The following is a 70,155-nucleotide window of genomic DNA, read 5'->3' as shown; positions in this document are numbered from 1 at the left end:
AACCCACTGTATTCCTGTATCTTTTCTTTTTCCTGTTTCTGTGTTTTTCTGTACAGCTTCATCGTTTTGCCCTACAAAGAATAAATTGTTGTCAAAAATACAAATTTTAAAACTTAATCCGGAGATAACTTTAGAGTATTTTCTATATGGTTGTTCTTTTTAGTTTTTTTTTAAGTTCGCTAAGAACAAACATATAAAAAGAAATTATGTCTATAGATTACTTCTGATAATATGCCATTTTTGACATGTAATCAGCTCCAAGGTACCCTTACTCCAAAATATAAAAAGCCTTTTGATGTTGTAGTAGTACCACTATTATAAATAGGGCCACATGCCTCAACAGGGTCTTGTGTAGTGCCCGCCAAGGATACACGGATCCATCTACTGCTACTGCTGCGTGTCGTCCGCATGTGCGAGTGTGCGTGGCCTTGGATCGGAGATCGAAAGCAGAACAGGACGACGTGCGGTAGAAAGGCAGACGCAGGGGGGCGATCGATCGACATGTCGCGCGCGCGTATGGTGGAGTATATAGTATGGCTGCCGCACATGGGAGGGACGCGTGCGCGAGACGGGGTGGATCTGCATCTGCCTAGTACGGCCGTTGTAGTAGATGGGATCTCCGACAGCACGAGCCGAGATGAGGACGACGACCGGTGACGACAATTCTCCTGCGCCGCTGCATACTACTCCCCCGTCGTAGAATATAATTCCTCCGTCCAATAATATAAGGATTTTAAGTTTTTAATTGCTCCGTCCTATAATATAAGGATTTTAAGTTTTTAAAAAAATTTGGAATTATTATTTATTTATTTTTTACTTACTTTATTATCCAAAGTATTTTAAGCACAACTTTTCGTTTTTTATATTTGCACAATTTTTTTAAATAAAACGAATGGTCAAACAATGCAAACAAAAACTCAAAATCCCTTATATTATGGGACGGATGGAGTAGTAGTAAGAAGTTTTAGGGTTGGATACGGTTATTAAGAAAATAGATAGAAGTGAGTGGTGAAGGGTTGTGATTAGATGAGTAGTGGAGATAGGTGGAAAAAGTGAATGATGTAGAGTTGTGATTGGTTGAGAAAGAGAATGTTGATGGAGAAGTTATTATATTTTAGGACTAAAAATTATTATATTTTGGGACATAAGGAACGGTAATTCCTTCCTGCGGATACGTGCGCGCGCGCACTTGTGTTTGCGGTCAAGCGAAGGGAGCAACACGCTGCTGCTGATGTGCTTCTGCTAAACCTCTTTTTTTTTTTGTTGAAAAAAACTCATTTTATTATGTAGCAACGAAAGAGATTAGGGAAAGAATCCCCAGTACAGATTGATCATACACAAGACCATTCTTTCTCTTCTGCTAAACTTGGCTCTACCCTTGGCACACTGAACTACACACCTTCCCCCGTTTGCTCTCCACCTTATCACTGCAGCCGAAATCAAAATTTTAAAACTTAATTTTAGAGTTAATTTTTATTTATAATTTATTGAGAGTATACATATTTAAGGCATCATATTTTTATAAAAAAAATAATCAAGTCGCTCTTACACGGTAAATTACATACACTTTTTTTAGGGATAAATTACATACACTTACGTCGTAAATTTTAAAACTTACATTGTAATTATATCATAGGTTTCAATATTTACATTGCAAAGTAGATAGGAAGAGATATGAGCATACTTTTATGTATAGAAAAGAGAGCAATCACTTAGAAAAATAACTAAAATTAAATGAAAATGTGACGTGACAATTTAATCAATCCTTTTTTAAGCACCATGCCCCACGTATCATAGACTTAATTTCTAGCCACATTTTACATAACTTGAGACACTCGTTTTTTTGTCCCAGTTCCAATCGTGCCACACTTTATCGAATTTTTTTTAGAGCAGGCACTTTATCGAACTTAGGCATTAGCCCATGGCAAATTTAAGAGCGAACCAAACAGACCGTACAATTTTTTTGTAAAAAAAAGAAACAGAGCCTGGTGAAAAAAAATGCACAAAATATGCAACGGCTGACTGCAGCCTCCAGTTAAGGCAGACCATTTTTACATTAGCTTGGATCAGAGATTCGTAGTGGGGGAACCTAACCATCATGCATGTTTAGGAGGATATCAACCAATGATGATGATGATGGACTCAAATTATTAATCAAAAGAATTATAAACCAGCGGCCGTTGCAAAAGTACTAGCCTTCATCATATGGCGAATCGATCTAACAAACTAGGGCCACTCATCACAAGTGAGAACAAGTTTTGGAAGAAGCGATTAGTAGGAGAAGCTTAGCTTGCAACGGTGCAATCTAGCCTATGTTCATGTGGGGTGCTTTCGATCGAACAGTACACAAACACGGTTGCCTGCTGGGCACATGAATGCCGGCCACATGGTTAGGCAATCATACATGCACGGCTTGATGATTAATTAAAAGTGCATATATGTGGAACTTAATCTTGGAATCTTTCGTGCAGGAACAGAGGGGGGATAAGCTCGACACTCACATATCGCAACATGCATGTTTGTCTTAATTTGACCATCAGAACATGCGTGTTTGGGACGCAGAAGTTTCCAGTACCACGTGTCTACAACTTCCCAGCCCCTCTTCGTTCGTGGAATAAACGATATATTTACGAAGAGAAAGTAATAGATAAAAACTTTTACAAATGTGTTCTTAGTGATATAAAAGCAAACATTGAAAAATAAACTTCGATGAAAAATACCTTAAAACCTCACAATTTTAGGGTTCAGGGTTAGGGTTTAAGTTGAAAATTCAAATTTTAACTAATAAGTATAAGCGTAAGCAAAAAAGACGATGCCTCGTGTATGGTGCATCCTTCATATTGCCCCATAGTTTATAGATTTTTGTTAAAATGCTGCATAGTTTATTTTTAAGACTAGAATGGGGCATAGTTGAGAATGGCTGCTAGCTGCCTAGCTCTCGGGGAGGGTACTGCCATCTACAAATGTCTAAGAGCAAGGATAATAATAGGCTATAACCTAACTATAAATTTATGTGAAAGAGAGAAAAAGAAAAATGCTTTACACATGCTTCAAGATATTTAAATGAAATCTATAGTGAGATAAAAAATAAAGCCAACATCATAGCACATCGATTATACATGTTAGCTATAACATGAGCTAGTAGTCAATAGTTATACTGTATTCTTTTGGATACTCTCTGACCTTCCACCTTTTCCATTTTTCACACATACACTTCCTAAACGGCTAAATGTGTGTTATAAAAAATATAAAAGTTGCTCTAAAAATTATAATATATTTTTAAATTTATTTAGCTAGTACTTAATTAATTATGCGCTATTTCACCTCTATATTTTACGGAGAAAAAGGCTCCAATCCTCCCATACAAACGTAGTTTATATTCCTCAATCTATCCTACCTCGCACCATTGTTGGATTACCTACTTGTACATTGGCTAGTTAAACGTTATGTGAAAAATCAAAAGCGTCTACATAAAAAATGAAGATAGTATTAATCTATCAATTGGCCCATGAGTTAACTCATGGTATTTTAACAAAGCCGACAAACTTTAGGGCAAAAGAAAGAATACCACTTAGCTATGTGGCAAAAGAGCGATTTTTCTTCATCACATCCCCTGCATGGAACATGGTAGCACTAATGAAGTTCAGACATAACCAACCTAAACATCCAGTAGTAAAGGACCACAAAATTAAATTAGGTATGAGGCAAATGTTAGTTACCAGACTTCAATTTGAGCTCAGTTTGGAGAGAAGATGCCACAGCCCCAAAACTCTTTATTTTTCTTTTTCACTCAGCTGATCAGCTCTGTCCTCAATAAAGGCTTCAGCATAATTTTCAAATAAACCATATAGGAGTATCAAGTTATCAACTTCTTCATGTAAAGCTGTCATGCTCCAAACATGTCTTTATACAAACTTGCCCCCTTTAGTCCTTTTCAAATCTATGAAGATTTTTCCCCGCAAAAAAAAAAACTATGAAGATTTCATTCAACTAACTGCTTGAACAACCGGACAACATAATATCTCATTTATTATACTTATCAAGCAGCTCAGCCCAACCCCAACTACTAGAACTAGATGTGAAAAAAAAATTGCAACTCAAAGTGCAAAAAGATCAATCTTTCAGGCAAAAGTTTAGCTTTTGCACGAGTGTCCTATCATCGAGGATTTGAGCTATAGCTAGGGATCCAACCCAAACAATGTGTGAGTTCAGTGTGCAATGCTAGATTTTTTTTTATTTGATAGACTTTTTTATGTTTTAGTTTTATTAATATACCATTTCAAAAGTATTTTCACATCTAAACCTTTTGGCCACACCAGCCCGCCTGGCGTGACCAAATAACTATATCACGCCACTCATAGCTGGCTCCTGCCACTCCAGCCTCTTATCACGCCACCACTGTTGGCATGGCAGGACGTCAGCCACTCGACTGGCGTGGCCAAAAGATTCAGTTTTCGGAAATATTTTTTGAAAATATCTATTAATAAAATTAAAACATAAAAAAGTCTAAAAAGTAAAAAAAAATCGCAATGCTATCCTTTCCCTTTCACAGCTTTTGCAAACACTGTTTACATTAGGACACATCAGAGAGAGCGACTGCGTGGCCGATCGATCCGAGAAAACCGGCGAATTAAGGCGAAACAAGGAACGAAATTAGCAAGCATGTACGCGGTACGAATGCATGATTGAGACAAAATTAAGATATATTAATGCAGGAATCGGAGCCACGATAATTTGATTCTTGACCATGATTAGGAGAGTGGTGGACGAAGATGAGGTCCCCTCGCAAAATTATTTTGATGCTGAAAGAAGTATCAATCGTTGCATGGTTGAGATATAGTTAATGTAGGTCAGTGATGATCAGGCAAAGCCTTATAAATTACTAGGTCGTGAATCTACGTCAACAAAATACGTTACCAGGAGATGATAATTAAGGTCGTGTGGCCTCTTGGGGCATCAACAAAACATTCTAAAAATGGCTTCTTACGACCTGTCCAGAATGATTGTACATACCTTCAGTTCCGAGAGCTTGTCGGCACAGTGAATAAATTCGAGTAAAAGGGGGGCATCCAGTAGAAAAAGTCGAGCCTACTTTTAAGATTATTTGATTTGGAAACTGATGGAACGGGTTTATCTCTGAAAGAGACTATTTCTTTAAGATCTGGGTTAGCCTTGTGCAAAAAAATCCGACGGACCAATCGAACTAACTTTTTTCTCTCCCTGATACGGGCATCATTTGTTTTTTTTTTAATCTCCCTGATACGGGCATCATTTCTTAAAAACAGAAACATCACATTCGTCATGTCAAACGGATAGCTAGATCATCCCATCCAAAAATATATGAGTCTAAAACATTCCACCTTGTTTCCAAATAAAACACATACCTATAGGACACATTTGGTAAACATGTCTAAGATATCGTATCTCACCCTCCAAATTATAAGTTTGTCTCACCCCTTCAATTTTTCTCAACTTAATTATTTTTTCCTTTTTTATTGCGGGAATTCTATCTAATTTGTTCATTCATTTTCATTTCTCAATCCCGCCCATTATCAAATACCTACTAGCTAGTGCAAATAGATTGTTTCCTACAAATTCCTGCATATGTTTTTTTTTTGAGAAATTCCTTCATAATTCAAAGACGGGTACATATGAGCATCCCTGTGCAGAGAGTGCTATTATTTTCTTTTAACCACCGGATTTGCTTTTCAAAAATATAATCTCTTCCATAACAGTTGGCCCAACATAAGCCCACATGGGCCCGTATGTTACTCGGATTTGGCCCATATGTTTATGTGAGACGCTTTTTGCTTGCACCTACACGGCCTATGTTGTAGTACGCTGCTATTGACCTCGCGTCGCATCGTTTGTACGTAATGTAATCCGTGCTGTCGTTGACAATTTATCTGTCACGTACGGTGTCACCCTTGACTTAATTCATTGTTGATTATAATTAATTTCTTTGTTGACAAAGATGATGACGCTGGTCTATGCATGCGTTCGCACTAGATGTATGCCAGAGAGGCGTCAAATTCAACATTCTCGCGTACCCGATACCTAATGTCGATATAGGGTTTATTTTATTTTAAAAAGTCTTTGAGATTAAGCCTTGACTTATGACTACTAATTGTTTATCATAAAATATAGCACTAGTAGCTGTAAATAGGGGTGAAAATAGAGCGGATATTATCCGATCCACTCCGCTTTGAATCTGACCGGAGTGAGGATACAGCAAGAGTTTTTGGATATCCGTCAGATGCGGATGCGGATATGGTATCATCGATATTCGGCGGATGCGGATTATCTTTTTTTTAATCGGATTATCCGAATGATGAGTTGGCGGATAATCCGCATGTTTCAGGCAAAAAAAAACTACACAATTGAGCCCATTTTAATAGGCTAGCCTATCTAGCCCATTTATGTGGAGTGTTGACCTAATCCTAATCCCCCACCGTCGGACGCCGGCTCTCCTCCCACTCTCACGCGCGTCGTCGCCGCCACTGCGCTACAGTCCCGACGCACACGCGCGCCGCATAGGCTAGTCCCCGTCCCGGCACCGCACACACGCGACACCACCGCCGCAGCGCCGTGACTACCCTATTGACTGCCCGTCGCAGCGCCTCCTACCTGCCATGTGCCATCTTGCGCCGCCGCCTCTCCTCTAGCGGCCAGCGCCTTCTGTGACGCCGTCTCTCCAGCGGCCAGTGCCGGTGCATCCAGCGACCAGTGCCACTCGCCAGCGCCTCCTGCGACGCCGTCTCTCCACCAGATCCAGTCCTCGTCGTCCCCATCCTCCCGCCTGTCGTGTGCCATCCACCGTCGCCACTCTCTAGTGGCCAACTCCTCCACCTCCCGGATTCCCCATCGCCAGCCACCGTCGCCTCTTGCCGGCTCCATACCAGGCATTGTGTTCTTTGACTTCTTTCTCTAATTTGAATTTTCAATTTTGGGATTTAGAAATTTAGAGATGAGATTTGGGATTTAGAAATTTAGAGATGAGCTTTGCTTTAGGTAATTTAAGTCAGTAGCAATGTCTAATTTGATTAATTTCATTAGGACTCAAAAATAGCACCTAGTACTGCATGGGTTAATGAACTATTGAACTGCATGGAACTATTTTGTTAATGTACTGTCATCTTGATCTTGGACTATTGGACATGTTAATTTGTTGGGTCTTTACTCATGATGGCTGATGTTATGGCATTTAACTTATATTTTTAATTAGCAATGCAGTGAAGTGAGGACTTATATTATGTATTTTTGATTGTTTATATTATGAATGTGTTTTGGCTGCATTTTCCTAGAGAGTTGACATCATGTTTAGATGTTGTTTTGCTATCATATTGCTGCTAATTGTATTGCTGCCCTCTTGTTATATGGATTAAATACAAACTTAACATCCGACAATATTATTCCGTTTCCGCACCGACTCCGCACCGAAATAATCCACTCCGTATCTGCATCCGCATGTCATCCACACCTGCTCCGCATCCGCTTTAAAAAATGGTATAGGATATGGTATGACCATTATCCGTCCGAATCCGCTCCGTTTTCACCCCTAGCTGTAAAACAATAACAACTCTATTGTTTCGCTTATACATATACTTTATCTGTACTATTTAATTAAAAATAAAAATAATTTGTAGATAAAACTTTTATATGCATGTCCTTAGTGATTTAAAATCAAATATTGTAAAATAAACTACGATGAAAAACCCATAAAATCAATTTCAAATTTAAGTCTTAAAATTTCAATTTTGACTTGTAATTATACATAACCACAAGCATAAACTAAATGATGAAGCTGTAAAACTAACATTTTGTGTGAAAGCACATTAATATGGACGTATCAGCACAATTTCGATAGACTGGACATATTTATAATCTGAGAATCAACAAAAGTTTGATATTTTAATTCCTACACTCAGAATACGTCTCATAGAAATCAAAGGAACGACTTTGAATTTTAATTTATGAATTCAAGTGAAGGCTCACGTACTGTACTCACAGTCACAGTTGGCATTCTTATATAAACCAAAATGCTAAATTGAACTCTCTTTCACTGTTCGCACGCCTTGTTATCCTTCTTTGTCCATGTGAGGTAGGAGTAGAAAGTTTGACTCACCTAGTACTGGTAATCATCAACCTTTGGACCGAATTATGCATACATATACATATACATATATATATACATATACATATATATATATATATATATATATATATATATATATATATATCTATATATATATATATATATATATATATACATGTTTTCCATGCACACAAAAAACACAGAGAGGTTGAAGCGTTCTACAACTACTGTTACTCACTCCCTCTCGCTCCGCTGCCTTTGGTCGTGTTCGGTGGTGAGGTCGAGAACTCACCTACGGAGCGATGCATTTTTTATGTTTAATTAAATGTTTACTATTTTTTTAAAAAAATTAATTAATATAATTTTTTAAAACAACTTTTGTATATAAAATTTTAATAAAAAACATACCGTTTAGCAGTTTTAAAAAACGTGTGCGCGGAAAAAACGACAAATGGGTTAGGACACCCACAATGGTTATCTATAGGCTCTTTACAAGATATCCATGTCAGCATATTTTTCTACTTGGAAAAGATTAAATGAAGAGAGAGAGCAAAGCTATCTACTAACCTAGAGATAGTCTATAGAGAAAAACGAGGCAATGGATTAGAGAGCTATAGATATCCATGTAGACATATCATTGAAGTGGTTTACTATTAATCTAGTCTATTCCTGAGATGTACATGCTTTATAGAAAGTACCTTACTTTACCATTGCGGTTGGAAAGTTGGAGAAAGCACTCAGCCAAACACGCGCGGGCGAGTCATGAGTGACGTCACTCTCCACTTCCCCCGGCCGTGTGCGCAAAAGCAACAAGAACACTTCAACCCAGCCAAAAAGAGAAAAAAGAAATCACACCATGAAAAGCGACACCACTATCGATCTCTCCCTGATCACGCAGCACGCTCGCTGTCTCTGACTCTTTGTCCCTTGAATTGAAATTCTCCCCCGGGTGAAGACGGACAAGGGGATCGCAACGCACGGCATGCACGATCGCCTTGTGATTTTACCAACCCAAGTGTTGTTTCGGCATTCCCCGAAAAAAAAAAAGAGAGTCTCGTTTGACGTTGATTAGCCCAAATTTGAACTAACTAAAGTCATGCATTTAGTAAAGAATATAGTACAGATGTAGCTTTTCTTATAGTAGTAATTGAAAGCTCTTCATAAAGATCAATATTTTTTTTCATACTAGAAAAATTGCCCGTGCATTGCAACGGGTAAAAATTAATTTAATCTTGCTATTGTTATATAGTTTAGTTAAGGTGAAATTTACTATGAGAATTCGATTAGATATAGATATATATATATATATATATATATATATATATATATATATATATATATATAATTATGAGCTACAATTAGGAGTCTGATCATCTTAAGTTAACATACGAGTTTTTTTAAAGAGATTTCTTATGCAACTCCTTCTGTATTTCCAAAAATGAACGAAGTTAAAACCCGATTCAAATACGAATCTATATTTCCAAAAGCGAACGAACTTAAAACTGATTTATACACGGATGACGTACCAAAGCACCGGTAAAAACATCTTTAATTTTTATAATATTAGAGATTTTAAGAAGACCAAGGATATGTTGACAGGAGTTTCCTGGTAGCTTTAGTTTCTCTCACATCAAAAGCACTCCCAAACAGTCTAACTTTTCAACTAGACTATGAGAAACTATAGGTACAACACCTAGAAAATAAACTAGAAACTAGAAATTAGACATCTTAAAATTCCCAAAAAAGGTCAGAAGCTAGCTACCAATCCGTTATTTCTTAGAATTTTTTTTAAGTTTCCCCGAACATAAACATAAAACCTTAAAAAGTGAGAAGCTTGGTTTCATAATTCTAACCACCCGCTTCTAAAATTTTAAAAGTTTAAATGAAAATCAGAAGGTAGGTGTTCCATTATCGTTAGCTGGATTTTCACATTAGAATGTAAAATAAAGCTTTCTTCCTACACAGACCCCAAGCTCGTGTCTTGCAGGTAGTAGCCATCACGTGCGTGAATATGCCATGTGCTGGTTGACCAAACAATGCTAGTAGTGTGCCCTCGCATGCATGCTCAACGAATACAATATAATAATGCCTAGGAGTGGTATTCTTTATGCCCGAGTCGAGAAGGTCAGCGCTGACCTCGCGGAACCTATAAATGGTGGACGCGGCGGAGACACAACACACACTCGCCGTCTTGTCTTGACGCCGCCGAGAACGAACGAGCTCGAGCTCAGAGTGATCTCAGATCGTCGTCGCGGTCAGCGCCGACGACGAGCAAGCTTCGCCGGAGGGGGAAGACGGTACGTACATGGGCCGGGTGGCGGCGAGCGGCGGCGGCGGCGGCGGAGGGGAGATGATGAGGTACAGGGGCGTGCGGCGGCGGCGGTGGGGGAAGTGGGTGTCGGAGATCCGGGTGCCCGGGACGCGGGAGCGCCTGTGGCTCGGCTCCTACGCCACCGCCGAGGCCGCCGCCGTCGCGCACGACGCCGCCGTCTGCCTCCTCCGGCTCGGCGGCGGCCGCCGCGCCGCCGCAGGCGGAGGCGGCGGGCTCAACTTCCCCGCCCGCGCGCTCGCCGCGGCGGCGGCCGCCTCCTCCTACGGCGGCGCCGGCGGTCTCCTGTCCCCGCGCTCCGTGCAGCGCGTGGCGTCCGACGCCGGCATGGCCGCCGACGCGCAGCTCGTGGACCTGCGCCGCGACCACCCGCCCGCCGCCGCCGCCGCCTCATCCTCCGGCAGCGGCGTGGCGGGAGACGGTGCAAGAAAGCAAGGGACACGTGGCGAGGTTAGCGACACGTATTGGTGTAGGAATGGAGAGGATGGGAGCAGAAGCCGGAGCTCCGGGAGTGAGGAGCTCATTGTTTACGAGGGCTTAAGTGTAGATGACATGGAAATTTTGATGTAAACAGTGATTATTTTATTAATATGAAGATGTAAAACTCATTCTTTACTAGCTAGTACTTCCTCCGTTTCACAATCTAAGTCATTCTATCATTTTTCACATATATCAATATGAATGTGGGAAATGCTAAAATGACTTACATTGTGAAACAGATAGAGTACTATAAACTAATAAATGCCGCATAATAGAGAATATTTTGTCAAAGGAAAGGATATTTTTCCTTCAGCTTAGATTTGTGGATACATTATGTTTCCACTAAACCAAGGAATCATGGACAACCGCACAACCTTTTTTTTCTTTGGGGCATTTGCGAATTTGCCATCAGTTTTTTTAATTTTGCAAGGATGCCACTCGAATGACCGTTCTAGTGGTATTTTTGCAATTTTCTAGTAGCAGTCTTGCAATAACGATTCAAAGCCGTGGTAAATTTGCAATTGCCCCTTTTTCCTTTGGAATGAACACATGCTTAAAAAATATAGTTTCCAAATCAGCCTGAGAATTCTACGAATTAAGGTAGTATTAACTAGCGGATAACAGAGGGATAACGGATTTTCATTGGCGTAGAAGGCAACGGATAGTGAGAGATATAACGGACAATACATTAATTCTAATAACTAAAATAAAAAAACACTCAAATATAAGTAGTTAAAATTATAAATTGTAGAGTAGTACTAGTACTTATTTTACTAAAAAGCTACTTATCATTTAAACAACATATTAACCATGAAGCTAGGTCAAAAAATAAAAAATATTTTAATAACATACTCCCTCCATCCCAAAATAACTTAATATAGAATAAGATGTGACCCATCACAGAACAACAAATCTGAACAAAGTCTTTTATTTTGGGAAGGAGGGAGTACATTACCAAATAGGGCCATTATTTCGCACATAGCGCCCACAATGTTTCCTTCGTTATTTTAGCGGCACAACACTATCGTGTAGCGGGAACACTACACTATCGTAGTTGCGACCGCTATTTTGTTGTGTAGAATGGATAAAATATGCATGTGTCGTTAGTGTGCAAGCATAGGTAGGCATGAATTCTCCCATGCATGCATTAGAAATCCGTGAAAAAACTGCATATGTGCCTTACCAAACTTCAGTACTACAGTATAATTCAAACTCCACCAAAAGTTGATGGTTTACTTCTTTTCCCCCCTCACAGATGAAGGTAATTTCTACCATTGGGGGTGGACATTTGTCTTTTTTTTTTTTCAAATTTTTCCTTTTTTTAAGGATATACTCCCTCCGTACTCGTAAAGGAAGTGGAATTCGTTTAGGATAATGTTTAAGTCAAACCTTAGGAACATAAATCATGAATAACTTTCAAGTTGTTGAGTTTGAAAATGTAAAAATTATATGAATAGATTTGTCTTGAAAAATACTTTCATAAAAGTATACACATATCACTTTTCAATAAATATTTTTTAGAAACAAGAAGCTAAAGTTATGTTTTGGAGACCGAATCACTGTCCAAAACGTCTTCCTTTACGAGTACGAATGGAGTATGTACTATACCTATGTGGACATTTTTTTTTTTGGGGAGCAATTTTCTTTTCGTCGGCTCGCTTGCAGTCAGCAAGTTCATGTACCAGTCCAGATGAAGTTCAAGGTGCATGGATTCAATGATAGGCTGAGGTCTTCGGCTTTGCCAGGCTGCCAGCCAAAGATGACACAGCTTTTGACCTTCTCTTTGACATAACAGAAGGTTCCAGAAACCCATGCTCTTGACCTTCTCTTCGACATAACAGAAGGTTCCAGAAACCCATGGATTTAATTTGGGCAGCAAGTCGAGGGGAGAAAAATAAACAGCTTTGACTGGTATCAGACAATCAGGTACAGTACAGTCACTACCACTCTACCAGTAGTCTTCCTGGACCTCAAAAGCATATCGCAAATGCAAGCCTGGTTGAGTAGTTGGGCTTGAGTGGTCAAAGCTTGAAAAGAGAAAAGCACAGTAGAATTTTGGAACTGCTTCAATAACCCAATATTGCTTTGGAGTCACCTATACAATTCGGTATCATCTGATATTTGTGTGAAGTGTAAATTTTATATAACTATAGATACTTTGATCGAATTATCATAAACTACATATTTAAAGATGCGTACAACAAAATTATATATTTAATGCTAAATTTATCCCAGAACTATAGGTGTAAAGCATAGTATCATAAAACTACATATTTAGTGAAGAAGTTATCAAAGAACTACCAATTTTAGAGTTTATATCCATAGCACTATTGATGTTACAAAAAATTATAATTTTGTGATAAAACTAATATTAAATATGTAATTTTATGATAGATATTCTTAAATCAGTTTTGTGATAGATTGATCTAAGTACATGTGGTTTTGTGAAATTTACATACCGATGTTCTTTCTCAACATCTTTCTGGTCTCTGATAGTATGTTTATCAGCACTAGGCAACCACATTTTTCCACATTTCGGCATTTGCCATCATCCATTCGCAATCATCGTGCAGAGCTTATTTGAGCATGATAAATGCATATTCAATAGTTGCATACATAGCAGTTGCTAGTTGCTACAAGAAGCATGGAGGGCATGAGACTAGAGTTGTACTAGGTGAGATTTATCCTATTTCAATTATGTACAGGACAGATACAACCTTTAGCTGTTTGTCATGGTACATATGAGCAGCATCTACTGGTTGTCTTCCTTTGGTTTCTGGCTGAGCTCCGAGTAATGCCCTCCCATCAGCTGCAATATCTCGGTCCAGAGACAAGAAGGATCGCCTGTCAGTGCATCGCTGATCAGCTCCGTGCTGCAGGAGGCGACGGCCCAGTATCCTGCCCTGATCTCGCTCAACAGCTGCTCGTAATCCCACGCAGCGTGCCCGACGAAGAACCTCAGGTCCTGGCTCTTAATTGCCCCACTCTTCATCAGAACAGCAGCCTTCTCTAGGTCGGTCCGGAAGCCAAAGCGAATGCCTGGTATGACCTCCTCGAACCCCTTGAGACGAGAGTTGTCACTGGCCCTCACCAGGAACATGCTCATGTCGACAGGGCCTCCGAAGAAGAGGGGGGAGTCACCGAACGGAGTTGCCTGGTCCTGGAATGATGGATTCACATTCTTGATCTTTGTGTAGAGTGGACGGTTCAGGATGACTCCAAACGGGCTATCAAATGTGCCTCTGGAACCTAGTCTAAGGAGGAGAATGACAGTTCTTTCGAAGATGCTATCATCGTCAAGCACTTCGGTAGCAACCAAGACACACCCTGCTTCTGGCATTGTAATAGGGTGAGCCCACTTTTGAGGAAGCTGGTGTGCTGGTTCTCCTGATGATGTTTTCTGCTCTGCGGGTGCACTTGGATCTACCAAGAGCTCCTGCTTCAAAGAATGGTTTTTAAGAAAAGCACAGAGAATCAATTGAAGATATGAGTGGGCTAGTTACAAGGCAGTTTCCTTTTGCTTTCGTTTCAGGAATTTCTGTGCTCAGCTATGAGCAATTTGAAATTATTTTGTACCAATATGAAAAGAAACATGTAAAAAATTGTAAAATAGGAACCTATGTGATGAAAATCTTCATCTAGCAGCCAATATCAAGGAACAATAAGGCGGTGAAGAAGATTGATATGTGTGCTTTTTCTGCATGAATATTCTTCCCATTTGATAACAACTAGGCAACTACTTCATATGAACATGTAATATATTCATGCCATATTCTTGTGCAATGTACTAACTGGTTGAAAGCCATATTCTTATGCAATGTACTAACTGGAGAAAATATACTACATATTCATATAGAAATTGGAGTTCTCTAGTGAGTTGTGATCAGTGATACAAGCTAAAGCCGTGTTTAGTTCACCCCCAACTACCCCAAACTTCCAACTTTCCATCACATCACATCACATCCAAAACTTTTCTACACACATAAACTTCCAACTTTTTTTCCAAACTTCCAACTTTCCCCAAACTTCCAACTTTTTTCAGGAACTAAACACACCCTAAGTTCAACACACCATTCCCAATTTTCTTGGCAGAGAATAAAGGACCCATAGCAGGTGCAATCATAAATGCCTGGATGCCCTAAATGTTTGTCCTTATGTTGGCAACAATTTAAAGACAAGTTATGAGCACGATATAAGGTAAGTAAGAACAGGTTGGCCTCACCTGCTCCCGGCGCACAAGGTTTGCTCTGACATCTCTCCAGTAATTGCTGTTAGAGATATTGGATTTGGATTCGTTATGCAGTTGGTTCAATCCATCAGAGCTGTCACCTGTGGAGGCCGCATCGTCATTTCCTGTATAAAAAAGCCATCATTTCAGCACAACCAACCAGGTCAACATTTCAGTTCATGGTTTTAACTAGAATATACTACAGAAATACGAAAGCAAACATGAATTGTTCTGTAGACGGCGTGAAGTTTCCCTGTCCTACTGCCATCCGTGTAAACACGTTATCATGCATTTCCTTTATACCCCGTTCTTTTATCCTTATTCACTGGATTATTGCTGTGACTATTTGCTCCACTCTTCTATAAATACATTTTCTCAAGAAACTTTCTTCTATTGCGTTGCTTAGACCTCTTGCTCTAAGTTATTTGTTAGGTTTATAAAATGTAGTACTTTGTTCTTCCCTATAAATAATTAGATAATTCATCAGCTTTCATCCAAGAATAACTAAAAATAACACTGCCTTAAGTAGCTTAGACACAAACTGGAGCAAAAATCATCTAAATTAGGAGAGTTCCATCCAATTACTAGTGTCCACAATACAAAACTATTCTAAACACTCGAAAGATTCTATTCTAATGCAACTCGAAAGACGAACTACGAGCAATGGGGCACGCACAGATTCTATTCTAAACACTCACCAGATTTCACTACAAGAACCCCGAATGCAATATCTCCCAGTTCCCATCATGGCTCTGCATACATCCATTTTGAATGTAGAATCCAGGTTTTAATCCATTATCTAGAAAAATGAAGAAGCTACTAATCAATATCAGAACCAATTCGATCACAAAAATGTCAGGGTTAGATAAAATTAGCTAGTGACTAGATTACTCTTCCAATTTCGCTAATTTAACCCAAATTTCCACTGCTGTCTCGTCAATCAGTTGCACAAAAAGACCACCACCGGCCGGAGAATTTGGAGCATGTCACCCCGCCCAATTCCCCAATTCCCCAACCGCATGGCATATACGAGAAAAGGTTCTTTTTCCAATCGCGCCAAGATCCCACCTTTTTCCCGGCTCCAGAAAAATTGGGGGTACAATTTTTACTTGTCGGAAAAGGGGAGTCTCTCTCACCGGAAGAAGACGAGGCCTTGCTCTTGGCCTCATCGTCCCCGCCATCGCCGCCGCCTGGGCCGTCCTTGCCCCTCCTCCCCGACGCGCCCACCGCCACCAGCGCCATGCCGCGCCTCCCCCCGACCCTCCTCCCCGCCCACGCCGCCGCCACGGAGCACGGGGCGGCCTCGCCGGCGGCGAGGGGGCGCCGCCTCGGCGTGAGGCAGGGCCCCCCGCCGCCCGCCTTCAGGTTGAGGGCCCACATGGCCGTGGCCGCGCGGAGATGGGGGAGGAGGAGAGAAGCGTGGGAGTGGGAGTGAGGACCGCACGAGGCTGCGGAGCGATGATGATGACGAGTGGGGTGGGTGGGGTGGGTTGGTGGGTGGGCGTTTTGTCCTTTCGGAGGCGGATTTGCTAAGCGTAGAAAGCGCCTTTCAATACCTGGAAAGATGCCCCATAAAAGAGAGAGGTTCCATTGGGAGATTCTTTGTTCAGTTTGTAGCCGGAAATAGGGGTGGAAAAGCTCGGGTCGGCTTGCAGTGGCTCTCAAAAAAAAAAAAAAAGGCTTGGATTGGCTTGGCTCAGCTCAGTTAGGGAAATAAGCTAAAACTTAAGTTCGGCTCGGCTCATTTGGCTTGCAATCCTTTCTATTGAAACACCTCTTCATATATATTTTGTAATTATTAAAAAAAAGTAAGAACAAATCATCAGCATGTAAAATTTAAATAAGTTTATATATTCAATTCTTCAAAATCTTAATGATAAATTTCAAGTTGACAAATAATAACACCAAAAAAGTAAAATAATCGATATGGTCTAGGCTCACGAGCCAAAACAAGCGGCTCGCTAGCTAGCTCGACTCAACTCATTTCAGCAACGAGATGAAAAGGAGGCTTGAGCTTGGCTCGTTGGGCTTATGAGCCGATCCAAGCCAACCAAGCTCGAGCCAAGCCCGAGCTTATTTTCCACCCCTAGCCGGAAAGATAAAAGAGAAGGTACGAAGATAAAAAAAAGTTCTACCAAATTTTAGCATATTTTTGCATTGCCTAATTTTGATAATGTTAGATATGTTTGGTTTGAAGTCTTACCAAGTTTTGCGTCCATAGCAGAATGGTGCAGGATTACTACCATTTTCTCCATCGATTGCATAATCAAAAGAACTATAATTTGTATTCGACGGAATATTATCTTAATACTATGTTCGCCACCAAGTCTTTGGTCCTAGGGTCCAAAGGACATTATTTAATTCCTCCATACAACCCTAGAAGCAAATGTGGACGGAGATCTAGTCACCGCACAACAATTATTACCGCTAACATGTGGGTCCAAAGATGAATGAGCCCATATGTCAATGGCACAATGAATCCTGGTAAGAGCAAATAGTGCAAAATCGATATGTCTATGAGTGTGATCAGTGATTAGCTTCTTGGAAACCATTTCTATTAGGTTGATGGAAAGGTTTGGCGCGAGACGCTTATACATTTCTAAAATTTAATAAAAATCTAGTTAGTACAGCAAGTTGACATTTATCGCTCAAAAATTGCAATTCAAATTTACTTAAGAAAATATAAAATTTTAAAACATCATCATCCAATTTTATAATTTTGATGTACACTTCGTGAACACGTAGATGGATTATTATACTCTCCATGAGTTTGTATGCTAGTATATCGAAGCATCCCAAGATATGTTAAGATTTGTTTGGCTCAACATCAATTTTACATTTTTACGAAAAAACAGTGGGCATGCCAAATAAGTTCTAGCAAAGCGTAATTTAATAAAGAACTAAGAGGTTCAAAAGTGTCTACTGGTACCATTTCGTCATCCAAAGTAGATTTTCTTCATAAGAACAAATTAAAGAAGAGAGTATGGGTTGGTGTGGTTTGCTACCTTTTCAAAAAATAATAATGTAAGATATTTAGTAATACATTCTATACACTTCACCATACCAAATTTTAGTAACACCTTTGTATCTACTATATTCATACACTTTGGGGATGAAATCAAACTCATATGTTCCAAATCTATCATACTCTTTCTTTCTTCGGGTAATGCAAAATGAAAGGCATCAAACAAATAGGGCCTATATGCTAAACATTATTACCGCATTTGCTTTACAGTTCTCTTGTATTCCAAAAGAAAAACATTAGAGGGAGAAACGTTCCTCCAAACATTTTTTTGAAGAAATTATGAGCGTGTTGAGAATTAAAAACAGGACCTCAGGATTGAAACCACACATTTCTTACCACTTCACTATTATTTCTTGTATTCCTTTCCCAAGACATGATCAAATTATTTCTTATATTTTTGTGCTTAGTTGTTCATCTAAAAAAAATGTATCAATAACAGTGATGAAAATGCAACCTGTTATTCATTCCAAGAATCACGTTTTCCCCTATACCCTTTTGTGTTTAGGAAAAAAATGCAAAAGTGATGAAATGCAGAGAAAACAATTGCAAACCTTTGTGTGCTTGGTTGATTCTCCCAAAGCGTAACAAGATAGTGATGAAAATGTAGAGAAACTGAACACACACACAAAAAAAATTGTACAACAACAGTGATGAAATTCAGAGAAGTAAAAAAATTGCGAAAGTGATGAAATGCAAAGAAAAAAAATGAAAATGCAGAGAAACTGAACACGCAGTGATGAAATTTAAATAAATAAAAAATTGCAAAAGTGATGAATGCAAATAAAAAAATTGCAAAAATTATAAATAAAAAATTGCTAAACCAAATTGCAAAAATTGGTCCCGGCGGGGCTCGAACCCGCGACCTTCGGCTCATAAGACCAACGCTCTAACCAACTGAGCTACGGGACCGATCTGTTTGAAATTTATTTGTTTTTTAATTAAATTTTATCTCTAGAGTGTAATCGAAATTCTGTTCGTCATCTCGTTACAGCCAATTCCTGTTACATAATCTCCTTCTGTAACAGCAATTCCGCTTTATGTTTGATACCTTCTAGTGGATCACCACCATCACCGACATGTAAGATCATAAGATACAGTAAATGATTCGTAAGTGAACTAACCAAACTCTTCAATATTTATAGTACTAACATGTGTCACATATCATACTAGATTAATTTATTTTGGGACTAAGAAAATACAAACAATTAAGATAATGTGGTTTACAACAATTTAAATCATATATGAATTGATATTCAGAAACAAAACTAAGGTGATGCGACTCAATGAGAGAAGAAAAACAAAGATGGTAATGTAGATTAATCATCCAAAGAAAAAACTAAGGTAACATAATTTTATAAGAGAAGAAAATGAGAAAGATAATTTAGACTATAAATCAACATTCAAGGGCTAAAAATAATTGAGAAGATGTGATTTAATAAGAAAAGAAGAAATAGTATTAACTACATTGAATCAAAGATTGGCAAAGGATTTTCATAGGATTTAAATTCCTATGTATTTTTTTCCTACATGTCCCTCTTTGATTCATCGTAAGGAAAAAAAAACTTCCCATGGGATTGTATTACTATGCTTCATATTTTGTGAATTTTTCTTTGTTTTTTTCATAGCATTATCAAAAGGACTCTTATTGTCTTTTCTATGTTTATTGATTCCTGTAGAATTTGAGAAACATACTACCTCAATTCCTACATTTTTTTTATTCCTATGTTTTTTCTTTCCCGCGAATCAAACAGGCCCTCAGTGGTACATATATAGGATAGGATATCGTGTACAAGTCACATAATTTATTTCATATACAAGCAAGATAAGATTTCCTGGTAATACCGGCTAACTGAGGTTCTTCAGCACTCATATATATCCATTTTCAGTTTCAGACAGCACTTAATTTTTTTTTGCTCGGTAAATGCCCCTACTTTGTTCTTGCAAGCTAGCATTTTTTTTTCAGTCAACGATCTTCATTTATTTCACACAAGAAAAACCCTAGCTACTTTGATGATCCTTTCGGAATCGTGCAGACACTACTTAAAAAAGTGCCAAAGGTATCGGTTCATAGAGAGCCATAGGTAACAGATTTTCATCTGGCACCAATACTACTAAGCGACACCTATAACGAAAATAGAACCGGCACTTTTAGCATTACCCAATCCAGAAAAAAAAAAGAGAGAGAGCCGGCTCGAATCCGAGCCGAACTCACCAAGCGCCGTCACCGCGCATACGCCCTTCTCCAAATCAAACTAATATCTCCAAACCCCAAAATCATTCACAAATCACCACCAAAATAAATTGACATAACATAATGAACATATTCAACAACAAATTCATCAACAAATTCACAAAAAACATCATCGCCATGTGCCGCCGCCGCAGCCCATCGCCTGTCGCCTCCCACCTCCCCTCCCGCCAGATCCAGGGGAGGGGAGGGCGCCGCCGCAACCCGTCACCCGCCACCTCCTGCCTCCCCTCCCGCCAGATCCAGGGGAGGGGAGGGCGCCGCCGCCGCCGCAACCCGTCGCCCGCCGCCTCCCGCCTCCCTCCCGCCAGATCCGAGGGAAGGGAGGGCGCCGCCGCAACCCGTCGCCCGCTGCCTCCCGCCAGATCCGAGGGAGGGGAGGGCGCCGCCGCAACCCGTCGCCCGCCGCCTCCCCTCCAGCTGGATCCGACGGAGGGGAGGGCGCGGCTGCTGCCGCCTCCGCCAGGCCGCCGCCCGGCCATCACTGTGCGCGCGAGAGAAGATAAGAGACGAGAGAGCGATAAGGTTGACTTATAGGATAAGGCCGATGCATCGGCCTGGATCGGCTCTGCAACTTGGCTCGGTTTGGATAGGTGCCGATTTTTTTTAAAAAAATAGACACCTATAATTTATTATTGGTGCCGGTTTTTAATTAACCGACACCTATACTACAAGTGTCGGTTTTTCCTTAGAAAACCAGCACCTATACTATATTAAAGGTGTTGGGGTTTTTTAAAAAACCGACACCTATACTATATGTGTCTGTTTTTCTTTAGAAACGGCACCTATAGTTGCTTAATGGTATTGGTTTTATATGTTTTCAACCCGCGGAGGAGGAAAATACATTATAAGTACCGGTTTTAGTTATTCCGGTACCTATAGTGTCGATCTCTATGGGTTTTTTTTGTTGTAGTGGAATTCATCGGTATTCATAGTAGCAGTAATTTATCACTACTCGGACATGACAACCCACAAGTCCATCGGTATTCAGCAGCAGTAGTAGTACAAACACAAGCAGCACTTGCCCTAATCCAAACTGAGCACACAAACACACCCACAAACAAACACCACCCCAGCTCGTTCATTAGCTCACCCCCTACCTAGCTACAACAACATAGTAACACTGCATGCAAAAACGAATAGATTCATACCCTAAGTACTTCATCCGTCACATAATAGAAAAGATTTTGGATGGATGTAACACATACTACGAATCTAATCAGACTTCATATCTAAATTCGTAGTACTGAGATATGTCTTATTCATCCAAAATTCTTTATATTTCGGGACGAAGAGAGTAAGAGAGAGGATATATGTCACGACCGCCGGCGGCGACAGCTGCTACGGCTGCCAGGCGGCGAGCTGCTGGATGTTCATGGGGTGGACGAGGTCGGCGCCGCCGGAGTAGGCTGCCTTGCCGAGCAAGATGTTGACCCTCTCCGTGGGGTGGAAGGCGTCCCAGAAGATGTAGGTGTTCCTGTTCAGGCACGGCCGCTGGAACGGCAGGCACGTGATCATCCCCCTGTTCCTCCCTATCCCACAGCACCCTCTGTCCACCACGCTGAACCCTGCATCATATGTATCATCACCTCGCATCACGTCACGGTGGTCTCTACGGCTAGTATTCTGTTTCTATGCTAATGCTGATGTCACGTCACGGTGATCCCTATTGATAGTATTCTTTGCGAAATTCAACATCATGTCATCATTACTATCCTGTTCTACGTGAAAATTGACATCACGTCACGGTGATCTCTATTGGTATTGGTAGTATTCAGATCTACGTGAAAATTGACGTCACGTCACGGTGATATCTACTTGTAGTATTCTACTCTACGTGAAAATTGATGACACGTCACGGTGATATCTACTGGCAGTATCATGTTCTACGCGAAAATTAACGTCATGTCACGATGGTATCTAGCTATTGGCAGTATTCTGTTCTACACGAAAAATGATGTCATGTTATTACGGTGGTTTCTACTGATAGTATTCTATTTTACGCGAAACTTGACGTCAACGCGATGTTGGTGGTTGAATAAAGATGATTTATTACGTACCGTAGGACCACGGGTTGCGGAGGACCTCGGAGATCATGGCATAGGTGTCGACGAAGATGAACTTGGCGCGGGGGAGGTTGACGTTGAGCGTGTTCACCATGGACTTCACCTTGCTGTTGAAGGGGATGATGAGGTCGTCCACGTCCGGCGAGCACATGTTCGCCGGGTTCCTCGCCCGCATGTTGGGGATGCACGCCATCGACCCTACTCCGGCGATCACGAACCTCCGCGCCCCCAGGTTGTACAGCCTCTGCAATACTCATCGCAATCAATCACATAATTATCTAAGGATGCATTTAACCCCGCTGGTTAATCAATTGAGATTTGCTCCGGTCCAAAAAAAAAACACCTCAAGTTACCAATCTAAAAGAAAAACACCTCGAGATACGGTACCAAATTGTTTATGATAGTTAGATCTAGCTGTGAGGTACTGGTATCTCGAAATACTTTTTTTTTTTTGGACCAGAGCAAATCTCTAATCAATTAGCTGATTGATTATATTGATTGTTCGTTGCCGTACGGTGAGCTGCTTGGTGTACTGCTGCACGAGGAGAGTGGAGTACTGATCGCCGTTGTACTCGTTCCTGGTGTTGTAGTTGGGCATCAGGTAGTTGTTGAGGTAGTCGTTGCTGCCCATCCCGACGTAGAAGATGCTGCGCGCCAGCGACGGCGCCAGCTTGCCGGCGGCGCCGCCGCCCAGCTTGCCGGAGATCTGCTGCAGCGTCGCCTCGAAGTTCTTGATCTGCTGGTTGAACGGGCTGCGCCCAACCTGCACCGCATCGCATCATATCCACAGACAAAATTAATGCAGATTACTAATTAACTTGCTGAACTGACTGATGATGAAAGGAATGGTCAATCCGCTAATGATCAGGGTGCATGCGTGCTTGGGCAATTGATATGAGCATGTTCTTACGAAGTTCTGGCCGGTGTTGTCCAGGATGCCGGCGGCGGCGGAGGCGTAGTTCACGCCGTGGAGCGCGGCGTCGCCCGTGGCGTCGTTGTGAGATGGCAGCAGCGGCAGCCCAAGAAGCTCAGCTGATGAAAAATCCAACGAGACAATTAGCATACAATAATAATTTCAGTGAAGCTTACGGCTTAGCTCTGTTCTTGATCAAACATCTTCTTGTTTTGCAAAGTTTAAATTTATCTTTTGCACTGATAAATTTTAGCTATTACTACTACTAAGCTGGAGTAGGTACGTCACTAAAGATCAGTCGCGGTCAAGGACAGATCTGGCTAGTAATTAGTACTAATTTGTAAGGATGTCACTCTTGTTGCTGGTAAATTCTTATCAAGGACTGCAACTGCATATCCATCCATCCATGCATGCTGCACAGTGTACACACACTTCTGCATTTACAGCCATAGCCTCTGGAATTCCGGATAGAGTCACATGGAAACATTGATTCCCCACTCGCTGGTACAGTGCTAGCTGCTACTACTCGTCGATGAAAATTCATCACCATCATGTGTACTGCATGAGGTGAATCAATGGTAGGGCAGACCTACCCATGGGAGAAATTGAGAGCACTGCCATTATTACTCCATGGATCACTACGGAGGCCATATTGGATATGAGTTGAAATCTTTGAATGTGCACATGCAAGAGGGTGGTGAGTATTATAACTGCGGCACTTACTCTAGCTAGCTAGGATGTTCATACAAAGCTAGCTAACCAATCTAAATTTTGCAAGGACCATTACATGCACTGTGTGTGTGTGTGTACATGTTTGGGTTTCAATTAGGACAAGTACTATGTATACTACACATAATCTATGCTTCATTTTGGCATCCTCTCTAGTATATTGACTTGCATTGCTTCTTCAAGTAAAACAGAGGAGACAGCTATCCAAACATTGCAAACAATGAAATTGTAGATACCTACACAATTTTGTCCAGATACATATACAGATCGAGAAGAAGTGTAGGTTTCCTGAGAAATTAAAATATGATATGCACACCCAAGACATCCCGAATGGAACAGTGAAACACTTGATTTATAAATAAATTACTTCAACATTATACTAGCATTGAAACGAAATTTTCAAAGATTGTAAAACAAGTAGTAAACTGAAGTTCTCTTCCACAACAGAGTAGTTAGCTAAACACACTTCATTTATTATTTAATTGTAAGATTAACTCACTTAAGGATGTACAAGATTAATTAATCAGTAATTAATTATTAGAAGGTATTGCAGTGCACTAGCAGTAGCAGATTAAAGTTAGCATTTCACATACTACAACACCCATTGCTAAAAGCAAGTATAATGAACTAGAAGTACAATTACAAAGCCTTCAATTGGTTTAATTTGCAGCGTGGGCCCTTCCTCACATACTAACAACTCCCATTTCTAAGAGTCCATTGTAGCTGTTGTTATGTGCTTTGGATTCTACTTGGTTTGGAAAATCTTCATTAATTCCAGTAAGATTTTCTGTTAGTCATAATTCAAATGCTCATAACTATAACTATTAGATCCAAAAATGAAAATAAAATAGTTACTTTTGAACAGTCAGTACAGTACCAAAAGGAAACCAAAGATATCCCATCTTTCATCCTCTAGCTTATAATTAAGCCGCTACTAAAATTTAAATTCCAATACTAAATTTTAGAGTTGATTTTTTTTATCATAACTTATTTTCTAGCATATGACCGACTGTTTGACTACACACATAACTAAATATGGAAGAAGTCCTTTTTTTTTCTGAAAACACAAAATGAGTAATATTTCTTGCTAGAGCTATAGAAGTATTTGAACTTTATCATTTTCTTATTCGAAGAACCTTCCAAAGCGTTATAGCTTGCAAAACTAGTTTTAAGGGCCATTTTGTAGAGTTCCAATTCGGAGTGAGGTTGTGAAGCAGCGTAAACCTAGTTCCATCTCTCTAGTTCATTTTGTGAAAACGTTCCACCCAACGAAAGTGTTTGGCTTGGCTCAGCTCTACTTTATTTTTCTTGAGATGTGCCAAACAAGCCCTAAGTAATTTAAAAATTTACAACAAGATGAACTATGACGGCCCATATGTATGTGACATCCAGTAGAAGCAGCATATCTGCACTACTAGCTACTGCATATTTCTTCGGGAATACATATCTTTGTATTAAGCTGCATTAGGCAAAATGCAAATGCATGGAGCATATAGATAGATGGAGCTATGGGCGACGGCGACGCACCTATCTCGTCGACCATGGTGTAGCCGTTGGAGAAGCGGCCGGTTGGGCCGCCGGCGAAGTCGATGCCGTAGGGGAGGTAGTTGGCCTTGGCCAGCGACGTCATGTCGTTGTTGTTCCCGTTGTCCGTCAGGGAGTCCCCGAACACGAACATCGCCGGCACCGACGCCGCCGCCGCCGCTCCCCCTCCTCCTCCCACGCTCCCCCCGCCGCCGCCGCCCGGCCCCATCGGGAACGTGCCGTTCCACGGCGGCCGGAACACCTGCGCCGCCGCGCCGCCCCAGTGCCAGCTCATCACCACCACGACGAGCAGCATCAGCACGGGGTGGCGCGCCATTGCAGCGGAGCAGAGCTGCAGTGAGGCAGTGAGGAGTGTGAGCTTTAGCGCCTGTGCGTGTGTGTATATAGGAGAGGGGGCAGAGAGAGGGTTTTGGAGCGGTGAGAGCTAGCGCCTGTGGTTGGTGGGTAGATGGGGTGGGGGGAGCAGTAAATGTTGAGCCGGTGAGGTTTCAGTTTCACCACCACCTCTGCCATCTCTGGCGTGGCGAGTAAATGCATGGACATGGTGGAGCGAGCTGTGCGTCCCTCGGAAGCCGTGCACCATGCTGTGCACTGTGCACTGGTGCAGCGACAGTGAGGTGGATCACCGGCCGGCAAGCCACGACGACGAGACGCGGTGACCGGACCCGTGTAGCTGAAAGAGCTGGGCCGGGCCGAATTTCTCCCGAGGGGAGCCTTTTTTTTCTTTCTCGGAAGGAAAAAGTACACCGAAGGTCCCTCAACTTGTCATCGAGTTACAAAATCGTCCCCTAAGTGCAAAACCAGATATCCGGCGTCCCTTAACTAATCAAAACTGGTCACAATAAATCCTTCAATGGTCTTGACCCTGATTTTGTTCTACGTGGCGGCTAAATCAGCGTGGAATATTAATCCACGTGGAACCCACATGTTTGGCTGCCACGTCATCTCTCTCTTCCTTGCTCCTCTCGCTCTTCTCTTCTTTTCTCATGTTCTCTAGGCAAGCCGGCCGGTGGCTAGGGAGGAGGACGCCGGGGCGAGGCGGGAGAGGAGGAGGCGGTGGGTGACACGGCATCGGCCTCGTTGGAGATGAGCGCGGCAGCCTCACCCTCCTCGCCCGCGCGGGGCATGTGGCCACCGGGGCGCGCGAAGAGGGCCCTCGCCATGGCGTCGAAGTCAAGCGCGGAGACGGCGAGGTGGGCGGCAGCGGGTGTGGGGGGTGGGGATGGGAATGGCGGGGAAGGGGAGGGGAGCGAGTCGAGGGTGGCGGGGGAGACTGGGACGGGAAAGGGAGCACTGCGTTGGCGGCCGCCGATGCTTTCCTCTTCCCGCCGGCTGAGTCAGAGAATGGAGAGAGAGATGAGGAAGAGAGAGGAGGGTAAGACAAAGGGGGGAGGCTAATGTGGCCACGCTGACATGTGGGGCCCACGTAGGTCCCACGCTGACTCAGCCGCCACGTAGGATAAAACTGGGGTCAAAACCACCGAAAGACCTATTGTGACCGGTTTTGGTTAGTTAAGAGACGCCCGATATCTGGTTTTGCGGTTGGGGGACGATTTTGTAACTCGATGACAAGTTGAGGGACCTTCGGCGTACATTTTCGATCTCGGAATAAATCCACTTTGATCCCTTCAAATATACTACCTTGTTAAAAAAATGAATTCCTAGTTATGGGTAGGATTGGTCTTTTTTTGGATGGCGGGGTAGGTCTAATCTAACCCGTATCTTTCAACCGAAATACTTATCATATATTTTGAACCTCCAACTATTAAAATAGGTGTACTTTGACTCTCACGTATTATTTTAAGGGCGGTTTTCGTAGACGTGACTCGTTGACATGGTCAAACCGACTGAGTTAGCATGTGGGACCATATGTCATTGACTCTTGCTCTACCCCTCTTTTCTTTCTCTCTCTTCTCCTCTCTCTATTGCCCGACAGTGCATGATGGCCCTGTGACCGCTACAAGTACTCTCAACTCCGTCGCCGCGAGGAGAGAGAGCTTGTGGAAAGGCCAACGACGATGGAACGTGATTGCATGGGCCGCTTCATCTCCTTCAACTTCAACAGAACGACACCCGGAGAACCCCACTGCCTTGTCACCACCAATATCCATCCCTGTAAGGCTGGATCGCATGGCACCAAGTCATCGAGGATGGAAGCCATAGCACTGTGGCTGTATCCGCTCAGTAGAGATCCCGAACACCGCGACGTCGGCCTCCCCCTCCCATCGCTGCCACGACTGTTGCTCGTCATCGCGTGGGGAAGATGGGAGAGGAGGAGGTGACGGCAAAGCAGTGGTAGGAGGCTAGGAGCAGAAACTTGGCGGCTAGGGTGCTCACCGTTGTCTGGAGCTCGAGGAGCCACTGGCCACCGGGAAGGAGGTGCAGCGATAGTCAAAGCCAGTGCTGCGTGACCCCGTCACAGAGTTCGCTGGTGGACCCATCGTCATCATCGTCCAGGGAGGAGCAAGGCAGTACCCCATGTGGCAGCCGATGAAGCCTGTGGCTCCCATGACGAGGACGGAGATCCCTCACCCGTTGGCCCGCCTGACGTGCGCAAAGGCTCGCACATTTTTCTCCTAGGCGACGCCGCCCTAGGCAGTGGTGGAATGGGAGGACGTGTGGAGGGAGCGACACGAGGATTTGGGGGACCGCCTGCGATTCTAGGGTGGTGAAGGGGAGAGGAGTAGGAAGGCGAGGAGGAGCGAGAGGAGAGGGAGCGGAAGGACAAGAAGTGACGTTGGGGAGGGGTGGTTGTGGTGCATGGCGAGTCAGCGGTTTTGAAGGTCGTAGAACTGCAGCTTGATGGCCACCGCGCCGCTCGACACCCCTGTTGTGCCAGGCACGCTGGCCACCATGCACAACTGCATTGCGAGGCAAGAAAGAGGGGAGGGAGGAGAAAAACGAGAAAGAAAAAGAAGGGTTGAATAATAGCCATTGACATGTGGGTCCCACACGCTGACTCAGCCAGTTGGACCAGGTCAACGAGCCATGTCAGCGAAATTCGCCCCTCAATACCGCCGAAGGAAGTTAAATGACACCGATTTTAATAGTTGTGGTTAAAGATAGGGTAAATTGGAACCATGCTATTATAATTTTGCAAAGTTTGAGTTATGTCATCGGTATCTCAATGACATGTAGGACCCACTTGAGTCAATGACATGTGGGTCAGGATAGCATATCTCAAATTTTGCAAAATTATAATGTCATGGTTCCAATTTTCCCTTAAAGGTACATGGCATTCCTCTTTTTTTTCTCTAATTAAGGCCCATTTAGAAATGTTGGGCCTGGAAAAAAGGCCTGTACTGAGGGTGACGTCGACCTGTCGTAGGGGGGCCCACTGCCAGCCACACGGAGCCGCCGAGAACGACCACGCAGCTACCATCCCGACCCGACGCACCACCACCTCCCGACTCCCGTAAAACGGAACGGAGCCTTCGAGGCGGGGGGCCAGCGACCGACTCGTCCGTTAGATACCCACCGGGCGGCCACCCACACGCACGCGGCGCCTCTTCTTTCATAACACGCCACGGAACGGAAGCTTCCGCCTCCGATTCCACCACCACCACCACCACCACCGCCGAGCACGAGGAGGGGGAAGGTTTGGGCCGGGCGGCGGCGGGGGTTGGAGATCGAGGAGAGTCGCGTCGCGTAGCTGATCCGAGCCGAGAGGTGCCCAGGAGGCGCGGTGAGATGAGGCGGCCGCACGCGTGGTGCGACGGATCTACTAGCCCGGCCGCCTTCCTCCTTGCCGCCGCGGCGATCTGCGGCCAGTTCGCGACAGGTGCGTGCTGCGTTTCCTCGCTCTCTCTCTCGGCTCTAGGTTGTTGGGTGGGCGTCGGCGGCAGGGGGTGGATTACGTGGAGATCTGGTCGCGGATTAGGGATTCGTTTTTTTTATCGTTGTCCAGTTACAATTTAGGTTTATTGGGATTCGGGGAGACAAACTAGTTGCGAACAGTTTGAACTTGGGATGACGTTTTGAAGAGTTTCGTAGGAGGTCTTTGGATCTGAGCAGATATGGTTCCAATTAGTTGGGGACTTGTTAGACGTTGGATCCCAACTTCTCCTATCACCTCAAACTAATTAGCTTAGCTGATTTTCATACTCCTATAGTTGCCTAACCTCTGCGATTAAGTCCTTATAGATGAGAAGGAAAGAATTGGAAACTGCAATTTGAATTTGAGGTGCATTGTACCTTAAAGCAATAGTATTTTAAGATGAGAGATTTATGTGGTCACCTTGAATTACCGATGAATGTTATGCTTTTCATATCATCCTATTTAAAAGGCACATGTGAACCTCAAGAGTTTTGATTTTAGATACTGAAACATGCACAAAATGTTTGCAGGACTAGCTGGTGATACCCAAACATCCAAGGATGATAAGAAAGCCCAGTCGAAAGGTCATACTGGGCGGACAGTTTTGATTGTCCTCCTAGGAATTGGGGCAGTCGTCCTGTTGTCATTTTTCCTTTTCAAGTATTGGCAGAAGAAGAAAAGAGAGGAACAGCACGCACGTCTTCTAAAGCTGTTTGAAGAGGATGATGACATTGAGGTTGAGCTTGGTCTTAGAGATTGAAGGTCTTCATTGTACAGCAAGAGTATCTTGGCTGACAAGGTAATGTCTCTATGGATGTACAAATGATGAAAGGCTATGTACATTTTAGTATTTCCTGTATACCTTGATTCTGCGTTTGATTTGACCATAAATTCAATGTAAAGTGTGATGTTCAACAATTTTGTCCTAAAGTTGAATTTCGTTCTTTGGTAAATGAAAGTGACATCAATGTGATTGTCTAATGCCATTTCACTGCCTAATCTTGTCACGTGAGCTTCTCTGTTCTTTCTTACAAAGCTCTATCCATTGTTTAACTTTACAAAGTTGGATCTTTTATTAAATCCACAAAGTATAAACTTTTGGCTGGATACTTAGAAGTCTGACACTATTTGTGGCCTTGTAAGCCTTATACTTTCTTGGCGTTGTGTTTTGGCCCAGTGCTCTAGGTTGACTCAATACAATGCATTTTGACTTGACATATGCATTTTCTCTTGCTATACTATAGCATCCAATGTTTTATAACGAACCTTTTGATTACTGGCTATAATCCTTCTTATGCATTAGTATATGCAAGCACACACAAATAGATGGCGGCATATAAAAGTTCCTGAGGAAATAAGGGTTACTCCTTTACTAGTTTATGTCATCTATAATCTATTAAATGCATCGTGAGTTCAATTATCTTTACAGTACATGAGCATTATTTTCTCATACCTCAAGTTTTGATACAGATTTTCTCTGTTGCTCACAGGTTTTCCTGGCTGGTCCTCACAGCATTTTCATGTTATTGTAAAGAATTTGTTGTATTTAAACTCAACAGGCCTCCTTAGAAAGATCTACTGTATTTTAGTTTTTGGTGAGTGGCATCCACGATGAATGAAAACATGGGCTTTAGCTTTGAGGATGAAATGTGGAGGTCTGGAAAACATTATTTTCTGTTTTTAAAAAGGAATTGAGAATATAAAACATTGCTACAGCAGAAACCGACTCAATGATTGTTCTTCTATGACATGCTCTCCTGGTTGTATTGCACCAGCGCAATATGTAGCACTTGGGACGTTTTAGGTCAGAACTATTTTCTGTTTGCAGAATTTCTTTTTTTTGGTCCATTAGACATGCTAGAGGTTTCAGTTTAGTCTTTGCATCATGCTCCTGATGCAACGTTTCCTTTTCTGTTAAATGCTACAACAAATTTTTACACACTATCATGTTACTAGCTGCTGATGTTTCCAGTCATCTTGGGCTCTTGGCTGTTGCACCTGCAAAGATTGTTCTAGTTGTGACAGATTATAGTTAGGATTTTTAAAAATTCTATGTGGTCTTGAAATTCTACCAGAAGAAAAAACTGGCATAACTATTTCCCGTTAGCAGCACAACCACGGCCACCAGCCGAATTACGATTTTTTTTTATTTTTTAGACTTTTATTTTATTTTATTAATAGATATTTTCAAAAAATATTTCTGAAAACTGAACCTTTTGCTATTGTTGTTTTGTCATGCTAGCCACGGTGGCGTGGTAGGACAACACTGCCACACGTGAGCTGGGCATGGTGTAAAATAAAGTTATTTGGTCACACCAGGTTCAGATTTGAAAATACTTTTTAAAAAAGGTTTATTAATAAAATTAAAAAATAAAAAAGTCTAAAAAAATAAATAATTTCCCGAATTACCGAGAAAAGGGTAAACATTGGGTAATATTTTTCGTCTGAATTACCGAGAAAAGGCTAACACTGGGTAACTTCTTTGTCTTGTGAGAGTACTGATGGCCAAGGCTAACACTGATCTGAATTTGTTGTGCTTTCGCTGCCATATTATGTCCCTGCATGCTTGATGGTTGATGGAAATAGATGGTACGCAAACCTGTGGTGAACTGGTGATTTATCATTTATGGGATGTGCGAAGAAAATGCGTGATGGATTCACCGTTTTGCTAGGGTGAAAATGATCAAAATGGTCGGAAAATGTCTCAAGAATTTTCATAATCATATTTTTCTCGGGAACAGAACAGAATTGGAAATAACTATTGGAGAACTGGAAATGGAACTGTACAGACGGAAACTGATAATATACTGTAAAATCTCACATTTAACTGCTTCCAAAATAAAGGCTGTGTTCCGCTGCCGCTTTTCCCAACCCCTCTCGTTTTCCACGCGCACGTTTTTCAAACTGCTAAACGGTGCGTTTTTTACAAAAAGTTTATATATGAAAGTTGCTTAAAAAAATCAAATTAATCTATTTTTTTTAAAAAATAGCTAATACTGAATTAATCACGCGCTAATAATCCACCCCATTTTCCGGGATGGGAACGAACTAGATCACCGGATCTGTTCCCTATCCCTCCCACAGCATTGGGGCGTGAGAAGATGTAGAACACCCGCGCTCTTCCCTTTGCCCTCAAAAACATTGCAGAAGTAGACAATGAACGCAGATATAGGGTGGAGCTCTCTCTTCATTATAGATCTTATCTAAGTAAGAGCCAACCTTGGATGTCACACCCTGCCCCAGTATATGTAAGGGTCTTAGAAAGAGATAGACCTTATCTCTACTCCGGTTCAGATTGGCCCACAAGAAACTTATCTCCAATAGATTTGTTTCACAGCACGAACAACGGCGAACACAGCCTAGTCCCACAGATTGTGTAACAGGCCATTCCGGGCACACTAACCTAACCCAACTAGGACGCGATTAGTCCTGCAACTGCGCTAAATTCAGCCCAACAATGGCATATAGTTGGGCCCATGGACGCAATTAGGCCTGACAAAGCCCAAGAGTTGCGACAAATGCAAAGAAAATGAACCGCATTACAAAATGGGCCATCAGGCCCACAATATGAGCGGAATGGACCTAAGACAATTTAGACATGTTGAATTTTGGCCCACTCCCTGCCATTGTTTACTCGGTTACAGTTTGGGCCACCAGCTGAGCTAGGTCGGCCGAAATTAGGCCCAATATGAATCAAGATAGGCTGAAACTTGTGCACTATGTGGGTGTTATGGGCTGAAATTTGGCCTATGGTTACTGTGCAATAGTTAGGCCCAAGATTGGCATTTGATGGGCTGTACTGTGGCATACTCCCAATTTGCATAAGCCCAATTCATCCCTTGGCCTAAGCCGTGCGCCAGTCAAGCTTGACACTGTTGTCTCAAGCTCTCAGCTCTTGGCCTAAGCAAAGCTTGGACGCACATTAATGGGATTTTTTTTGTGCGAGCAGCTCAAGTACAAATGTGCATAGTCCTATATATTATAGATTCCATCATTAAATAGAGGGCAGGCTAAATACTGATAGCTGAATTCATACAAATTTTCTGTACAAATTAAATGAGGGGTGGTATTGAGGAGTAGAGAATGATTTTCTTTTCATATTACATGAAGTAACCCATATGCACCACCACGAATGATGAAAAGACACATAGATCGACGATGAAATATGACGTTTCTAAATTCCCAATTATCTTGGGTTGCAAGCTTATCATAGATGTTTAAGCGGGGTGATTAAATTATATGTCACACCTTAACAAGTTTAAAAGAATCTTATCATAGTGTTTTTAGTCATTGACATATATAAGTATGTATAACATATATTTTGTTAGAAAAAAATCTTGTCACGCTGTGACTTCAATCAAATATATATATCTGCTAAGTGATCAAACTCGTCTAATTTTAAACGTGTCACACTGCGACTGACAACCAAATTAAATACCCCCAAACAAAACAACACACATTGACTGTAATTTATAAGGGTTCTAACTTCATTAATTTAAGATGAGAAATAGCATTACAAACCACAAGTAATCGATAAAGTGCGGCACATCAAAACACGCACATGCCACACATTCAAGCCATAGGCCGGAGTGCCGGATCGACTCAATAATGAACTACTACCTCCTTCCCGTAAAAATTAAATTTTTAAGGAATTAATAACATATTAGGAGGATAGACAAATGACTACAATAATCCTATTTAATGAACATAGTACATGCACACATTTCATATATAAAATTGATTAAAAGGAATGTTGAGACAACGTGTTAGACATGGGATGGAAAGAAAGAAGATTACAAGGAAATGTAATCAGTTTAATGGGTCCCACATCAGTAGAAATATAATTTTTATGAGACAAAAATTCAAAGATAAAAATTCAATTTTTACGAGGTAGTACTTGACTGACTCACCTGGACTTGACTCAATAATGGAGTAGTTTGTTCAGTGATTTGCTGTTGAAAGTTGGTTAGGGGTATAATCGATTGAGTACCATTTTTTCTTTAATTCTTGCGATTAATTTCATCCATTCATGTGCATTGGAACGCCCAATCGCAATAACGATAAAGAGCAACAGAGGTGGCATAGATGTGAGAGTAAAGGAGGAAAACAAAAGCTACTGCCATCTATTTTAAGGTAAATTTAGTGAGATATGCGGAAAAATTAAATTTTCTGAGAAAAATAGGTTCATACATTCCTGAAACACAAAGTGAGATATATCACGAGGTATTACCACATATAGTTTTTCTTGCGATCGAACTCATTTAATCTTTCCATCAAAAAATATAAGACATATTTCTTTTGTCATCAAGATAAGAAACAATTTAACTCACTTGCCATGTGACAAAATCAAGGAACTATATACATACACGCAATCAATAAGTATTAAGATGATTTTTTTGTCAACAATTTAATTTAGCATAAAGAGATTATAAATATGCCTTGTACTTTCGGAAAAATCCAAAAAATAAAAAATGACCTTAGACTTTTGGATAGAGGGAGTAGTAAAAAAAAATTGTACCACTATGTGATATAAGCACAAACATCACCTTTTTTTTTTTACAAATCCTATATATAATGGTACAAAATGTGGTTACTAACAAAAGGACAAAGGTCATATGTCTGATAAGTAGATAATTGGGAAGTTCTTTCCACCATCATCAATTTAGACGGGCCTCTTGTTAAATCATGCTTTGACGGTTTGTCATGAACTGTCTATATATATATGATGAAGCATCCAAGATGAACTTATTGAAACCATGACCTAAAACTTATGTATAAGTTAGAAGTTGGTTTTTTCTGAGATGAAGTGCGAGTAGAGAGAACGAAAAGAAGCTAGGAGTTGCGTGGAGCTTTTTGGAGGAAGAAATAACTGTCCATTGGGTATCTATCCCACAAACACCTAAATCGGTGTAAGCTACTTCCTCCGTTTCAGATTATAGATGTCTTAACTTTGGTTAAATTTAAATTGTTTCAAATTTAATTAAGTTTATAGATAAATATAATAATATTTACATTACCAAATTAGTTTTATTACATTAATAATTAAATATATTTTTATAATGAATTTATCTTGGGTCAAAAATATTACTATTTTTTTCTATAAACTTAGTCAAACTTGAAGCAGTATGACTTTGACCAAAGTCAAAACATCTTATAATCTGAAACGGAGGGAGTATAAAATAATTAACTACTTGAAACAAATGACGGAACATTTTCCACATACAGTTTTCGTTTGATTATTCTCTTTCCTCCATCAGATCTCATCACCTCACTGAAACCCATGTGCGTTGTGCCACTACATTGGCCGCCTACTATGTAATTGGTATACAGAAGTGCTGGGCAGTGATCAAAGCGCTAGAAAACACAATATTTACACCTTGTGATTCTAAAGTCACGATTACTAGCTGAGTTGAAATTTCAAATGCTAATTAATTAAGTTGGGTGTTTTAACTATTTCAGGAGGGTCTGAATGCTATGAGTTGAAATTAAAGGAAATTTCCAACGGCAAGATAAGATGACTTGCCGTAAGAGCTTTGTAAGCTCTTAACACCTCCAGGAAGAACCTGCGGAGAGTCAGCAATATACAGTCATTTAGTCATTTATGCCATATTATTTGCCCTGGAAGAAAAATATCCATCACCGTTCATGTGGGCCACAAGTCCCGCTCCTGTTGGGCCAGCCTTAGTGGTATGTTGGTCGGAGGGCCCCACCTGTCAAGATTCAAGCTAGAACCAGCTCCACGCGGACCCATGTTCAGGCATGCAAATTTATTTTCCTTAAAAGAGCTTAAACAAGTACTAATTTCTAACACAATTTTATTGCTTGACCTTACAGGCGGAGCCAGAAATTCAAGTAGAGCTAACTAATGAGATATGATTTCATCAAAAAAATTATATGGTAATTTAATAAGGTTTATACTATAATTATGGAGGCAAGCCTAAGCTATCCTAGGCTTTCCTCTGCCCTGCTTGACTTTATTACTCTTTGTGCACGTTAATAGCATGATTTGAAAGGGGTATATTAGATTATAAACACACACTTTAAAAATATTTAGGTAAACAACTAATAAAAACAATGGATGAGGAAAACTAACAAAAATATAATTGCGTTGTAAGGTTACCTCATACTAAGTGTGGGAGAAAAAACCCAGCTAGCAAACAATGAAGTATACAACGAGTTGTGAAAATAGATTAATAAATGTTGTAGGGCAAGCATGAGTGTGGGAGGAAGCCCAACTAGCAACTTGCGGGGTAGACAATGAGTGATGAAAATGGACCAATGGATGTTGTGAGGCAAGCACGACAAATACCCCCCTCCCCCTAACGACGCATGGGGGATGCAATAGGAGGTGAAGATAGAATGATAAATGACGATGTAAGGATACCATGTTCCGTGCATAGGAAGGACCGGAGAGGATGCTCACTTGTTGACATGTTGGGGATGCAACGGAGGGTGAGGACATATCGATGGATGGCACTATAAGATCACCCGATACCGATATGGTGTGTGAGGGAATACACGGTGAGGAGGTCTATCTAGTAGTGTATGAGAGATGCAATGATAGTAAGGACAAAACAATTGATGGTATTACAAGGCCATCCTAGATGGCGCCGCCGCTTGAGGAGAAAACTAGGGAGAATGCCCACCTAACGATGGGTGGAAAACACTAAGGAGGGGAGAGGGGCCCACCTAATGATGCGTGGAAAACACTAAGGAGGGGAAAGGTTCACTATTAGCGTGCGGGAATTGGCAAGACACAGAGGATTGCATATGGTTCATGTGACAACCATTAAAATCTTCCAGTAAATATATTTATAATTGTTATGGTATAAGATTATTATTTATGTTTTACACTCCTTTCAACATGTGAACATACATTATTTTATTATAATATCTGCCAATTTGCAAATTAATATTCCTTTGCTTAGTCTCAACAAATAATGCCCTACACATATACTCTATCCATAAATTTGTACTAGCTATGTACAAACTCATTAGCTAGGAAAAAAGTTGGACACATTGATGCTGACATTTTTTAATGGTGAAATGCTAACATGTGGTGCAATGTAAAATATAACTTGGTTATTGTTCCGTGCGATTCACACTTTAGAAGTCTCGTCTCACGAAAGAATAGTCTACTATTTGATCGACACTCTGGATCAAACATCTAAAAAGCTACAAATTACCGAGATGACATGGTTCCAGACAAAATAATTAAGAATAAATATACTTATTTCGATCGGCCATTATAATATACGAATTATATATTTAAGTAGCGATGGGACACTCGAGTAACAAACATATTGCTTCGAGCAAAAATGTGTCACCGATTGTTTCCTAGGGTCCTACTAATTCTATCAACCCTTGAAAAAAAGAGAGAGAAGAGAGTAAGAGCACCATCTTTTTCTTATATTATTAGCAACTTAAAAAATAATTTATGGATCAAATTTTTATATACATGCATGTCTCTAGCGATTTAAAAGCAATCACTCTACGGGGGTGTTTAAATCCAAGGGTGTAAAGTTTTGGCGTGTCACATCGGGTGTTATATAGGGTGTCGCATAGGGTATTCGGGCACTAATAAAAAAACTAATTACAGAATCCGTCGGTAAACCGCGAGACGAATTTATTAAGCCTAATTAATCCATCATTAGCAAATGTTTACTATAGCACCACATTGTCAAATCATGGAGCAATTAGGCTTAAAAATTCATATCGCAAATTAGTCGCAATATACGCAATTAGTTATTTTTTAAGCCTATATTTAATACTTCGTGCATGTGTTCAAATGTTCGATGTGATTTAGTGAAAAATTTTAGGGTGGGCTAAACAGGCCTATATTGATGTGTAATTTTTCTGCGCGCTCGCGAAAAAAAAGCAAACACTGTAAAATAAACTATAACGAGAAAAATCACAAAATTAAGTTTAAAACTGACTTTATAATTTAAAGTTGGTTTATATTTATATGTGTAGTATAAACGTTGGCCAAATAACGGGGCTGTAAAAAAAGAAGAGACGCGCTCCACTCTCTAGAAGCGGTCAGGCACAGGACTCCAATCATCTGAACTGGCAAGACGCACACAGCAGTGAGGAGAGAGAGCATCCAAAGCTCCCTCTTCTGGGTTTGTCTCTTCCTCCTCACCACCCACCCCCTTCTCTTTCTGCTAGCTAGCTGCTGTACAGACAACATCACAACACTGGAGAAAGAGCAAGCAAGCAAGAACAGAAGCAGCAGCAGCAGCAGCAGCATGCAGGCAGCCACAAAAGAGAGCTGCTGCCAACTCCTACACAGCCTGGGTTCTCCTCCTCTGATCATTGATTGATGCAAACCCAGCTATTACCTTCCCTTTTTATTTTATAGCTACACACACACACATATATATATAATCCCACCCATCCCAATACTTGCTTCTTGGTTCTTGGCACCTCTCTGTCCTTTTTAGATTTCCTTGGATTCCATTCAGGCCTCACCCCCCCCCCCCCCCATAGATAGATACATCTCCTCTCTGATAGCTTCCTGGTTGTTTTGCTCTTCTTGGTTTTCTTGATTTCTTGGGTTCTTGGCTACTGGGGCTGTCTCTCTATCTTTCTTGATCCTGGTTTGCGCCGAAAGACTGCAATTTTCTTGAGTTCTTGTTGCTGCTGGATGCCATGGATGAGAGGATCCCACCACCGGCCTTCTTCCAGTTCTTGCCATCCGGTGCTCATTCTTCTCCCCATCATCAGAGCCCCTTGAGGTCTCCTGCCTCTGAGAGGGAGAGGTACGCATGCTCCAACTTCTGTAAAGTTTTGTTTTTTAATCTATCTGATCTTATTGGATTGAATCATTCCGAGTAGTATGAGATTTGATTCTAGCTATTATGCGAGATTTGTGCTTAATTTTGACCGTCTTGGTGTGATTTTGGCCTTGATCAATGATGATCCCGGTTGTGGCCTATAATGATTTGCCAAGTTGGGGATTTTTGGTGTCCTGCTAATGACAGATTTGTGGCTGTGTTGTTGACTGTTGGAAGCCATTAGGAGTAAGTAGGCATTATATATTTTGATTGGACACTGATAGCTGTAAAGGCCATGTGCATGGTGCTCATTGTTTTAATTAGGTCATGAATTCTCACCATTGTTAAGCTTGTTGACAGATCATTTTTGTTTTAAATGCTTGGAGTAACCTTTCTCCCTTTTTGTGCTTAAGTAAATCCACACATGTGATGATTGTAATTCAGCTGACTGATGAGGTTTTTGTTTTGTAGATATCTTGCTGAGTTACTTGCTGAGAGGCAGAAGTTAGCCCCGTTCATGCAAGTTCTTCCGTTTTGTAACAGGCTTTTAAACCAAGGTTTATTTCCTCTGCCCTTTTGGATTTTTTCTGTGTATTTATCTATTCCTATTTGTTTGTATAGTCTGAATGTGAGTGCCTATCAGGGAAGTGCATCCAACCATTTGCTACTTTTATCTATTCTTCTAAGCTGCTACTCTGTTGATCTTGGATAATCTGTTCCTTGTCAATAAGAAATGCCATCGATGTTCATCACATTCACACCAAAATGATATTATTTATGTAAACATAGGAATGCACACAAGTGATATCATTTTAAAAAGCACAGAAGATACCCATTGAGATGAAAACTAAATACTATTAAATTATTTAGTCGTATCATTCAGCTGGGATGCTTCAGATTCAGTTCTGCATTTCAATATAAGATAACACAGAATTTGAGTTAGTCAATTTCTACATTCTAGCTCCTTTCGCTATTGTTTCTGGTGTTACACACACTGAAAAAAAATATTTCCTGGATATTTTCTCCTTATTTGATGTGGCATAATCAAACTAACAAATCTTATATTGGCTCCTTTTGTCAATGCAGAGATTTTGAGGGCATCTTCTTTGCCACCTAACCCAAATTTTGTTGAACCTGAGAGAGTCAATCATGGTAGCCCATTAAGGTTAACTGGCCACCCTATGAATGGTCAACCAATGGATCTGGAGGGATGGTCAGGAATGCAAACAGAGGTAATACATATTCATACAATCGTCTGTTCATTGGTTCTGCATGTGGGACCTGCCTTATCATCTGTTGTATATATATCATGTACACCAAGACATAGTGATCGGGAAAAAGTGTTAACTTAGTAGGCTGATATATATCTTCTCTGCTTTAAAAAATATTTGTTTTTGGATATTACATTTTCAAGCATACATATAACCTGCGCTGGCAACTCATGTTTCTTGCCCATCTAAGGTTTTTTACTCTTTTTTTTAGAAGCTAGAGTGACCGGTGAACTTAGCCTAAGCCGATTCTTGATAAACTGTTTAATTCCAAATAGGCAACCCTACAAAAAATATATTTATAGTGGGCAAATGATAGGAATTATTTCAACAGCACTAATTTGATTTACTCTCATTTTACTATTATGTAGGAGAAACAGGAAAAATGGGTCCTAGTTATTGAAAGATGGCTTCTTCCATCTTATTTTCTGTTTTAAGAAATGTGCAACAGTGCAAGTTTACTACTTACTTAGCAATGATAACTATTGGATTTTAATATTAGGAACAGCTTATTCCACCAATGGACATATTATATTAGTGTTTGGCAAAACCTCATTCCCATAAGCAATGCTGGTTTCTGTCGTATAATCCATGTGCGATTGCCATTTTCTCCAAAATCTCGAGCACTGGTTTGCTTATATTTATAAGTGTTTGTTTTCAGCAGATGGGGGTACTCCAATCGCCCTCCATGGGCTGGAATGTTGCTCCAGGAGTTGCTGGAAGCCCTGTTGTTAAGAAAGTTGTCAGGATTGATGTTCCTGTCGACAAGTATCCCAATGTATGTACAGCCTGCATTAAACTATAGTTATTTGGAGCTTTCTTTTGTATGCACTATAACAAGTCCAAATCATTTATAATCTTTTGTTATGGTTAGTACAATTTTGTTGGTCGATTGTTGGGACCACGAGGAAACTCCCTGAAAAGAGTTGAAGCTACCACCCAATGTAGAGTCTATATTCGTGGACGGGGTTCAGTGAAAGATTCTGTTAAGGTAATTGAACACAGTTAGAACTGACATGCTATAGTTGCCCATTACTTGTTATGAAAAACTGGAACCTTTTAGGGCCACTTCTTTTCTGTTACTATACTTACTATGCCCATAGAGATATAATATAAATTTAGTATGTCTGGTTTGTAGTTAAACCAGCTTATAATTATAAAATTAGTATCGCTTCATATAAAACATTGGGTTGGTCCTGATTGATAGAGCACTGTATATTCTAAGAAAGGCCATCTAATTTACCTTTCACAGCACAATTTTAATGGCTCGGTCTGAAACTTTGACTAGTTATATTTCTAGTTTGTTAAGCTGCAATCTGGGGTTTGTCAAGATTGATCCAGTGCATTAGCCAGTATAAGGAGCCCAGAACCCTATTTTGTGTAGGATAGATCTGCCGTTCCTATGTTTGATGCATTAGTGATATCTCACTCATCCTGTAACTTTTATAGTAGTATAGTTTGGTTTGACTCCGGAGGTGTATATAACAGTGGATAAAACGAAGGCATGTTGTAGTAGATTGACTTTATCTAGTCTCATGTGCCCTGGACGGTGGAATTATTCATGTGCGTGAAGATTTTCGCTAAGAAATACTCTTGCATAGTTGCTTCTTTGGAATCCGTTCCGTTTTGTTATGATTGGCACAGATATCCATGCTTACTCTTAATAAGCTTGCAAACTTAACTGTGATCCAAAGATTTTGTCAAATGCATTCTCATGGCTGACTCTCAGTCTTGCATTCAAACATTTTGATTGGTCAAATATGTAGGTTGGAATTTTTTGATTATGTAAGAGCCCATGAATAGATAAGAAAAATCCTAGTTTCTAGAATCTTTATTTGACAGAAGCATCACCCTCCTTGTGTTTGCCAATTTTTCCATCTCCTGACCATGAAACATCAGCGGAGAGGGGTTCTGAAAATATTTTTTATTCGTAAATAGGAAGACAAGCTTAGGGATAAGCCTGGCTATGAGCACTTAAATGATCCACTGCATGTACTTGTGGAAGCTGAGTTTCCGTCTGATATCGTTGATGTGCGACTAAACCAAGCCGTGGCAATCCTGGAGGATCTTCTCAAACCAGTTGTATGTACCCTTCCTCCCTACCTGTTTCGAGTTGCTGCTTTATTGATTCTTGCGTTTTTTTACTTACTACTATTAAATCGGTAGTACCTATCTTGCTAACTAGAGCTATTATCAGGATGAATCCATGGACTACTACAAGAAGCAACAGCTGCGAGAACTGGCAATTTTGAATGGCACTCTAAGGGAGGAGAGCCCAAGCCCCCACCTTAGTCCCAGTCCCAGTGTATCCCCCTTCAACTCAACTGGGATGAAACGCGCTAAGACAGGACGGTGATCGGAGATCGCGACATCTGGAAATTCGATGCCTGAGCTGATGATGAGCTGAACATACTGCAAACCTGTTCTACTGCTGGAGATGATTGCTGATGCAAACAAAGGAAGGAACAGCACGGCTGGCATTAGGCCTTGCCTTGATTTTGTGCGCTTGACCGCAGATATGTTGTTGGATGGAAGAAAGGAAATCTATGTGAAAGTGATATGTCTGCTCGTGGGCTTGTTGCTTGCTCATATTGTTGTTTATTCTTTGTGTACCTGGCTCCTAAATATTAACATTATTTTGTTTTGGATTAGTTAATGCAGTTGATGGGTGGTTCTTAGATATTGGGATTCAAGTGGTGGACAATAATCAGGTCTGGTCTGTACAAGGAGTAGGTTGTGGGGTGTCAAAAGGTTGCTGTTCCAGTGGACAACTGTGATTGATACAGTTCTCAATAATATTATTTGCATTGGTTATTCTTTTATATTCGTGTCTTTTCTCCATTTTATCAGTGATTTCAGTCCAGTCAATCTGTTTGACAGGGAAAGTTTTGCTGCACCTGCACACTTGTGTTGAAAACTTGTGTTGAAATGTACAAAAGAATTATGTTTTAATTTTATAAGTATTACTCACTCCATCTATAAATCTAAGGGATTTTGGAATTGTTAGGATGGCTTAAACCTGATAGGAAAATATGCATGCACCTCTTAACTGGTGGATTTTTTTATTGATTACACAAGAGGGTTGCGTAACATTTCATTAAGGAGGAAGAGAAAAACATTAACAGGAAAGGAGCTTAGACTAACCTAACCTCACCCGAACCACCAATAGACCTTAGCCTTTATTTTCCTCTGGCAAAAAAAAAAATCTAGTATTGGAGGTGACATTTCCTTTCAACTAATCTGAATAGTCTTCTGTCTAAATTCGTTGTACTAGAAAATACCCCATTCAATAATTGTTTTTTTTTACAGGGAAAGTACATAAAAAACGCACCCAACTAAAAATAACTTCACCTAAGCCGGTGGACAAATTTTGACTGGCTCAATAGGTCTACTCGAGTGAAAAAAAAAACTTTCCCAGGTCATGAATAAGATTTGACAGAATTTGTGAGTTATATGTGGTGTACTTAGATTTGGCTATGGTTTGCATAGAGTCGACAAGTTTCTGTTAGACTGGGTGTTTTGTATGCTACTCCCTTCGTTCTAGGTTGTCTAGTAAAGTTGAAGAGTAAAATAAAATGACACTTTGATGTTCTTTGGAGTTTACTTAATTGAAAAATATCATACCTAGCGATGCAACTGCCGGTTAGCAATAAATGCATAAATGCAACGGTTGGATATATATTGTAAAAGTAGTACTTCAAAATTCTTTATATTTATGGATGAAATTCGAATCCCAAATCATGTATTTGTGTACGGAGAGAGTAGATTACACCCACTTGTAAGTTAATGTAACGTGTGTAACCCAACATAATTTACTCAGAATTATAATACTCCCTCTGTCCCATAATAAGCACAGTTGTAGGTTTTAGTGTCCAACTTTGACCATCCGTCATATTCGAAATATTTTTATGATTAGTATTTTTGTTGTTATTAAATGATAAAATATAAATAGTACTTTATGCGTGACTTAATTTTTAAAATTTTTTCATAAACTTTTTAAATAAGACGGACGGTTAAACGTTAGGCATGAAAACTTATGACTGCACTTATAATACAACGGAGGGAGTAGCATGGAGGGCAAGCGACAAGTCAAACAGAACGCACCTTGCTACCGAATGCATGAACTGCAATATCAAAGTACTCCCTCCGTTCCATAAAAAACTAACCTAGTACCAGATGTGACAAATTCTAGTACTACGAATCTGAACATATATATGTCCAGATTTATAGTAGAATATGTTACATCCGATTCTAGATTCATTTTTTATGGGACGGACGGAATACTCCCAGAGTCCAGATTACTTACCTCCCTTGCCTTGCAATGAACATGTCTCTTTGCGTGGTAATCATGATCAGTGCACAATTATACTATCATGCAGAGAAAGCATGCCCCATCATTTCGTAGAATCATACTAGTACACATGCCTTTATTGGCATGTCGCATGAACCCTGTGCCCTTTGACAGAGCTGTTTCTCCCATCTCTTGTATGTGGGTGAGAGTGTGTCACTCGCTCATCATGGTTTGGTGCTGAACCATGGATTTTCCATGATCGATGGTGCACCGGGCTCCGCCATCATTCCATGGCTACACGCCATTACTGGGCGTTGGTGCTTTTGTTTTGGGCCATCACGATGTTTGGTTACATCTGGAAGAAACTCCAACGGAAACAAAATGCTTTCAATCATGCATGGAAGCCGATGATGGCCCTGCCCTACCCTGCTTTATTGATTCTACTGTTTTTGAGAAGTGCTATTGAAAAGTATAATTCATTTTAGTGTTAATTTGTGGTATCTTGTAATATCTCAATACTAATAAAAAAAATTCCTTGTGTGTACCATTGAAAATTTGCCAATTCTTTATATGCCCTTGAGTTTTACTCATGCTCTTGCATACCTTCGAAAGTTAGTTTTGATCCCTTCCAATAACCTTTCCGTCAGTTGACCATTAAATTATTATGAAAAGAATATATTTTGCTCTTTGGTATATAGAAACATATAAAGTATATTATTGAGTACCAAAATTTGTTCTATGAAACTTTTATATTCATAAGTTTGTTATGCAATATATTATTTACGACAAATTTAATTTTTTAATATGACATGAAAATTAATACATTATTTTACATTATTAAAAAATGTATATGTAGCATATTTTGTTGATAATTAGTACAACATATTTATTGTATAAGACAAATCTATTTATATGCTACATAAAATATATTTAATAACTAATAAATAAATATTTTATGCCATACAAAATAATTTTTTATAAATAATATCCCACACAACATTGTTATTCATTTATGATGCATAGTTGGTTTCGTAGTAAAAGCATGCGTGGGTACATGATTTTACCCAGTAGGTCCAATTAATGCATCAAATCCATAATCTATATTTTCAATAAAATTATAGCCCACTAATAAATATAAGCTTAACATGAAACCATGCCACATCATCACCCACTAGCTATAATTACATATTTAATCTCATGCAAGTATACAATATTATATATAATTTATTTAATTCTACAAATCAACATGCAAGCATATCTAATCATCATCCCTCACATCATTTGCACAATACTTTAACAAATCTATCTATCATTTTTATAATATTTAACATATATTTATCAATATGTTTCACATTAAAACTCGGGTATCGTTTGTTTGCTTCATGATAAGTACTCATAAACCATGATGTTTCACGTTTTTCTCTTTTTACTCCTAATTTGATTGTCGAAAAAAATATACTAAGAATTGCTTAGTGATTTCCGCAGCAAAGCGCGGTGAATCACCTAGTTAAAAAGATTTGTGTAACCTCGTAGTTGATATAAAAAACACAAATTGTCCATCTATATAACATTATCTAAAAAGGCATCCTCCTTTTGGATAAAACACTTTAGCTTCCACTACGCGTAGTTCACAGTATTCCCTCCAATGGGATCTTAAACCTTAATTAGCAAGTTACATGCCGTCCTTTTCAAGGAACCTATTGCCGAGTTAAGATTAAGCTTATCGTCGGACACATCTTTAGCAACAAAGTGAGAGAGATTGACAGGGGAAAAAAAGGGACATTTTTTTTGTCTTCAACTGAAGCACAAAGCCGTTTAATATGCCATGCATGGAAGATAATGATCAAATCTTGTCGAACAAGGTTCATAAAAGTTACACTTTTGCAAGTTAATTAAGCTACTAAATCAGAGTGGATGACATACCACAGAAGCAGTTCAGTTCAGGCTACAGTAAAACGACTATAAAATGGGCGTAGCCACGCTAAACAAATACTGAAGATCTGAGACCACGAGCCTGCAGAATACATCAAGTACGAATCAGTCAACTTAATCGTGATCACATCACAAGCATCGCATCCTAGCACATGGTTGGTGCAAATCAGAGGCATTCGCTAACACCGAGCATATAATATGCAGAGAATTTTATCATGATTCGCCAAAAGTTTTTTTTTTCTGAAATCACAGGCAGAAAAACACATGTGCCCTTTTGCACTAATCTCGCCGCGAGCGACTTACCAATCTGCTTTGAACTTCGCTCCGGAAAATTTGCATCAATCTCACCAATCTGTTCGGCAGGCCAATGGCTGCGGCTGCGGCTTCGCAAAGTGAGTGCTGCACTGTTCGTGCGGCTGCGGGCAGCCGTACAGGCCCATGGAAGCAGCGCGGGGTCCATAGGGGAGGGAGTGGTGATTCCTACCGTTCCCCGAGAGGCCGGCGCGTGCGGCGGCCTGCGCCGACGACGGAGGAGGAGGGCCACGGATTTCCCGGCGCCCTCGACCTCGCCGCCGGCAAGGCAGCCCCGGCCTTCGCTCTCCTCCCGCCGCCGCCATCGCTGCGGCGCGTCTCGCCGCTCACCGCGTGCATCGCTTGAAGGGGAATCCAAGCAGGCCCATATGGCCCGGCCTGGCTCAAGTGGGCCGGATAGGCCCAAATAATGTTGGGGCCCGAGACTTGACAATACTGGGCCAGAGTATTGCTCAAGCGGTTCCTTCCTCGCGCACACGTTTGAGCCATGGACAAAGAGAGAGAGATTTCTCTCTTTCTGTGCATGCACGTTTCTCGAACGGTTAAACCGTGTAATTTTTTAAGAAAAGATCTATAAGAAAGTTGTTTTAGAAACATCGTATTAATCTATTTCTTAAGTTTAAAATAATTAATACTTAATTAATATGTTAATGACTCACCTCGTTTTACATGTATTTTCAATCTTATTCTTTCTCCTCTCAAACACTCTAAGCGAAGGAATTGGTTTGCACCGGTTTTTGAAGTTGGCAGCAGACGTTACACCCGATTTTATGGTTGAGGGATGCGATTCGATCAAGTGCAAGAGATGAGAGAGGTAAATTAGACATACTCCCTCTATCACGAATGTCGAAGAATTGGGCCGCAATTGGCCTATCTAGGCCCGGTGAAATATCTGTGATAGAATTTGTTTTCGTTTTTTTTCCTTTTATTTTACTATGGTGTCATCTATCTTTTCATTTTTCCCTCACGAATTCTGAAATTAAACTTCAGTCCATGGTTGATCCCCATTCTCCAACTGTCTTGGAAAGTGTATTAATATTAACATTAGGGACACCCCTATGAATCCAAATCAAATTCGAAGGGAATTGGGTGTACGTTTGGTTAGCCAAACAAGCTCAGTCCCAACCCTCCACCTAAGATGGTGTCTATGACATTAACTACATTGCCATATAGGGCTTTTAGCTTATGTGGCACTATATTAAATAAGAGAGAGTGTATGAAGAGAGGAAGAAACTGGGTCTCATGCAAGACACAGCTTCAACACGAGAACCTATGCACTAGACACTATCAAGTTTTGCATTGGGAGAGAAGAGTGTCTTCATAGTAGATGAAGAATAAATATGATTAGTAGAGAAGAGAGATAATGTATTTATTAATGGCCCACTTTAAAAAACCATGGGTTGTAGAGTGTAGTTTCTATTATGATACCTTATTGACATGGCACCATAAACACTGTTTATGGACACTATAGGTTGGGACTGCCCTAATAATATGCATTTCATGTATTTCATCAATAATTATGGACAGTTCAGTCCAACCACTAGTCATAAAAAGCAGAATTAAATAAATTATATTTGTTCGCGATATTAAAGCTATTTATGTTATAGTATGTTTGGTGGTCTCTCTTGCACCAGCATTGACGAAACAGCTATAATCAATTCGAAGTGTTTAAATTGCATTTACTTCATGATACACGTCAACCACGTTCACAAGAAAAAAAAAAGAGAAGCTATTTCCAATTGCTGTGCAAAAGTACAAAACTACCGAACCAAACATTGCATATAGTCAATTTTTTTTCTCCCATCTATAGGAGTACACGTCAGTTACAATCACAATATTTTTTTTTGAAGAAAATAAAAACTTTGTCCAAATTTTGGGCAAAACCTTTTCCTTTTTGACTCGTACACTTTATCTTGAGATATCCAAAACTTGGGAGCAGGGAATTGCACCCTGGCACAGCATTGGTCAGCGAGGTGGGCCCCATCCCATCCACTGCCACGTCAGCGCCTCTCCTTGCCGACCAAGTTCGGCAGAAATAGTAGGAGGTTCAACTAACAACGTCCCGGCTTTTAAGATGGCCTCCGAATAATCGAAGCCGGAGAAAACAAAAATCGTTTTCACCGAATTTCTCTGACAGTGACTCGTATAAAGGATTGGGTGGTGCCTGGAAATTCGGCCATTCAATTTTGTTCTTCTTTGGTCATTTTTGTTTGTTTCACTAGGAGTACTAAACATGATGTGAGGCGCTGCCAATAACACGTATATTTGTCACGGTGACCAGTAATATAAGTGTGGACGGTTAATTCTACGTGGCAGTTTTTCTTTGGAAAGATGTGGTTTCGTCGTGGCATTGTTTCACCATCTCTCTTTTAAAAACGGTTTTGCTATAAATCTGTTGACAAATTTCTTCCTCAGAATTTGTCGATTTTTGAACCGCTTGATGAACCTCGGGATTCGTGCTTTTATGTCGACGCTTTAATTTGTTTCTTTCGACGTTCGCCGGCCGCTGGCCACAGGTGTGGCTCATGCACGCGTAGATGTCTAGATGACAGACAAAGGGCAAAGATAAAGCGGCAGGGCATAGCCGAACATGCATGCATGAATGATGGCCTCCGCACGTAACGTACAAACATACATTGCGAGTTCGTAATCCCTCTTTCACGTAGGCAGTGCCAAACATAAGTTTTCTAAAGTTACATCTCACTTATATGCAAGTTATATTATAGTTACAGTGTAGTTATACTGTAATTACAGTGTAATTATTATATTTACAGTGTAATTACATGTAAATTACAGTGTAATTATTATAGTTACCGTGTTGTTATAGTACAGTTACAGTATAATTATTGTAAGTTACAGTGTAATTACAGTACAATTATATTGTATTTACATTTGACAAATTTTTAAGAGAAAATTTGTCGACAAATGTATAGGTAGTCCCTTTAAAAAAAGCTATGTGCCTTTTTGAATTTCTATTTTCTTAAACTACTACTCCATTTTAAAATAAGCATGTACGTATTTTACATGGTTTTTAAAATTATACGGCATTGTCATTTCATCCGGTTGATTATAAACCGTTGCAGCTCATATGACTTAAAGTTGTAATGGTTTTAGGGTAAAGTAAGAGCTGAACTCTATCCTAAAATATCTTTTAAATAGAGAGTCAAACATGTTATAATCGCATAACGACTTAACATATGCAAAGAGGTAGCGCTTACTGACGATGTCAACGTTGTAATATGTTGGATCGGAAAGAAGCGCACATAATCAAAGTCCTGTAGATGTAGGCTTCGACTAAACTATGCTAACAAATGTCATGTATTTTCGTGTCATCATCTTACATGCTCTTGGGTTATTAATAACTGAAGTGATCGAGAAGATTAGTCGTTGTTTGCTATATCGACTAACTTTTATAACATGTAAAAAAGTTTATAATGATTTTATATGTGTGTTCTTAGCGATATAAAATCAAATTCTGAAATAAACTTAAATGAAATGTGTATGTACTGTATTTCAAAAAAAAACTAAACACATATTAATGATAACATTGAATATTCATATGGGTAGTTCAATTACTAGTTAAACTTTTTAAATATATATATTGATTTTACTGGAATCAAGGATGTTTTATATCTTAGAGCGAAAAGAGTTAAAAAGGAATCTTTTCTCTTATTATCTTTTACCCATTTGTTTTGAGTATTGACTGTGACATGGTTTTTATATATACTTACGGCCAATGGTAGATTGAGCATGGGGTGGCAGGGGCTTAAGTATTCACTACTAGCAATAGGATCATGAAAGCACCTACTAAATTTTTTGCAATGCATTACATAAGAAGGAAGAGATATAGTTTTGTCTTATTTATTCAGACCCCCTACTATTTTTTTTCATAGATTCATCACTGATTATGGCTTGCCAATGGATCTTCTAGTGCTTTAGTTTTAACTGAATTCTCAGTTAATACACTGCTGTCAAGCAATAACTCCGGTTTGCAATTCCATCCAAAGTACTGTAGCTATCGTCATCAATGACCATTAAGAATAATAAAAATGATGCTCGAAAAACACGCCGAATCAAATGGAATATTAGTTCTGTATCATTTGCATTCAGGACAGCATTGTACTATATATATTTGGGCGCTTTCATATGTTGCATCAACGCTGCACTTGGTCCAGAAATTAAAAGAGAATATCAATTAAAATCCCAAGCAGGACCGATTGATATCACATCCTAATTACTACCTCCATATTTTAATATATGACGCCATTGACTTTTTATTTAATATTTGACCATTTGTCTTATTTAAAAAATTATATAATTATTATTTCTTTTATTGTGACTTGATTTATCATCAAATGTTCTTTAAGCATGACATAAACATTTTTATATTTGCACAAAAAATTTGAATAAAACGAATGGTCAAACGTTGGTTAAAAAGTCAACGGCGTTATACATTAAAATACATACAGAGGAAGTATCATTTAAGATGAACTGGCCGGCTTTGGCTTAGGTACGAGTACGACCATAAACCAATGGAGCAAGCTAGCTAGCATTAGCAACAACGTGCTTAATGCGCAAGAAGAATGATTTGCTCGTGGCAGGAAATTAAGCACCCCTATGTTGACGCACTCCTGCATCGAAAGCGATCGTCCAGCATTCAAAGCATTAATTTGACCTCGCTCATCTTGATTCTTTTTAAGGCTTCCAAATTGATGCTTGATAAAAGACAATTTATCGTTCTTCTGAGAAATGCAGATTTATTCATCACCACGTGATTTGCATGAAAAAAAAAAGAAATATAGGCCAAACTGCACCGGAAGGATGCCAAATAATGAAAGGAATCACGAACTTAGCAATGATATCTCAAGTCTTAATAGCTCCTGCATATTTATTCCGTGTCTAAAAAAAAAAGGAAAATCACAAACTCAGAGCCTTGACAGTTGAGATATCTGGATTTTTCATATTTTGGTCCTTTTAAAAAACTTATTTCGCAAATAGACCCTTAGAAAAACTTATCCCAGAAATAGTCCTTTTTGGGGCGCCAGAGTGGCTGGCGCGACGGCGCCAGCCTCTTTGGCGCCGTCCTCCTGCCACCATGGCACACGCGAGCCGACGTGGCAGGAGGAGGGCACCAACATGGCTGGCGCCGCCCTAGGGAGGAGGGCGCCAGCCATGCTGGCGCCGCCCCCCTCCCCCCCACGGCCCACCCCTCGCCTCCATTCCTATTTCTCTATATATAGTTGCAACATTTTTATTTTTGTTTTATTTTTTCGGATGTTTTTTCGCACTTAGGATCACGATACAACCAACTACTAGAGAAAAAAAAATAAACTCGAACGGAATATACCATTTAGCTAGATATCCGAAAATAGTATACCACTTAGCCTACTTTGCACCTTCATCAAAATTAGACCATAACTCCTTTAGCATGTTAAACATAATGCACTCTACCACTATATGAAATTACTTAATCTCTAACCACATGAAATGATGTAGTTTTTTATTTTTATTTTACTTTTTTGATATTTTTTTCACACTTAGGAGAATACAGGAACCAACCGTAGAAAAAATAAACTTAAACGAATAAAATATGTGACTTCTAGAATTTTCCAAAGCTCTCCCAAAGAGTCATTCGGGTGTCATTTATTAAAATAGGCGTAACTTTCTCATACGGACTCAAAATCAGGCAAATAATATATCCACGGACATCTACAGAAAAAGTTACATCCGATTCTCCCCACTTCGCCGGCGCTTCACCGGGTTCAGCGATATTAAAACCTCCAAATTCCGCTTGCAAGATTGTGTTTTCGAGGAGAGAAGTTTTTCGGTAGAGCTTTGGAAAATTTCACATGCCACATATTTCGTCCGTTTGAGTTCATTTTTTATATGGTTGGTTCTTGTGAGTTCCTAAGTGTGAAAAAAATATCAAAAAAATAAAATAAAAATAAAAAAGTTGCACATCTCTCTCCTCTGCACTAGTTCGGAAAGAGAGAAGAGGAGAGAAAAAATTCTACAGGTCACATATTACGTCCATTTGAGTTTATTTTTTCTATGGTTGGTTCTTGTGTGTCCCTAAGCGTGAAAAAAAGTATTAAACAAATAAAAGAAAAATAAAAAATTTTGGGGGGGGGCGCCAGCCACTCTGGCGCGCTCCCCTAGCCACCTCAGCATCGCCCCGCCACGTCGGCAGGGGGGCGCCAGAGAGGCTGGCGCCCCAAAAAAGACCATTTCTGGGATAAGTTTTTCCAGGGGTCTATTTGCGAAATAAGTTTTTTAAAAGGACCAAAATGTGAAAAATCCAGGTTGAGATATCCTATTCTTCGTCTCCGGTTTTTTTGAGAGAGGTGTTTACCATAGGTTTGGTGGAAACCTAGTAAAGTAATTCCGTTTACACAAAATTTGCCTTGCCTAGACTATAGGTGCAAAATGCAAACTACGCTAAAATTTTCTGTTATAAAACTAAAATTTAGCTGAGTTCCAAGAACATATACTACTTACAAAGGTAATGAAACTAAATAGATTTATCGAACTTGGCCAAAGCCATCACCATTGGAGAGTGTAAAGGCAATAACAATGCGACCAAGTATTTGCTAGGCCTCAGCTGCCACGTAGGATAGATTAGAAACCTTCAAAGGACACCACACTCACAGTGCAAAGGTGTGGTTTAGAAAATCTATGGTGGGACTTATAAACATTTTGCATTTTAATCTCTTTTAGTTTACAATTTACATAGTACTCCAAAATTTGCAATCAACACCCAAAAGCAAGAAAAGTAATATAAAATCTCTCCCCTCCCCACTGAATCCACTCCATGGCCCCGATCCCCTTTGGACATCCCGCCGCCGGATGGCCTGCCACTGCCAGCTTCCTCTCTGCGCCCTACCTCCGTCTCTACTTGCTGCTGTCGACCACATCCATGTCCACATCAACAATCCCATCTCCTCCCCACTATCCGACAGTAGACGAGGGCTCACTGCTCGTCATGGTTGAGCTCCCCGGCGGAGTGGGGCGACGGGCTGCCGCTACTACTGTCACGGATCTCGTTGCTCTAAGACGACAGTTCTTGTGAAGAAGTTGAGGCTTCGCTGCGATCGAGGATGGCTGGCGACAGTCACGGGGACCTTGGTGCCGGCCTGCCTCTCCTCTCCAGTGGTGAATCCACCGTTGGGGCTAGTCGGTGTGCCAGCCCTAGCTCTAGCTGCAGGATCAAGACCTAATATTAATGTATGAGTTTGTTCACAGCGCTGGAAAAATTTACAGGAGCAAGCAAGCAACTAAGTGGTGATGCTGGTTGGCTGCAGGGCTATGCAACGATGCGTATCTATCATTAATATGCTCTTTATTGCTAGCCGATAGGATCATTTGTGATCATCAAATCATGGATCATTTTTACCCTTGGTGCAGTTGTAATGTTGCAGTCTGTAGCTGAATCCGGTGCCTATATATCTTCCAATATTTTTCAGGTCTCTCTGATCCACCGTGTGTTCTTTTTACCTTATCCGCTTATGATTTGAAAATTTTATTGACATAGATCACGGATACATGAAGATATTGTATTAAGACATTATCATAGAGCCCCATCTATATTTTCATCCTAGATTCGCCGCTGCTCCTCTCCTCCCACGGCCAGCGGCCCCCTACCCTTGGCCTGCGTGCCGATGAGCTCGGTGGCACGGAGCGGAAGGCAATGTGCAACAATTGTTTTAATGCTGACCAGATGCTGGTGTTTGATCTAAAACGCTGACTAGATCCATATAGTGATTGGGAGGCATGTTTTTTTTCTTGTTTTTTTAAGCAAAGATGCTCCTCAGATATGCCACTATAGTATGCACATCACCCGATAGGAACACACCATTGTTAGCATAGTATACTAGGCAGCACGAAGATGGTTATGTTAGGCGAAGTTACATAAAAGACGGACTCCCCTGCTTGTCTATTTGCAAATTCACACACTTTACTCCGACACCCTAGAAGTTTTTTTTTTTAAAAAAAAAGAAGAACTCCGATATCCTAGACAGAAAGAACATGTCAGTTTTTTTTATTACACATACAGGAGACGCAATCACGTAAAGTCATGAACACTCGTAATGCTTTCTTAATTGCGTCTAATAAGACAATATAACTTGCTATTTTGCTATTTTCTTAGTTTTTTTAAATATCAATAAGACATGCTGCGTTCGTTTTCAGAGGTTCCCAACTCCCCTCTTGTTTTCCATGCCACGCTTTTCAAACTTCTAAACGGTGTGTTTTTTTTTGCAAAAAGTGTTTTTTTGCAAAAAGTTTCTATACGAAAGTTGCTTAAGAAAATTATATTTTGATCTTTTTTGAAAAAAAACTAATACTTAATTAATCGTACGCTAATGGACCACATCGTTTTACGTACGGGAGGGATTAGTTCCCATCCTCCTTGAACGAACACAACCTTAGTTCGTTTCATCCTTTAGGATGAAATTTTTTATGGCATGTGAAACGAAACAAGCCATAATTAATCAAATATTAATTATTGTAAAAATACACCATTCAGCAGTTTAGAAAAATCTCCATATAGAAACAGAAAATAGCAAAAAAAGTTCTTGAGAACACACTTGAAATGTGGTGGGTTTTTCGTATTCTATACTAACATTGTCACCAATTACCATAATTTTTACCACACTTTAGCTGGGTTATAACAAACGAAAAGTAAACCACATTTTTGCTAGCAAAACAAGGGTGGTGTGTCACACCTTTTTAGTTGAAGACATGTGCGACTATGAAATATGTGAAAACAAATCTTATCACAAGTATAATCGTGAACCAAATAATGAACTAACATGATCAAAATTGTCTAACACGAGAGGTGTGATAATCTTTGATAAAGTTTAGGAGTGAACCAAACAGCAAATATGATGTGTCGTATGGGGGGCAGCAATTACTGATTGAGCACAGTACTAGTGGGAAAATTGCTATATATACAACCTAACTGTCCGAATCAAGTACGACTAAATTTGATTAATGATTGTATACACTGAATTTGATTAACGTTCGTATACGACTGTTGTGCATAGGAATACACTCTTCTTTGATTGATCTATAGTTGCATGTCTTTAATTAAGAAAGTCGTTCTGGACAGCGACACGGTCTTCAAAACACAACTTTGACTTCTTTTTCCTATAAAAATATTTATTGAAAAGTGATATATGTATAATTTTATGAAAGTACTTTTCAAGACAAATATATTCATATAATTTTTATATTTTCAAACTCAACAACTTAAGAGTTATTTATGATTTATATTCTTAAGGTTTGACTTAAACATTATCCTAAACAACTTCCTTTGCGAGTACGGAGGGATTACATGATGTACAATTGGATCGTATGTATAATAGTACTCTACTACTGGTCATTTGGGCTGAGTTCTTTTCTTAGGGGGTGTTCGGCACCCTTTTCCCAACCCATCTCCCTCATTTTCCACGCACATACTTTTCAAACTGCTAAACGGCGTGATTTTTTGCAAAAAGTTTCTATACGAAAGTTGCTTAAAAAATCCAATTAATCCATTTTTGAAAAAAAGATAATACTTAATTAATCAAACGCTAATGGACCGCTCTGTTTTCCGTACGTACTCCTCCGGTTGGGAACCGGGAATGGAGAACATGGCCTTAGAGTTCCCAACTCTCCTCCCTCGTTTTCCGTGTGCATGCTTTACAGACTGCTAAACGGTTTATTTTTTACAAAAGATTTTTTATATTATAGTTGTTTACAAAATCATATTAATCTATTTTTAAGTTTTTTAACCAGTACTGATCAATATTATGGTAATTTTTTTGCTTTGTTTCTCCATGTCAGGAGCCCGAATTCAGCCTTGGTGTCGAAGGTTTTGCCGTTACCGCGTAGGCTGCCGACGACGGAACCAACTTCTACCTACGGCTACGTTCGACAACGACCCCACGGCGCCGGGTGGGCTGGGCACCCGTCCCACCCACGTTCTGTCGCCGCTCCATCCACCCATCCATCCGATCGAGACGGACGGACGGTGATCCCGGCCGACGACCGAGACATAAAAAAGATCTGCAGCCACACGACCGCCCAGCAACGCACCGCAGCGAGGACGGAGAAAAGATCAAGGCGCGCGATCCCTCCCGAGTCCCCGGTTGGCTTGGCTCGGCTCGCCGCCGTCCACGGCGGGGCCGGTCCATGTCCATCGGTTGGCCGCCGAAGCCGAGCGAGCGAAAGCCAGCGGGATGGTTGGCCCCCCACGGCGGGAGGAAGATTGGGGTACGTACGTGTAGGGGTGGGTATCTGATCGGCCGGCAGCGGCGCCCACGATCTCGTGGAATCTGCTGGAAAGGGATGCCCATCCGTTTTGGGTGGTACAGCCGCGCGCGCACACAGTTGAAATTTGTTCTTCCTTTCCCTTGATCAAATTTGTCCGGCTTAGTTGTTTAAGGGTCTGATGTTTTAGGAGCTTTTAGCTGCAACAGCTACTTTTATAATCAGAAGCTCTCCCAAATAGTACAACTTTTCCATAAAATAAACTAGAAGTTAAAAGCTGGGAAACCCAACTTTTCCAGATTCACATAAGTTTCTCATAAGTTGGCTAACAACCAGCTGTTTCTCAAAATCTTAAGCTCCCTAAACGACGATGGGTAGAACTAGGTATGCCTTCGCGCATAAATACTTAAAAATATTAATTACTATATAAACTTCAGGCTTATTTGATTTTTTAAATATACCATTTAATAGTTTTAAAAATGTATTAACAAAAAGTAATAAAATTATGGTTTGGAGTTGAAAAAAAGAATGGAGCATCAATCCTCATTTATCCGGGGGATTTCAACTGTATTTTGCTACAATCATAAATGGATTTGAGCATTGTTCTGAGTTCTAAAAAAACAAATAAAAAAAAGTGTCGTGGTTTATGTCCCCTGCAAAACCTTTCTGGTGGTGGAACCAATCTGACCCAAGTTTAAATTATAGATTTGACACGAGCGCTCGTATTTATTGCTAATTTTTTTTTGAGTGGTGTAAAATGTATCCATCGACAACAAGACGTCTACAATGACTTCATCGATATCAAGATATGCTGATCTAGTCTTTTGAAAGTGCTAATAGAGATAAAGTGTGCGTATATACACCCTATGCGCACGTTGTGAGTACATGTGTTTTTACTATGTTTTTTTTTTAAAAAAAACAGAATGATTCTTATGATCATATCCAACTTATTACGTCCTGTCGTCCAGCAGGTCAAAAATCACAGAATGCGTCTCAGGAAATTTATGGATAGAAGATGCACCGGCCAGGTCATGAAGATCAGATCCAAAAATGCCTTTTTTTTTAAGCGAGAAAGGCACGACAAAAGTACAAAATTCCACATGTGATGTGTTTTAAATTTTTTTTGAAAGGGAAGACATATGCTCTGTGATTAAACAGCATCCCCCAGCTGTGAACAAATCTGGCGGAAAAAAATCATTTGTCTGTCTGACTCCACAAAAAATCCAATACTCATAAAAAAATCAAAACAAAAGCAATTCAATCAACAATTCCCAGCCACCCGCCCCACTATTCCCACCCGCACGAGACAGACAGGTGGGCCCAGAAAACCCCGGCCCCACCACACGGCCTCGCCGGTTGTACGCGTAGCCATTCCCCGCCAGCTGGCAGAAGGCCAAGCAGCCGACGACCACCCATCAGAGAAAGTTTAATATATTAGTATAATTCTATACTGGTTCCAAAATATTTATAATTAATTTAATAGCTAATTCATACTCCAATATTTACCTATAATATATACTAAGTACACAATCAATACTTTGAATCTACTTGTCATACGCACATATATTTTAGAGTCCGTGCTACAACTAGCTACCGCTGCTTTTCTCTCACATCTTTTATTTTATTATTAAAATATGTTTATAGCGGTCGATAACCTCTCTCTCACCCGTACTACCCACCATCCCACTGACAGGTGGGCCCACCAAGACGCGGCCCCACTCGTCAGTGACAGAAGAGGCTGGCATAAAGCCTCGCTCTCTCTCTCCCCTAGCGAGTGCCTCGCTGTTTCGCCGCACCCATCGAAATCTCACCCGCTCTCTCTCTCTCGCGCGCGCGCCGCCCACCCACCGCCGCACCGGAGATGGCGCCGGCGATGGGGATGAAGCGGCCGCCGGCGGCGGCGGCGGCGACGGCCACGCAGACCGTCACGCTTCCTGCGCCGGACGCGCGGGCGGCGGTGCGGGACGCGGTGCGCGTCGCCGTGCGGGAGGCCGAGCCGCCGCAGGCCCCGGCGCTGCCGCCGAGGGCGCCCGCGCCGGCGGTCGCGGTGGACGGGGTGCTGTGCCTGGAGGAGGTGGACGGGAGGAAGTGGAGCTACGTGGTGGAGGGGGGCGCGTCCCCCGGGAAGGCCGGGAGGGTCAGCGGGAGCGGGAGGGGGAGGGGGAGGGGTGGGGCCGCGTCGCCGATGGGTGTCACCTTCAAGGCCGTGCCGCTCCAGTCGCCGCTGCCGCCCGTCGAGGTGAGGGCGGGGTGAGGCCCGTAGGGATCTATGGGGATTGGTGGCATTCGTGGTGTTTTTTGGTGTTGGGATTTCGATTCCATGGTTGCGACCCACCCGTAGGGAGATCTGATTTGGAGTGAAATGATGCGTTCTTTCGTCCTTTTTTTTTATGGCTATGTTGTTGTTTCGGCGATTGGTTCGTTCCTCGGTGATAAATTGAATGTTTCGTGGGCGGTAACATCTCCTGATTTGTAGTTAGTTTGGTTTGATGGGATGCGGAAAAAGCATGGTTTAAGCGGATTTTCTCTCGTTAACAGTTGTAGTGTTTGATGGGGGTGAGATTTGCAGCTCTGTTGGTCCTGACTCCTGAGTGCAAAATTGGATCCAGAATTGTTGGCTCTGACCCTTCAATGCAAAATTGGATCCAGAATTGTAGGCTGTGGTGTTGATTTGTTAACAAACAACCCGGGAATTAAAAGTTATGCCGTTTGCTTTTGCCTGTTTTTGGCTGTGTGGAGGCAATTAGTGAAATTCAGGGGGATGTTTTCATGTATTTTTTCCCAGGTTCACAAGCTGTTCACCCACGATTTAATTTTTTTTTCAGTTCAGCGATTAAAATTCTTATCATGGGTCTGCAGGTTTAATTTGTCTCAGTTTGGGAACTGCAGGTGTTGTAGTTTTGCGCTACTCCATGTTTGATTTATGGCTATTAGTTGAGGTCCTTTGCTGTTGAAGCTAAGTTGCAATTTTTTTAGAAAAGTGATGCTTGTGACTCTTTAGAGCTACTTGTTCGTTGGATGGTTCTTAATAGCACTTGTTTCTTTTGTTTACATTCTCTTGGTGCCAACTGTTATGTTCTTCCCCTAGTTTGTTCTACTAAAATATTAGGTGCATCTGCTATGATCTTCTGGAATGACATGGCAATGAGTGATGAACTACGAAATGATTTTTAAACTTTTCTGTTGCAGGAAATAATGTCCTTCATTAGGTCATATGTTGTACCTGAAGGCTTTCCGGATAGTGTCACTCCTTCATATGTCCCATACATGACATGGAGAGCATTGAAGGTGTATTTTCTGGACATGACTTGGATTATTATCACTGTTGACTGTATTATCTTGCTAAATCCCTACTATTTCTCTTTTTAGCATTTCTTTGGTGGAGCAATGGGTGTATTCACGACAAGAACCTTGCTAAACTCTGTTGGAGTTGCCCAAAGTAGGGCAACATCTGGAGCTGTGGCTATCAACTGGATACTCAAGGTAAAAATGGTTTTTGGCTAGAACAACATAGAGAATAAGAATGGCCTTTCTTCAACCTGCCTAGCTTGCTATCTAGCTTGACTAATAGTTGATGTGGCACTAAACATTATCAGTACCCACTGACTAGATATCACCCTGCTACCTGCCTAGCGCGTAGTGCCTTAGTGATACCAGTGACCTACTCAGTATGATTTAGTTTCTAAGTGCTGATGTGTTCATATTAACCTTTTGTGATTGTGCTATTCTCTGATAGTTTCATTCCTACAGGATGGAGCTGGCCGAGTTGGAAAAATGCTTTTTGCCCGCCAAGGGAAGAAATTTGACTACGACCTAAAGCAGGTGCAATATTTGGAATCCATGTTTTGCAATTATTTTGAGCTTTATTTTGCTCTATGCAAAAAACTGATCGAAAACACTTTCACTTCAGCTTCGCTTTTCTGGCGATCTCTTGATGGAGTTAGGAGCTGGGATAGAGTTAGCTACGGCAGCTTTCCCTCAACTTTTCCTACCTATGGCTTGCATCGCAAATGTTGTTAAGGTTTGACCTAGCGGTTTACTGTGACGAGTCCTAACATTAATATGGCTTGTTTGATAAAGTTACTGTAATGAACCCTTTTTGTACCTGCAAATGTACTGAAGATTGTTCTACTTGATGAAATTGTTACATTCAGAATGTTGCTGCTGTTACATCAACCTCGACCCGTACACCAATCTACAAGGCATATGCAAAAGGAGAAAATATTGGAGATGTCACTGCCAAAGGAGAAAGTGTTGGGAACATTGCTGATCTGGTAATCATTCATCTTTTGCATTTTGTTTCTTGTTGGTCTGGTTACCATACATGTAGCTTATATATTCTGCTGGCATCATTTATGTTAATAGTATGCTGGCTACTAAAATTTGTCTTATTCAGTACTGCACTTATATGAAAATTTGCATTCAATAGTTCACTGATATTTCTGTCTTTTTATGTGTGAAGTTGGGAACTGGTTTGAGCATTTTAATTTCTAAGAGGAATCCATCATTGGTGACTTCATTTGCCTTCTTGTCTTGTGGCTATCTCCTTAGTTCATACCATGAGGTTTGCTTTTGAACTTTCTTGATGCTCTTATAATTAAATCATTCTGATAAAAGTTATTGGTTAACCAATCAAATATTATATGTATTCTCAGGTGAGATCTGTTGTGCTGAACACTCTAAACACGGCAAGATTTACTGTGGCAGTTGATTCCTTCATTAAGAGCGGTATGCAACTTTGACTTCTAGAGTCATTCAGACTTTGTAATTTGCAATAGGAGAAAAGTTTGTAGTTGTGTATACTGCTGCACCTTGAAATACAATGTGAAGCATCATCCTTAAGAAGTTCAGATGGCGCAACTAAATGTTCTGGATGCCACAGATAGATTTAAGAATGAATGGCAGACATAGTTGAAGACATTTATCAATATTCAATCTGCACATATTGTTTGAATAAAATGTGGAATGTGGAATTGCTTGAGCAACATATCGCAAAGAACTGTATTCATTTTAAAAGAAGTCCATGAAAAGTTGCAGTATTCAGTCTAATATTTGGATTCTCCATATCTATTGATGCAGGACATGTTCCCTCATTGAAGGAAGGAAACTCACAGGAGACTATATTTAATCCACCATGGCGGCATCAGCCAGTTGCAATAGGTTTGCATCTATAATTAAAGATTTTTATGTATTTTTTCATTCATGCAGATTTTAGAGCCTTTTTATAATCAATTTTGATCTTATAGGATCAAGATTTGGAGAGGCATTTCAGGAACCTGCTTCTTTTGTTGCCATAAGGCCTTTGTTTGAGGTACTATCTCGATGATGTTATTAGTATTTGTCCTTAGACTGTTCTTTTCCTTCATTAGCACAATAGAGCATTGGCATGTGTGAAGTTGTGATATATTTTAATTGTAGGATGAGAGGTACATTGTTACATATAACCCAACAAAGGACAAGGTATATGCTTTGCTCAAGGACCAAGCAAAGCCAGATGATATTCTCAAAGCCGCTTTCCATGTAAGTATTGATAACAAGGTTAACAACTTTGGCAATGCCATACTGGTCAAATTTGTTTGCATTATATCATCCTAATCAAATGTGTTTTGGTTTACAGGCACATGTATTACTACATTTTATTAATGCATCACATGCTAACTTGAATGCACGGAAGCGGATGAACTCCAATCGGTCATACCAAAATGCAAACCCACTGAACATGGACTTTATACCACACATTGCTGAATCTTGCAAGATTGTCACTTCATCATATGGAGTTTTCAAGAAGAAAGCGAGGGAACAGGTGAAACCGCACCACCTTTATCATTTACATTTTGTACCTGGTTTGGGCTGAACTACTAGTGAATAACAATTCCGACAAAAACATGGCATGATTCTCGTTGTATGGCATAACTAACGACTCATTTTCTGATTCGCAGGGATGGATAATGTCAGAATCATTGCTTAACCCTGGACGAGCTCGGTTGTGTGGAATAGTACCTCAATGACCCAATAATATTCGTTTGTTATAGTTGAATGGATGGTACAATTTTTTTTCATACATCGAATTCGGGCCCTATGTGAGTCAGCGAACTTCTTTAACTAAATCAACCATATCGAAGTGAAGTACCTGGCATGCACCGCGCGAGACAGGATGGATGGGTACTTCAACTTTGGTTAGTGCTCTCTTGATGTGAAACTATGAACATTGTTACCGAACCGTTAAGCATATTTTTCTTACTCGTTTTATTTATACCTGTTCTGCAGGAGCGATGTGCAACATCATGGGGTATGCTGACTCATGGAAAGACGGGGAAGGAAGGAGAAACTAACCAAAAAAAATACTGGACTAACAAGCTTCTTGTATATCTATCTCACTATCTGTATTTAGTACTCTGTATAATGAGACGGGTATCCGCCATATAGTCGTCGGTGTATGTATTGACCGACCTAGTTTTTGTTTCGACTCTACTTTCATTGTTTCGGCTAACTTCGCGAATCTGTTGGTGTTTGTAAATGCCAGTTTTTCCATAAAGAAGAGCTCTGTTTGTTTCCAACTCAGTTCTTGAATTGTTGCCTACTTTATTTGAGTCATTCGTTGTGCTTGAACCTGTAGCGTCAACTATCAAGAGCATCTGCGTTGTAGACTTGTAGTGATGGTTCTGACTCGTTTTGTGCAGAATTGTGAGTCCACACTCCACATGCTTTGTGTAGTTTTTACGTTCACATGCTAATATGCTCTGCATGTGTTGTCAACATGTCATTACTGGTTTTCTAGTTGAATTTTAAATCGATAAGATCGAGATATAACATATACTCCGTCCATCTCGTAAAAAATTCAATAACAAGAATGAATTTGAACGTGCTCTATGTCCAGATTCATTCTTCATTCATAGAATTAGAAAAAACTCTGTCCAGATTCATTCATAGGATTATATATTTTTTTAGATAGAGGTCCGGTGGTGTTTGAATCTCCTTAAGATGAAGATGAAGATAAATATTAAATGTTTTACGCAAAACAAGGTGGTAATAACGTGCAATTAATTGAGTTTTAATTATTACAAACTTGAAAAATGGATTAATGTAATATTTTAAAGCAACTTTCATATATAAAGTTTTCACACAAAACACACTGTTTAGCGGTTTGAAAAGCGTGCCACGAGTAGGAGAGTACTTATGATAAGATATAGACTCAATCATGAGGATGAATTTGGACATACACTATGCTATGTCTAGATTTATTCATAGATTACATTTTTTTTAATGATAGAGGGAGTAAGAGAATACTTATGATAAGATAGAGTGATCACTGGCTTTTGAAGATACTCCATAGACATGCCATGCAACAGTTACCACCTCATTTATACTTTCGTTCTCACTTTGTATAAAAGAGTAATATGTGGTTGGAGGAAGCCCACTGAAGCCCACTTACATATAACACCTCACTTACATTTTCGTATTCGCTTTGTATAAAAAGGTTAACCAGAGAATGATATGGTTAAAGGAACAAAACCTTATAAATTGGTTCTAGCCTTGCTTAAACTAGCAATGTGGTATTAAATATATGCACACAGCTCTCATGGGCCACACATGTCAAATCTTAATTGGACCAGGATGTCACACATCTGGATCACCCGATTCTCAATAAAAACCTCATATCACTTCTATCTTGTCACACATTATATTGTCATGTTTACTGCATACTTCATATGTCATTCATCCAATGCTGCGAAAATTTACATCTAACCTGGTGGTCAACTGCTCATAAGGTCATACCACCTTCAATTGACCAATATAAACTTCAAACAAGTTCAAATATTGGCTAAGAATTAGAAAGAGGATAGCAGTCAAGAAAGAAGCCAAGATCAAGAACTAGAATGAAACTAGGCAGTGAAGAAACAATGGTCAGAGAGTCCTTCAATTCAAGAACGTCTTTGACATATGTCTGCAGAGGCAGCCGCACCAGGGAAATGAAGCTAATATTACTACAGCGACCAAGAGTTTTAAGCACAATTAAAGTCAGAGCAACACGAACAGCTGGGGCACGATTAAATTAACAGTGTTTTGATTTGAAATGGAAAACCAAGTCTACGGGCTACAAAGCTAGGCCATATCTGCAGACATCTCAACGATTTGGCGCTGGTTTCCGTTCCGACTGCTGCTTGTTTGTGCTTGTCTCTATGCCCTTGCCCTCTTGTTGCCGCAATCTGGGCACTTGTAGTGTTTGATATGCTCGGCTCGAGCAGGTGTGATCTTCACGCACTTTCCATGGTACCACCGCTCGCAACTATCACAACAGATCCAAAACTCATCTTTGCCATCATTTGTTCCACAAGATCCGCACAGGGTGTTGTCGCGCTCCTCCTCCTCCTCGTCTGCATACTCATCGCCGCTCTCATCATCATCCTTGGGGGGTGCAGGTGGTTTTGGAGCCTTTGAATGAGACTCTGGTCTTGGTTGCTACAAACAGAGAAAATTATAAGCGCTGTGCTGCACCGCAGGCAGCAAAAGAGTATATGAAGATACCATTTTTGAGCTGGGCTTGTTGGGCTTGTTGGTACTGTTGGGCGCCTTCTCCTTGGTCTGTTTCTTGGCAGCGCCAGTCACAACTTCAAATATTGTAGGTAAGTTATTTATCATGTTGAAGAGCCGCCTCCTGTAAGAGAAACATAGCAGATGTTTCAAAACGACTTGAATTGCAGAATGAAAATGCACTCAATTTAGCCTCTCCATAAAAAAATGGATTTTCTCATGCCCATAAAAAGATGGCACGTACAAAAAAAATTGCACGTGATAAAGGCAAAGTTTAGTTAGCACAACAGAAAAACCATCTACTGTTTACTCTATGATCCTTTTGGTCATATATGGATTGCTCTAGGATCCCAAACTCCCAGTAATAGCAGGATAATGCTCATTGCTCACTGTTTGGTAGAATTTCAGTGATGGGTGCACAAACCAAATGCCATTGTATAATTAATAATTATTTCATGATTTATTTTAACATTTACTAAATGTTATGCAAAAGGATAAAGCTGTGATCAAGTTTAGCTTCTGCTGCAGGAGGAATGAACCCCATTAACCCTCAACTTCATATAAACTGGACAGGCTGCAATTTTGTTTTGTTTTTCTTGCGTACTTGTGTATTTGTAAGTTCACACATTTTCCTACTAATGGCCTATTGATTACATGTATTTCGTTGCAATGCATAAAGAAACACCTCAGACCACCTAGATATATCCATAGAATTTCCATCAACACCATGAAACTGGCAGGTTTAGAGAAGAAATTCCAAACCTGGAAGTAATAACCTCCAAATGTAGCTGAACTTGGTTATGGACTTATGGTTGAATGCCAAAAACCCAAGTTTTCACTCAAATGTTGAATGTGATGAATATGATTTGGTGAAAGAGATGTCATATTGTTTAGGTAATCAAGTAGGACTCGTCTCAATAGCACAACTATCATGACCACAAACCCACTATAGGATAGCTAGATCACTGACGCAAGTAGCAACTTATTGGCTTCTCTCTCCAGAATCTAGCCAATGGGATCACCCAATGTATAACTACTCAAGCAATAGCATTAGGTGATTAGGAAATTTGTAACTAAACTACTAAAGCAAAAGAAAGATTCAAGATTGTTTTGAGCTACAGAAACTTAACTGAATAGATCTTGTTAAAATAAATGACAAATGAATTGCATGATCAGTACAACAAACAAGTTATCTGAATCTAGATAATTATCAGTACAGCACATTCACTTTCTGTGCACATCATTTGTGTAGACTGTTTCAGCCTTATCGTCTTATGTTCAGTTTGTTACCATAAAAGGATTTTGTTTGTGTTTCTAGTTTCAACACTAAAGAAAGTACAGCCATCATATCAGAAGTAAACAGCTTGAATATACAGAAAAACCATGCCCCTAAGAATGCACTAGCTTTTGTAACTCTGTACACAATCTTAAAACCCTGAAGTGGACACTATGCTCCTACTCCCTCCGTCCCGAAAAAAACGAATCTAAGACTGGATGTGACACATCCTAGTACTACGAATCTGCCGAATCTGCCTCCAGATTCGTAGTACTAGGATGTGTCACATCCAGTATTAGGCTGGTTTTTTATGGGACGGAGGGAGTATGTAGAATTAACCTATTTTGGTCTGTATTTTGGTTTGTATACTTGTTCACTTCAAAAAAACCTTAAAAAACTCATATATGTAAAACATGTGCATCTGCAAACTTTAGCACAAAAAATTGTTCATATGTGCATTATGCAAAAAGAAAAGAGAGGTTATTTTGTATTGTGTGCCACATACAAATTTTTGAAGCATGCAGAACCAAACTGCAGGTTTGAGCTGCATATTTCCATTTTCTGTGGAACTATCCATATCAAACAAAAATATTCCAGAAAATAACAGATAGACAATTTACCCATAATGTGGGTGACCAAAACTTTGGCTCGTGAAATTGCTGTTCATTCAGCCTTGGATTTCATCACTTTTGCCTCTTGGCATAAGATTCTTGAACTTGACCTAGAGATGAGCATTCTGAAACTGGGACTAGTTTCATTATCTGTCAAGGCATTACAAACCACAACCCTTATCTGGACAGTGGACATGCTTACAATGGATTGACATTATTGAAAAAAGAAAACAAAATTCTTTGAATACTCTAGCATGCCACATTCACCAAGTACATGATGCCATGCAGCTGGCCTGGAAACTTATTTAGGCCATGGATGCAATCTTTCAAATATTTCTCTGAAGTTTACTGCCATTCTAGCAAAGAAAGCTTCCTACAAATTCATACACAGGGCTGCCTGCACATAGGAAGTCAGTGCACATGCTCTGCGTCAATGCATGTGCTGTTACCATTTCTGGCGTGACCTTTTTTCCTAGTATCAAACATGAACAAGGTGATTTTTTTTAGTTACCACGATGTTAAAAGTCCAGTTGGGTTAATTGTTCTTCAGCCATGCAGGATTAAGCTGATCAAGGAGTCAACCTCAACAAAATAAATTTTCATGGGGTATTTTCCTAAGAGAGAACATCTAAACATTGCAACAGAAATAAAAAAAACACTGAAGAGAGGAGAATCACAACAACTTAAGATGAGAATCAGAAGCTAGCAATGAGGTACTTAAGTCATGCTTACATTTCTATAGGTACAAGACTAAATTGTAGCTGAAATCCACATAAATGCATCCAATAAAAAAACATGGAGCTACATCCATACATTTTTCTGCAAGAAAAAGTTTGATAATCATTGAATTTACCTGGCCTCTTTGTCGAACCCAAATCGTGCTGCGAAATAAAACGCAACAGCCAGTAGCCATGAATCACTGTGGACAGCAACTAGTGCCAACCAGTCTTTCTCATTCATGCCGTCCCTAGCAAAATTGATTCCTAAAGCTGGTTCAGGGATCTCCGGAGGAACTTCCTCAGCAGGCAAGGTAACTTCCCATGTTTCATTAGGGTACCCATAAAGGCACAAGTTCTCCTTTTCTGTTCGAATGAAAGGAATTAGTAGACACATAAGAGTTATGTCCGGGCAGCACTTGTTATGCAAAAGGCAAGCAGAATCTACGCAAGACAAAGAAAGAAAGTTAATGTTGGTTGCATACACTAACAGGCAGCATAAATGAAGCGGCCTCACACTTGCAATGGCACAAGAAGGCTAGCTAATTTCAGTAAAAACATCTAACTAATTCAAAAATGGATGATGACCCTACACTGCATTGACTGGGAAACAGCTTTGAATCAGACAAAGCAGCCCAAAAAAAAAATCAAGAATCAGCAAGTGGGAGAGTCCATTTACCCCCCACATTGATACTCTCCTCAAATTCCTCCATATCCTAACAACAGCAAATGCTGAATTATAAATAGCTAACAAACAAACAAAAAAAATCTAAGAGTTACCACTGATACTATTTCGATCAGCAAGCAATCCATATTAGCCTCTAATCTACAACCCGAAACACACATCACGCCCCAATTAGTCACTGCATTGATGAAAGCTACAGGGCTACTAGCCTACTACTACCAACGCAGAGCACAGCAGCCAAAAAAAAATCAAACCAAATTTAGCTCCGAGACTCCCAGCAGAGCAACGCGACGCCCCATCCCGAGCAACACCGGTTGCTCCAGCGCCCGAAACCCTACACGCGAAGAGATCGAGCGTGACTCACCTGGGTCGCAGAGCTGGTAGAACTTCTCCACATCTACACACAAAAAGAAAACAACACACCAGCCCCAAGCCGGGCAGCAACGAGGCACGTCAGCGACATCAGGGAGAGACCGAACAGCGCAAATCCGGAAGCTAACAGTAAGGAAGCGGGAGGGAGAGGGGCGGGGGGAGAGATTACCGGTGGTGAGGGCCTTGATCATGCCGGCGCGGCGGCCGCGGAAGTCGCGGAAGACCTCCTCGGCCGTGCGGGAGGTGTACGGCCCCCCGGAGCCTCCGTCCATTCTGGGGTCGTCTTCGGCGGCGGCGCGGCTGTTGCGGATAGCAGCGGCGGCGGTGGCGGCGGCGAAGACGAGAGAAGAGGAGGAGGTGGGGGTTGGAGGCGGAGAGAGAGGAGACAGGGTCGCGCACCCGAAGCGAGAGGGGGTGAGGTTTTATTTGGGTAGAGGGGGCCTGCGTGTGCCGTGCGTGGTTCCGGGTGGATTTCTTGCCCCCCGTCGTTTTCTTTTCCGGGTGGAACCCTGGCTGTCAAAAGGGTGTGTTAAGATCCTGGCAAAAATTTTCACCCTATCACATCGAAGGTTTGGACACATATATAAAATATTAAATATAAAAAAATAACTAATTATATAGATTGCGTGTAAATTATGAGACGAACCATTTAAGCCTA

At 40.6% G+C, this 70,155-nt stretch overlaps 7 protein-coding genes, 1 long non-coding RNA gene and 1 other non-coding gene across 12 annotated transcripts; 4 read left to right on the top strand and 5 right to left on the bottom strand.

Annotated features, from left to right (window-relative positions):
- The first annotated feature begins 10,274 nt into the window (after nt 1-10,274).
- On the top strand, nt 10,275-11,185 carry LOC107277887 (ethylene-responsive transcription factor ERF008). Its single transcript, XM_015783507.3, has one exon. It carries the CDS (start codon nt 10,401-10,403, stop codon nt 10,992-10,994), a length of 594 nt encoding a protein of 197 aa, XP_015638993.1. The 5' UTR covers nt 10,275-10,400; the 3' UTR covers nt 10,995-11,185.
- A 2,274-nt stretch (nt 11,186-13,459) lies between these two features.
- LOC4338823 (uncharacterized) lies at nt 13,460-16,565 on the bottom strand. The gene is made up of 3 exons (XM_015781976.3): nt 16,269-16,565; nt 15,127-15,257; nt 13,460-14,340 (listed from the first exon to the last, which is right to left on the bottom strand). Exons 1-3 carry the CDS (start codon nt 16,510-16,512, stop codon nt 13,657-13,659), a joined length of 1,059 nt encoding a protein of 352 aa, XP_015637462.1. The 5' UTR covers nt 16,513-16,565; the 3' UTR covers nt 13,460-13,656.
- Nucleotides 16,566-18,992: 2,427 nt separating this feature from the next.
- TRNAI-UAU (transfer RNA isoleucine (anticodon UAU)) lies at nt 18,993-19,066 on the bottom strand. The gene has a single exon. It is a non-coding gene; the product is annotated as a tRNA-Ile (tRNA).
- A 2,301-nt stretch (nt 19,067-21,367) lies between these two features.
- Nucleotides 21,368-26,059, bottom strand: LOC4338820 (GDSL esterase/lipase At1g71691). The gene is made up of 5 exons (XM_015782951.3): nt 25,641-26,059; nt 23,382-23,503; nt 22,986-23,234; nt 22,466-22,715; nt 21,368-21,973 (listed from the first exon to the last, which is right to left on the bottom strand). The coding sequence occupies exons 1-5, from the start codon at nt 25,972-25,974 to the stop codon at nt 21,747-21,749; spliced, it is 1,182 nt and encodes a 393-aa protein (XP_015638437.1). The 5' UTR covers nt 25,975-26,059; the 3' UTR covers nt 21,368-21,746.
- Nucleotides 26,060-29,107: 3,048 nt separating this feature from the next.
- Nucleotides 29,108-31,197, top strand: LOC4338819 (uncharacterized). Its single transcript, XM_015782268.3, has 3 exons — nt 29,108-29,439; nt 30,006-30,274; nt 30,966-31,197. Exons 1-2 carry the CDS (start codon nt 29,349-29,351, stop codon nt 30,233-30,235), a joined length of 321 nt encoding a protein of 106 aa, XP_015637754.1. The 5' UTR covers nt 29,108-29,348; the 3' UTR covers nt 30,236-30,274; nt 30,966-31,197.
- A 7,441-nt stretch (nt 31,198-38,638) lies between these two features.
- LOC4338818 (KH domain-containing protein At1g09660/At1g09670) lies at nt 38,639-43,341 on the top strand. 4 transcript variants are annotated; one of them, XM_015785330.3, is made up of 7 exons: nt 38,639-39,236; nt 39,723-39,808; nt 40,338-40,483; nt 41,184-41,297; nt 41,394-41,510; nt 42,458-42,601; nt 42,717-43,341. In XM_015785330.3, the coding sequence occupies exons 1-7, from the start codon at nt 39,127-39,129 to the stop codon at nt 42,873-42,875; spliced, it is 876 nt and encodes a 291-aa protein (XP_015640816.1). In that variant the 5' UTR covers nt 38,639-39,126; the 3' UTR covers nt 42,876-43,341. The 4 variants fall into 4 exon arrangements, with proteins under 4 accessions (XP_015640816.1, XP_015640815.1, XP_015640818.1 ...); XM_015785329.3 differs by having other exon boundaries at nt 41,181-41,297; XM_015785332.3 differs by lacking the exon at nt 41,394-41,510.
- Nucleotides 43,342-46,574: 3,233 nt separating this feature from the next.
- LOC112939097 (uncharacterized) lies at nt 46,575-47,394 on the bottom strand. Its single transcript, XR_003242617.2, has 2 exons — nt 47,046-47,394; nt 46,575-46,824 (listed from the first exon to the last, which is right to left on the bottom strand). It is a non-coding gene; the product is annotated as an uncharacterized lncRNA (long non-coding RNA).
- Nucleotides 47,395-59,077: 11,683 nt separating this feature from the next.
- LOC4338817 (protein root UVB sensitive 6) lies at nt 59,078-63,866 on the top strand. Its single transcript, XM_015785227.3, has 14 exons — nt 59,078-59,544; nt 60,495-60,593; nt 60,675-60,788; nt 61,056-61,127; nt 61,216-61,326; nt 61,460-61,579; nt 61,768-61,869; nt 61,961-62,033; nt 62,385-62,465; nt 62,552-62,616; nt 62,724-62,825; nt 62,923-63,108; nt 63,245-63,481; nt 63,573-63,866. Exons 1-13 carry the CDS (start codon nt 59,167-59,169, stop codon nt 63,311-63,313), a joined length of 1,572 nt encoding a protein of 523 aa, XP_015640713.1. The 5' UTR covers nt 59,078-59,166; the 3' UTR covers nt 63,314-63,481; nt 63,573-63,866.
- A 1,289-nt stretch (nt 63,867-65,155) lies between these two features.
- LOC4338816 (PHD finger protein ALFIN-LIKE 5-like) lies at nt 65,156-69,890 on the bottom strand. Its single transcript, NM_001420515.1, has 5 exons — nt 69,667-69,890; nt 69,490-69,522; nt 68,578-68,806; nt 65,832-65,961; nt 65,156-65,765 (listed from the first exon to the last, which is right to left on the bottom strand). The coding sequence occupies exons 1-5, from the start codon at nt 69,767-69,769 to the stop codon at nt 65,484-65,486; spliced, it is 777 nt and encodes a 258-aa protein (NP_001407444.1). The 5' UTR covers nt 69,770-69,890; the 3' UTR covers nt 65,156-65,483.
- Nucleotides 69,891-70,155: the final 265 nt, after the last annotated feature.

The sequence above is a fragment of the Oryza sativa genome, chromosome 5 (assembly GCF_034140825.1).
Source record: "Oryza sativa Japonica Group chromosome 5, ASM3414082v1".
Taxonomy (NCBI): domain Eukaryota; kingdom Viridiplantae; phylum Streptophyta; class Magnoliopsida; order Poales; family Poaceae; genus Oryza; species Oryza sativa.
The sequence above is the reverse complement of the archived record's forward strand: the minus strand, read 5'-3'. Positions and strand labels throughout refer to the sequence as shown.

Excerpts from the sequence above, each read along its gene's own strand:
- LOC107277887 (XM_015783507.3), top strand. The coding sequence starts at position 10,401 with ATGGGCCGGGTGGCGGCGAGCGGCGGCGGCGGCGGCGGAGGGGAGATG.
- LOC4338823 (XM_015781976.3), bottom strand. The coding sequence starts at position 16,512 with ATGTGGGCCCTCAACCTGAAGGCGGGCGGCGGGGGGCCCTGCCTCACG. Across the intron at positions 15,258-16,268 it reads CAAGGCCTCGTCTTCTTCCG|GAAATGACGATGCGGCCTCC; the intron begins GTGAGAGAGACT and ends TTTTTTATACAG. Across the intron at positions 14,341-15,126 it reads ACCTTGTGCGCCGGGAGCAG|GAGCTCTTGGTAGATCCAAG; the intron begins GTGAGGCCAACC and ends TCTTTGAAGCAG.
- LOC4338820 (XM_015782951.3), bottom strand. The coding sequence starts at position 25,974 with ATGGCGCGCCACCCCGTGCTGATGCTGCTCGTCGTGGTGGTGATGAGC. Across the intron at positions 23,504-25,640 it reads CACCATGGTCGACGAGATAG|CTGAGCTTCTTGGGCTGCCG; the intron begins GTGCGTCGCCGT and ends ATTTTTCATCAG. Across the intron at positions 23,235-23,381 it reads ACAACACCGGCCAGAACTTC|GTTGGGCGCAGCCCGTTCAA; the intron begins GTAAGAACATGC and ends GATGCGGTGCAG.
- LOC4338819 (XM_015782268.3), top strand. The coding sequence starts at position 29,349 with ATGAGGCGGCCGCACGCGTGGTGCGACGGATCTACTAGCCCGGCCGCC. Across the intron at positions 29,440-30,005 it reads CTGCGGCCAGTTCGCGACAG|GACTAGCTGGTGATACCCAA; the intron begins GTGCGTGCTGCG and ends AAATGTTTGCAG.
- LOC4338818 (XM_015785329.3), top strand. The coding sequence starts at position 39,127 with ATGGATGAGAGGATCCCACCACCGGCCTTCTTCCAGTTCTTGCCATCC. Across the intron at positions 40,484-41,180 it reads GGTCAGGAATGCAAACAGAG|CAGATGGGGGTACTCCAATC; the intron begins GTAATACATATT and ends GTTTGTTTTCAG. Across the intron at positions 42,602-42,716 it reads AGGATCTTCTCAAACCAGTT|GATGAATCCATGGACTACTA; the intron begins GTATGTACCCTT and ends AGCTATTATCAG.
- LOC4338817 (XM_015785227.3), top strand. The coding sequence starts at position 59,167 with ATGGCGCCGGCGATGGGGATGAAGCGGCCGCCGGCGGCGGCGGCGGCG. Across the intron at positions 62,466-62,551 it reads GCATCAGCCAGTTGCAATAG|GATCAAGATTTGGAGAGGCA; the intron begins GTTTGCATCTAT and ends TTGATCTTATAG. Across the intron at positions 63,109-63,244 it reads AGAAGAAAGCGAGGGAACAG|GGATGGATAATGTCAGAATC; the intron begins GTGAAACCGCAC and ends TCTGATTCGCAG.
- LOC4338816 (NM_001420515.1), bottom strand. The coding sequence starts at position 69,769 with ATGGACGGAGGCTCCGGGGGGCCGTACACCTCCCGCACGGCCGAGGAG. Across the intron at positions 68,807-69,489 it reads CTACCAGCTCTGCGACCCAG|AAAAGGAGAACTTGTGCCTT; the intron begins GTGAGTCACGCT and ends TCATTCGAACAG. Across the intron at positions 65,766-65,831 it reads ACAAGCCCAGCTCAAAAATG|CAACCAAGACCAGAGTCTCA; the intron begins GTATCTTCATAT and ends CTCTGTTTGTAG.